Raw genomic sequence first — 71360 nt, 5'->3', positions numbered from 1 at the left:
AGGGGATGCCTCAGAGGACAGGGGACCCAGATGCCAGGACACTGCCCAGACTTCCCTCCAGGGCCAGCAACTCCCCCATTGCTGGTTCCTGTGAGACAGCAGGACTTCAGGCCCCGTGTCCCTGAGGACTTGAATGGCTGTGGAGGGGGACCTGGGGAGCCCAACAGTGGGCTGTGGCCTCCATGGCCTGTTTGTGGTGGCTGCCCTGCCCTTAGGCCAGCACTTGGCCATGCCCAGGCTCAAGATTTCTTGGATAAATGTTGCTGTAAAACTCTGCCCTGAAGTAACATGGGTCTCTATTCCCCAACTTCCTCATCTGTAAAGTGGAAGAAAGCCTGGGCCATCTCCAGCTCTAACATTCTGTGACACTAACATACAATGCTCTATGTGGATTGGATGCATGGCGAAGTCAGCTGGTGCTAAGGTTTGTTTGGCTGTTTCAGTTGGAGTGGTGGATTGGATTGACCCTTCTGGAATGTCTATAAACTGTGCAGATAACACCAGATGCATGAACAATTGCTTTAAAGAAGCAACCTGAGGGACTTCCCTGGCGGTCCAGTGGTTAAGACACTGCTTCCACAGCAGGGGGCACGGGTTCCATCCCTGGTCGGGGAACTAAGATCCCGCATGGCGAGGCCAAAAAAAAAAAAGAAGAAGAAGAAACCTGATATATTTTCTTAGAGCAGCACAGATTCGCAGCAGTTAAGAAACCTTTTTCTGACAGTGGGAGTGTATGTTAGAGGCCCCTGAATTCCTGACAGGCGATGTAGCCTAGTGTTGACACCTCTGCTAACTAGGAGACTGAAAACAGTACTGCCCTAGCCGGTTACGGGCGAGTATTCCCAGATCCTTACAGTCTTGACCGTGGCTGCGGCCTGATCTCATCACAAATTCTGGTTGACTGGTCCCCAGATGTGAGCTGTGGGCCCTTACATTTCCTAAGGGATTGAAATAGCACAAATCCATTCCTACCACTGGGTAAATAAGGTCTACCATTGGGTCTAGGAATGTGAGCTGATAGAGGGGAAGAAACACTGGATTAGGAATCAGAAAACTTGAGTTCTCACCCCAGCAGTGCCATTAATCAGCTGGATGACTCGGCAGACAGAGTGGATAGAAGGGTGTTCTCTGCCCAGCCTCCCCCCATAAGGTCTTGTATCACCCACCCCATCACATGCTTAGCCAATCATTGACCTCTACCCTCTGATACAGTGGTTGGCACATGATGCAAATAGGACCATTTGTGTCCTTCCCTGGGATGTATATAGGCTATTGGGAGACTGAAGTTCTTATTGAGGTTGCTGAACTGACATTACAAGTCTAGAGCTGTTATCAATCCCCTTTCCCCTCTGTATGGAGAAAGTTTGCCAGCTGTAGAGAGGGCAAATGAGGGCAAGCCTCAAGCAGAATGAGAACTAAGACATGGTAAAGGAGAGAGAGAAGCTTTGGTAACGTCCTTTGAGTCTCAGGACCCAGCAGTGCCTGATGTCCCAAACATTTCACTGATTCTTAACCTGGTCTGAGTTGGATTTTGCTCACTTGCAACGAAAGGAATTGCAATACAGAAGGCCACTTCACTTCTAGGTCCTCACTGACTCATTTTATTCATTAAAATGAAGATATTGGAATAGGTGATTGCTAAAGCTCTCCCAGCTCTGTGAGTCTACTTCTGCCTATGAGAAGCAAGGAAACGTGGTCCAGCTCACTTAGAAAACTTACAACAATTAAAAAAATTTTTAATTCAAAAATTAAAGAAAAAAAGGAAATCTTACAACAAAACCTAAAAGCTAGACTTTTTTCCCCTCAAGATCTTGATATTCACTCCTATGGGAGGAAGGGTAGGGAGTTAATGGTTGTTGGGTGCTTACTGTCTGTCAGGAATTGTAGACGTGTTTCCTCATTTATTTTTCACGAGCTCTTTGAGGGAGGTGTTAGCCCCCCACTTCGCAGATGAGGAAACCAAGGCTCGTGAGGATATGTAACTTGCCCAAGGCCGAAGAGTTAGTGAGAGCTAGACAGAGAGTTTGAATCCAGATCTGTATGATCCAGCCTTGGCTTCTCTTCCTTGTCATAAATAATTTCACAAGCATTTTTATGTTGGTCAGAAGTAGGCGCCCACTGTACTGGCCTGATTCTGTGGGCAGAAAGTCTGACCAGGCCAAAAATGTTATGTTTTATTAGTATGTGAAGCAATTCTTAAGCTGCTGAGTTCTTCTTCCACTGGCTTTTGAAAATCCTTCTCCAATCTCCTGGCTGTCTGTTTCTACCGTGTCTTAAGATCCTGCCTGGACACAAGCTTCAAACTTGGGTGGGATGTGGCAGGGGATTAAACATTCTGGGAGAAGGACAATGCCACCTCTGAGGGGTGTGCACTAGACCCCCAGCGTGACCCTAAGGAGGACGGGGAGTGGTCTCAATCCTAACAGCAGTCACTCATGGAACCTGTGCTGTGTGCCAGGTGCTTTGCGTAGCTTGACTAGTCTTTACAATCATTCTGAAAGGTATCTTTTGTCCCCACTTTACAGGTGACAAAATGGAGGCTCAAAGAAGCGAAATAACTTGCTGTGCTGCTAAATGCCTCCAAACTGCATGCTTGTTCTGGCACATCACAGATGCACTGGCATGGCCTGGAGATGCCTGGGGATTCCTGCATAGGTGACGATTACCCCTTGCCCAAGGCATAGCCAGGGTCTGCTATCTGGAGCAGGCAAGCCAGGCCAGGGATGGGGTCTGCACTGGGGGGTGGGAGATCTGGAACACAGCTAAGGCTCCTCCTTTGAACACCGATCTCTCCTGCTTCATTGTGGCTTTGGCAACCATCGGTCACATCAACACAACACCTTAAAAATGCTGAAGGAGACACTACTTTCGGGAAATGTGCACAGAGTGTAGAAGCCCTTTTGTTCCTCACAGCCAGAGGGTGAGAGCCACTGTGACTGTAGGAGGTCTTTAAATCTCAGAGTTTCGTCTGAGAGGTGGATCCAATTGTTCACCCTTGGGACTTGGAGCTGGAAAGACCCTCAGCCCCCTCAGCAGAGCCTCCTGTGGAGCTATCCAAGGTCCTGCAAGTGCTTTGCCCTGTGTTCCCTGTAATCAACTGACGCCCCCCCCCATCTTTCTACCTGGGGCCTTGGCCTCTGGCCTTCCCTGGCTCTGGACCCCACCAGACTTTGCCTGTCTGATTTACAGTACCGTGCCCTTTCACTCACTTTCTAGGTCCTGCTGACCTGAGCTCACTGGACCCAGTCCATGATGGCCTTGAGGGTCAGCCTCGAAGTCAGTCCAGGGCTCCCCCTTAACTACTATTGTCCCTCCTGATAATCAGCTGACCCAACTGTCCAGCACTGCATGTCGCTCTGTCCCTTACCTCTTCCCATAGCCACTTGGTTTCTTGCGGGGTTGTTCCTTGGAATCTGGTCTACTTCCAAGAGACACTCAATTTATTGATTTTGCCCATTCTGCTTTCCTGGCCCCATAACCAGCCATTCATAAAATGTTTCCTGGCGTTAAAGCAGTGGGGATATTCTCATTCAATAAGGCCCATGACTTGAGGAGACCTGTGGCTCTGTCTTATGATGTGGTTACATCTACTCTATGTATCTCAATACAGCAAATGGATTCTTTAGAGAGAATTGACTAGAAAATGAGCTTCCATTGAAATGTGCCACTTTGCTTTCTCATGAGAACCAGAGCTCTGGTGTTCTCAGCACTGCCCTTGACCAGCTGTATGACCTTGGGCAAGTCATTGAAGCCATGCATTCCTTCATATCTGCTGTCATTCATTTGCTTTCTCGTCAAGTATTTACTTACCATGCATCATGCATCATGCCTTAGGCTAGGTGCTGGGGAGGTTCCAAGGAGAAAGATACAGTTTCTGTCTTCAAGGAACTTACAGTCTAATCCAGGAGACCAATATGCACATGGTTAAAATAAAAGTAGTGTAGTAAATTATTACAACAATAGGAGCAAAGTGCCGAGGGTACACAGAGGCCGGATCTGCCCTTGCCGTTCCCTCTGCTTGGAAGGCTTTTCCCCCAGACACTCATATGACTCACATCCTCAGTTCTGTAGTTCTTTGGTCCATGTCATGTTATCAGGGAGGCCTTCCCTGACCACCCTATTTGAAATAGGAACCCCGCCCCTGGCCTGGCACCTCCCTGTGTCTCTCTTCTGCTTTGTTTTTTTTTCCATAGTACTTATCATCCCCTGGCTGGGAAGAATACGCCCATCTGTGAAGTGGAGGATTGCACTAACGATCCCAGTAGTGAGTTGAATGGTGGTCCCAAAACATATGTTCATATCCTAGCCCCAGAACCTGTGAACGTGACCTTATTTGGAAAAAGGGTCTTTGCAGACGTACTTAAGTTAAGGATCTTGAGAGGAGGTTATCCTGGATTACCTGGGTGGACTCTAAATTTAATGACAAGTGTCCTTATAAGAGACAGAAGAGGAGACACAGACACACAGAGGAGAAGGCCACTTGAAGACAGGGGCAGAGACCTGAGTGATGCAGACACCAGCCAAGGAAGCTGGAAGAGGCTGGGAAGGACGCTCTCCTAGAGACTTCGGAGGGAGCAGGGCCCTGCCAACACCTTGATTTCAGACTTCTGGCCTCTACAACCCTGAGAGAATAAATTTCTGTTGTTTTAAGCCACCAAGTTTGTGATCATTTGTTATGGCAGCCACAGCACACGATGCAATCTCTATATTGTTCCTCTGGTCATCTTCAGGCCAAACAGTCTGAAACCTAAAGAAGGGTTAGGGCTGAGAATATCATTCAACAATGCCAACATTTTCAAAGAGTCATCAGCTGTATTTGTGGAAATAGACACAACTTGGGAAGGACATTGGGTGCTGTAGATCACTCCTTATACACCGTGCAGGGCAAATGTGCAGAGCAAGGGGGTGGTCTCTTCCCAGGATGAAGAGGAAGACGTGTGACCATCTGGTCCCAGTGGGATATGGACACCTACCAGCTTTGCCTGCAAAATAAAAAAGGGGACGCATTTTAATTACAGCATGGTTTGGAACAGAAAAGAACGAGAAGGGGTCCAAATTTCTGTAAGTAAATCGTTATATAAACCATACCACCTCCTTAGTTGTAGAAGTAAATCCTCTAGTGTATGAGGATAGTATGTGAGCCCATCTAGTGGATTAGTGCAGTATATTAGAACCTACTCATTTCTAGATGTACCCATAGAAGCATGGAAATCCACTGAAAAGACCTCTCAGGACACAAGCTCAGCTGCTGGCCTTGGTTACCCTTGGGGAGGGGACTCGATTGAGTGGTGTTCTGGGGGATTTTCACTGCATCTGCTTGTTTCACTCTTTTTACAGTGACTTGAGCCATTTAAAAAGTTCTTTTCTTTACGTAAAAAAAGATGAGAAGAAACGAGCTCAGCTGTGAGTGTGACTTTGGGGTCACTGGGGCCTTGCAGCCCGCGGGCGGGGGGCGGGGGGTCTGCACTTCTCTGCCGCTCCGGGCGCGTAAACGCTGCTTTGACTGCGAGTGTTTCTTTTTGGTTCCTCATCATCCTGACGGGGCCTTGATGTGAAATCTGTGAACAGACACAGCCCTCCAACCTAGGGTTCCAGACAGAGAGCGCTGGGCTGGCAGAGCAGTGGGGCATGTGCCTTTATCGCCACTCCCGCAGCCCAGAGGCAGGGCCTGCGGTGCCTTCCTCCAGCCTGTCCCAGCCCGTAACAGCCCCACGCGGCCCAGCCCACCTCCCAGGCCATGCGGGTGCCGCGTGGAAGCCTCCCGTCCGACCGTGCACTGGTGGACGTGGACGCCAGGGCCGCTGCAGAGGTCCTCGGAGGGAACGGACGCCCCTGGGCATGCGCCGTCCTTGTCCCTCCCCCAGCCCCAGCCCCAGGGCCTGAAAAGGAGGCAGCCTGTCACCTCTCTGAGAGACAGGACCTTGGGGACTCAGGTGGTTCCAAGAGCCCAGGACACCTGGGACCAGAAGAGGCCTACTGGGAAGGGAAAAAGGGCCCGGGCTGTCGCACAGGGGGATAATCCTAAAACTGTGTGTTTACTCATGTAAATTAGTTATTATTTTTTAATGCAAAGGACAAAATGAACTGAGACTATAAAACACACAGGCTCTACTCCAATAAAGATGTTAAAAAAACAAACAAACCACACAGACTCTTTAGGGCTCCTCAGGGAACAGGTAGATCTCATTTGTAACCAATATTGTTGATAAGCCAAATGATACAATGCTGAAAAAATCACATTCCTCACCGCCCTTCCTACTTCTGTGCATTAGTACTTTTCCTAGCAAATGCTGCATCTTCAGAATAAAAAAAAAAAAAAAAAAATCAGTCCAGAACTGTCCCAGCCAAGAGGAGCCTAAGGAAACCTGATGACTAAATGTAATGTGGTATCTTGGATGGGATCCTGGAACAGAAAAAGGACATTAGGTGAAAACTAAGGAAATCTGAATAAACTGTGGACTTCAGTGAATAATAATGCAACAATACTGGTTCTTTAACTGTACCAAGTGTGTCATATTAATGTAAGATGTTAACAATAGGGGAAACTGGGAGGGGGTATGTGGGAACTCTCTGTACTATCTTAGCAACCTTTCTGCAAATCTGAATCTATTCTAAAGTTTTAATTTATTTTTTTGTTAAAAAAATATCAGAGGGACTTCACTGGTGGCGCAGTGGCTAAGAATCTGCCTGCCAGTGCAGGGGACACGGGTTCGAGCCCTGGTCCGGGAAGATCCCACATGCTGCAAATCAACTAAGCCCGTGCGCCACAACTACTGAACCCACGTGCCGCAACTACTGAAGCCCGCACACCTAGAGCCCATGCTCCGCAACAAGAGAAGCCACCGCAACGAGAAGCCCGTGCACCGCAACGAAGAGTAGCCCTGCTCGCCTCAACTAGAGAAAGCCCACACGCAGCAACAAAGACCCAGTGCAGCCAAAAAATAAATTAAAAAAAAAAAAAAAATCAGGCCTGGCCTGGTTTAACCGGTACCCATGCCAAATAAAGGTTACAAGTGGTAGTGGGGGGGTGAGTAGAATTCAAAGTTTAGGGGGTTTATGATGAGTTTATTTGAAGTAAGGTTTATGAGTGCTTTGCCATAAACGTTCTCCCCCACTGTAAGAGTTGACCTTTATGTCAACTGCGTGAGATATTATTATTCCCATTTTACAGATGGAGAAACCAAGCTCAGAGAGGTTACATGGCTTCCCGAGGTTTCAGGACTTCCCACCACCCGCCCAAGTTGGTGCTTTATTTGCTCCTGTAATCTGGTAATTTCCCAAACTTGCCTTGTCTCTTTGTGCGTCAGTGTCTTTGCCAAGCACTCACTCCCTCTTCTTTTCTGCCTGATAAATTGTCCAGCCTTTTCCATCCTTTGAGAATGGCCTCAGATTTCACCTCCTCTGAGAAGTCTTCCTGGACGTTCTCATGTAATTAATCACCCCGTACTCAGTGCTCTTTCTGAACCTCCCAGAATGAATTTTCTCCTTGACTTACCTGACCTCGCATTGGACCGTGAGCAACTTGAGGGCTGGGTTGGTGTCTTTTTCCTCTTTGAATCTGTGGTCTGGCCTGGTGCCTGGCCAGCCCCGGCTGGGCGATCTCTTGAATTGAACTGAAGCTAATATGAAATAGTGTTAATCTGCTTGGGCTGACAAAGTACCACAAACTGGAGGCTTAAACAACCGAGATTTATCCTCGCACAGTTCTGGAGGCTGGGAGTCTGAGATCGAGGTGTGGGCAGGGTTGGTTTCTCCTGAGGTCTCTCTCCTTGGCTTGTAGATGGCCGTCTTCTCCCTGTGTCCTCACACGGTCGTCCCTCTGTGTGTGTCTGTGTCCTAATCTCCTCTCCTTATAAGGACACCAGTCATATCGGATTAAGGCCCACCCTAATGACCTCATGTAACTTAATTTCCTCATTAAAGACCCTGTCTCCAAACACAGTCACATTCTGGGATCCTGGAGTGAGGACTTCACCATTGGGATTTGGAGGGGACACAACTCTGCCCATAAGGAAGCCCGGGCAGGCTGCGGGGTTGGAGGGTGGCGGGGAAGCCGCCGGAAGGGTCTGCCATGTAAAAGACGCAGGTGACATGTGGGCAAAGGCCTGAACATTTCTAGGCTGGGGTCACGAGGGCATTGCTGCTGTTCCAGGACAAAGGATGTGGGAGGGACTTGTATTTGGAAAATGATCTGAGGTCGTGAGATGAAGGAGCTACGAAGATGCTCGTTTTTATGCATCGCCACTAACAACTGCTTCAGCCGAAAGAGGATCCAAAGCCTTTGGTCTGCGCTGTGCTTTCCGGCCTTGACTCCGCTATCTGCTGTGCTCAGGGTCTCCCTCTCACTCCTCTTTCTCTCGCGCTGTTCCTCTCGCCCGGTCCGACCACACAGCACGCAACATCTTCAAGGCCTTGCGCTCCGCCGGCCGGGGGAGGCCCGGGATGGAACCTCAGACTAAACTTGCGCTGCTGAGCTGCCTTCTCCAGGGCACGCGATGCCTCACGCAGCAGCTGCAGCCGCCCGGGGACAGCCGGGAGGCGCCAGTGGCTTCTCGTGCATTGAAGGGGGTCGTCCTGACGGACAGCCCGCTCTGGGGAGGGTCCTGCGAGCCCCGTCCCCGAGGGCCCAGTCATCTAAGACCTTGGGAATGCACAAAGACAGGGGCAGCTGGCAACGTTTCGTAACTGCTGGTTCTGTGCCATCAACGTTGCTACTTGGGGAGTAAGGGTTTGTTTTGTCAGGCGGTGGCTATTTTTTGAGTATGTGGCAAATACCATCTGCACGGTGCTTACCCGTCGACCTCACAGACAGCTCTCCGTTTGATCTGCACAGGTCTGACTGTCCCCATTCCCATCGTGCGGGACAGGAAACTTGAGGCTCAGCAAAGCTGCGTGACTCGCTCAGGGTTGCCCAGCTGGGAGGGGCTGGCATTTGTCTCTGGGAACAAGCCCCCCCCGGCTCCTGGGGCTGGTCCTCAGCCTGTGTGAGCTCCTTTGACTCCCTCGACAATCCCGACAGGAAGGGCTGGGGCTCCTCATTTCCCTGGTGGAGAAGATGCTTGGGGGTTACGTGAGTGCCCGAGGCCATGGAGCCAGAGCCAATGCTGATGACTTCTGATCTTGGGTGCTTTCTTCTCCACCACAGCACCATACCTGGACAGGTGGGGCCCAGTAGGTTGAGGGACCGAGCCCTGCCCCCCATGTGCTCTGGCTGCTTGAGACGAGTGGCGGCTGGAAGGACGGGGGTGCAGGTGGGAGTGTACCCACTGGCTGCGGGATGGGGTCGTGCATCCTTTGCGTCGGGTGTCGCATCTCCTCGATGAGGCAGGGACCGTGCTGGCATCAGTTCCTGGCCCACAAACATAGAGCATCTTGCCTTCCACCAACACCTCTGTGGGGAGGCACGGTGTCATGGAAGAAGAGAGCTTGGGTCGGGAGTCAGACAACCTGAGTTCAAATGCTGACTTTGCCGTGGATGAGTGGCACGACCTTGCACGCACTGGTTAATTCCCCTGAGCCTCAGCCTTCCCACCTGTGTGATGAAGGCAGTGATGCCTACCTTGTAGGACTGCTTTCGAGATGAAAGTGAGACAACGCATGTCGATCGTCCGGCGCTGTCCCTGAGGCGGGGGAGACGCTTAGTAAGTGGCGGCTAATGTGATGATGACTAGCATGTGAGGTCAAGCAGCACGATGGACAGTCCTGAGAACTGTATTGCTGCCTGAGGCTCAGAACAAGCTCTTGGGGTGACGTGTGTGTCTCTGCACATCTATCCTCACTGCCTGCGGACCTTGGACCCAGGGCTGTGCAAGCGTGAGGGTCACTAGCTGTGAAATCTTGGACGGATTACTTCAGCTAAGTCTCCTTTACTCATTGGCAAGATGGGAATAATAATAAAAGTACCTTCCTCACAGGCTTATAAGAGTCAAATGAGGCCATACATGTGGAGACTCGACACAGAACAAGCTTCCTATATATCATAGAATTATCACTATCTTCTTTATTGTTCCGTGTGCCAGCTCAGCCGTCTGTGCCTGGAGGTCCACGTTGAAAGGACTGGGGGACTTTGTCTCACTTAACAGAGAGAGTGCCATAACTGGTCAGTGATGTGTGCTAAAAGTGGATGAGGAGCATAAAATCTGCAAGTTTCCCTTCCTGAAGCAGATGATCGCCACGATCCTGTTAATCTAAAGCATGACTCTTTCATACTTTGGGTCTTAGTTGTCTTCTCCATCAGTGAGGGACTTGGGCTGGCTGATCTCTGAATTCCTTTTTGGCGCCATTATTCTAGGACCCCAGTGACTCCCTGCCTTGGCTGAGCCAAACATTATCCAAAATGCTCCTTTCCGGAGAGCTGGCTGCAGCGGGGAACAGGAAGGAATTCAGCCTCTGCTGGTCCCTGCCTCTTGGGGGCTTCTCAGAAGCGGCTCCACGACTCAGCAGAGGGTGCCTGGTCGTCAGCCGGGCTGCCCCCAGCCTGCACACGCAACCCTCCTCGGCCCAGCCTGGTGGTGAGCGGCAGGTCCAGCCTGGTGGTGAGCGGCAGGTCCAGCCTCTCTGCCACGCACTCTGTCTCGCAGCAGCGAGTCTGAGGGAACTTTGTCCGTATCAGGCAGGCTGTTGAGTCTGCTGGTGTGGCTGTGAAATGGGGGTGCTCATAGCTGCTCAGACCTAAGGAGCAATGGACCTTGACCACCAAAAGGGCCTGTGAACAGGCCTTAGTCATCTTCCCAGAGGAGAGAAACATCGAAAATGAAGCTGGAGAAGAGAATGGACATTTGCCGAGCTTCCCACTCTGTCGGCACTGTGCAGTTTCTCAGGATACGAAGGGGAAGAAGACAAAGAGTCCACTGTCTAGGAGACAGATAAGTTGCTTATTTTTTAGAATTAAAAAAAAAAATGTCTGTTTCCTCTAACTTGAATATAAGCTGCAGGACAGCGGGGATTTCCTTCATCCTGTTCACCAAGGTGTCCCTGGAACTGGCGGTGTGCCTCACGTGTGGCAGACACTCAATAAATACTCATTAACTTAGTAGAACAATTGCAATATTGCAGAGTAAAGATGGAAGTGTAATCAAGGTGCTGGGAGAATGGTGGAGAAGGTTAATGCCAGAGAGGTGACAATTGGACTGGGTTTTGAAGGATGAATAGGAGTTCATCAGGGAGAGACAGTATCAGAGATTCTTTTTTTCTTCAGTTAGATTTCAAGATAAACTTTCTGTTGATGATAACTTATGAGACCTTAAATAAGCTATGATAGGAGGTGAAGGTATGAGTCATAGAGGAAGAATAAATGTCTTGAGGTTTCCACAGCAGGGAAGAGAATTGATGGATATTAATGGCATGCCTTGTGTGTGCCCGATGCTGTGCCAGGCACTTAATGCATGATATCTTATTCCTTCTAACCCTCCTATCAGATAGGCATTTGACAAATGGGCGTGCAGGCTTAGAGGCTTCAGTAAGTTGCTCTGGGTCTCAGAGCTTGCTGGGGTTGGAGACTGGAATAAACCTAGGGCTTTCCACCTCCAAAGCTACTGTTATTTCCTGGGCAGGCTGGCCCTCCTTCAAGGCAGGGGATCCCGTCATCTTAACCATAAAACAAATGAATTAAATGCCCCTCCAGAAATAGAGCCTTCTGTTAAAGCTCCAGGCTCCAAGGCAAGAGCTTGAAAATAAACTCTAAGGCTTTCTCATTTAAAAAAAAAAAAAAAAGTCATCTGAGCCTGTGGCCTTTCTGCTTTACTTTCTCCTAGTTCACTCCTATGCCTCCACTGTCCGTCCTCCAGCCCGAGGGCTTGGGGACACTCAGAAGCTCCAGGAGGAGCCCAGAGCTGATCCATCCCTCAAGACCTTGAAAGGCCCAGGGCAGGTTTGGGGGGCAGGAGAGAGGGATGGGGGAGCCTTGTTGTTACAGAAGGGAAGCACAGCCCGGAGGTCCCTAGCCCCATTCCCTGGAGGGGAGGGGGCCATGGGGGTGGAAAGGGATGGAGGGGCAGAGAAGAAGGAAAGATAAGCCAGCGGTCGTTTGTCTTTTTAATTGGCTCAAATGCTCGGAGGAGAGTGGAGTTTTTATCCTGGATCCGGGCTGGACCAGGTCCAAGCTCCAGCCCGAGGAGCTGGAGCTGTGCAGTGTGGGGCTTCAGGGGGAGACTGTGCTCTGCCCTTCACCCGGGAGGGGCCCCTGGGGAGGACGGCTCGGGAGACAGGCTGGGAGGCAGCAACACGTGGTCAGAGGCGGCTTTTGCTTCTCCGGCATTTCAGAAATTTGAAACAGTAATTCAGCCACTGAAATAGACATCTTTTAAAGAATCCGTGGCATCTGAAGGCCCCTCCTAATTCATTCCTGTGCCTGTGGATGGAGCCTGTCAACCAGCTAGGCCTAGAGGTGTCTACGGGGAGGGAGAGTTGTGAGGTGTTTGTCTGGACCTTGAACTTTCCTTTACTAAGGACAGTATAGACACTGCTCAAGCACTCAGGATCGTAATGTATCCCCTCATATTTGCCAGTCCATTTATAATCAGCAATGCCCTGTTGCATTTATTATCCCCTTTGGGTCTCTGAAACAATCTGGTGAAAAAGGCAAGACAGGTACACCTTCCCACGTCACAGGTCACATGCGAGGAAACCGCAGCTCCAAGAAGTTGGTGACGTTCTAAGAACACCCAGCTTTGCAGCTGGGACTCAAATCCAGGTTTTCTAGTTCTGAATCCAGGGGCTGGCCTCCAAAGCAGTCCACCCGCACAGGCGGATGCCTGGGGTGGCCTGGCGGTCCCCAACGATGGACGTGGGTGCAGCTTCCAGGGGACAGACAGCTCAGTTCAAGTTCCCACTCGGAGCACATCTCAGCCTGGCGAGCCATCGTGGTGGGGGAAGGACGCTCCCAGTGCAGGGAGGGAAGGGGTTCCTGGGAGCGTGATTGGTCCCGAGAGGGAATGATGAGGGCAGAGAGGGGAGGGGGAAGATGGTATGGTCCCAGTTAGCACTGGGGTATCCAGGCAACCAAGAAAGCAGATTCAGCCAGGTCTGAGTGAGTGTTTGTGGGTAAGGGTCCTTGAGATGCTGAAGGATGCCTGTAGTACCTGGGTCTCCAAGATCTTTCTTCAAGGAGATTCTACCCCATCTTTGACTAAAGTGGAGATCCATTGCCTCAATACGTTTAGGCCTGAAGTGCCCAGTTAAAAATCTCGATGCTCCTGTGGTTTATAAAGGATTTGACAGAGGCTGTTCCTCATCCATCCTTTATGAGAGAGACTGGGCTGGGGTTAGTACTGTCACACTTCCTTCGAGGAGGAGACAGGCTCAGAGATGGAGGGTGACTTTTTCCAGATAAATGAGTGTGCTGAGGAGTTTAAACTCTACTTCCGATCCTGAATAGAGCCCCTCCACGCCACTACTCCAGCTGCCCCACCTCCTGCAAAGCTGTCCCTGCCAGTCTCCAAATATACCTATCCTTTTGGTTTTTAATTGTGGTAAAATATATACAACATAACAGTTCCCATTTTAACTGTTTGGGGGCATACAATTCAATGGCCTTCAGTGCAGTCACAATGTTGTGCAACCATCACCGCCATCCATCTCCAGAACTTGCCCATCACTCCAAACTGGAACTCCGTGTCCACTAAACAGGAACTCCCCTTTCCCCTCCCCCCATCCCCTGGCTACCCCCATCCTACTTTCTGTCTCTATGAGTGTGATTACTTAGGTACCTCACGTAAGTGGGATTATACAATATTTGTCCTTCTTTCACTTAGCAGAATGTCCTCAAGGTTCATTCATTGTAGCCTGTGTCAGAGTTCCCTTCTTTTTTAAGGCTGAACAATATCCCATTGTACGGCTAGACCACATTTTGTTTACCCATGATCCATTGGTGGACTCTTGGGTTGTTTCCACCTTTCCAAATCTCCCTCCTGTTATGACTCAGCTCAGGTGTTACCTCCTGCACAAACCCACACTGCACACAGTTGCCAAACATGTCCAGGAATGGAGGGCGAGAGTTGTCTGGGGACTTGCACGGGGGGAGGTAGCCCCTTCCCCACGCCAGCATTCCCAGGTGCCTTGAGCAGGAGAGAGAGCAAAGTCTGCTTGTTGCCCAAACCTGTGCCAATCTGAGGCCTGGCATTGTGTTCCTGGCACTGAGGGTCGCTTGTTGGTAATGACTGAATACATCAGACTCATAGGGTGGCCTTTTCTCCCAAGAAAGAAATGTTTGTGTCAAGTCCAAGTGAGACACTCTACTGGTTGGAAGCTACTGGAGGGCAGGGCGGGACCTCTTGCCCCCAGACGGGCCCCAGCTCAGCCCTCAGACCCGGAGGGAGTCAGGATGACTGAGCTTGAACTCTGAGAGCTCCCAGGGCTCAGGGTGGGAGGCGTATATAACCGATCGATAATTTATAACCACAGACCCCCTCCATCCACGCCTGAACCAGTCAGCAAGGACTGGGGTCCTGGGGATGAGGCAGCAACGCAGGAAAGAAAATGAAAGAAAGCGTCAAGGAAAGGAAGAGAGTCGGGAACAGAGGCTTAAAGCATCTGGGAGCGTGAGACGCTTTCTGGAAGTTTGGAGAAGGATTGCCCTACATGCTTAAGAATGTTTTGCTTGGTCTTTAAAAAAATAATTTAAAAAAATCACTTAGGGTTTAGATTGCACATCACTGACCCCTTCCAGTGTTGGGACTCCTCAACTTTCCTTCTCACATTCGAAGGAAAAGGGAACCTCAGTGCTGGGAGGACCAAGTCCCCAGGAAGTGGTGCATTGTGGCGATTTGCCAGCAGGTGGCGATAATGTGCCTTGGGGAAAGACACGTTCGTCTAATTCACAAAGGCCCTGGATGGGTTAGTGGGTGGCCAGGGGTTGGGTGAGGGGCATGACTTAGACATTACTTAATTTTCCTTGCCGTTTGTCAGATGTGGAGTATGACCTGCCAGTGGGTTAGAGACTACTCCACACAAGATCTGTGGAGGCAAGTTACACTCATGCTACTCTGCCCCAGAGACAAGGAGTAAGACCAAGGGGTAGATACTATGGGAAAGCAAATTTTGTTCTGACCCAGGGTGAGCTTTACAATAATCAAAGGTGTCAAAGATTTATGGTAGTGAGGTCTTCATCACCAGAAGTATTCAAGCTTGGGCAGATGATTCTTTCTTAGTGATATTGTAGAAGATCCTCAAACATTAGGTGAGGTTGGGTTAGGCGGCCTTTCCAACCCCGGGAGCCTTTCCTGTTATTTTACTAAAGGAAAATGACGATAAGGTCTTGAGCTCATTGAAGGAAGCAGTGTACCTTATTTGCCGGTGACTCACCTGTCCCTAGAACATATAGGCACATGTGATAAATATGTCAGTAGATACGGCAGCCTTATTAAACAAATGGGGGCCAGAGAATCGGGATCAGAGCTGCTGTTAGCTCACCTGAGCAACTTATGAGGCCCCCTCACCTGGCTGATGGTTAACGAGGACCCTTGCCACCTCCCTGATGGTATCTTACCCCCCTCCCCAATCTCTCTGCTGGTGGCCATGTCCGTGCTGCCATCTTGAAACTTCGGGTGAGCATTCAGAGAACCCCACCTCCAAACACCAGCCCTCGGCATCCCCCGGGCGTAAGGTGGTGCGGGCAATAAGCACTTTCATTTGCCCTCTCTCCCTCTCTCAGGAGGTGGGGCCAGGCAGGAGTGACACTGCCGCTTTGCACCGTCTGGGGAGCTGGCCTAAATCCAGCTGAGAACTCAAAGTGTCCTAAAAATACCAGTCCCCACCCGAGTGTCCAGTCCCAGCCCGCATGTCCAGAAATCCCTGACAGTAACCATATGCCACCGCCGAGTCAGTCCAGGCAGCCTTGGCAAATGTCAGCCACAGTTGCTCGTAATCTTCCGGGAGGGAGGGCGGTGCCAGAACTGACCGGTTTCTTTATCCGCATCACCCAGATATAAACAATATCGGGGAGCTGTGACAGGGAGCGCCTCCTAGGCCAGCCCCCTCGAACCATTTCTCCCTGAGCAGAGTTACCCTCAAGCTCGGGGCCCTAATGGCTCCCGGGATTTTGGCTTATGACTCTTATCTGCTGGAGGCAAAAGCACCCCAGTGAAAGACATTTTTGGTGCCCTGTTCTGGATGGCTCGGTAATCCTCTCATTTATGTACGCAGACAAGGAGATCAAAGCCCCCAGGGATGCATAAAACATGTCAGGGCTGGGAGTTGTACATCCATTAAAGCTGACAAATGCTTTGTCCAGCTGATGGGCGGTCAGATAGCCACCCCGGGGGACAGGAGAGCTGAGAGGGTTGAAGCAGAGGAGGGCGGCCCCGAGCAGGGATGGGGGGCGGGAGAGGCAGGGCTGAACGCAGAGCCAGAGCGGGGCACACAGGGCGGGCGTGGTACCCAGGCCCCAGCCTCCGGCAGCGCCCCAGTCTTCCATGTGGACAGTTGACGATTTCTCAGTCTTATGACAAGTGCTGTGCAGAAAAGGAGGTTCAAGATGCCCTTCCAAGAATCCCCAGGGCCTTCTGTGTGGACATGGCGGGATCAACAGACATGGAAAAGGACTGGAAATCCTGAGAGCCAGGAGGGCAGACAAGAGGCAAGACAGAAAAAGGCAAGGAAGGAAGTCCTCTGTTCTCTTCTAAAAAAGCACGAGACTGAAGTGCTCATCTGGAGCCCCACCTGTCACCTCTGCGGTTGCCATCATGTCCCCCAATTCTCTGGCTCAGGCAGGAGTGTGCTCTCTGGGGTCCATGGAGGAGGGAGACCTTCCTGGAGTTCCTGCTCAAGGGAAACCATCAGTTTCCCTCGGCTTTCAGGGGGTTCACTCTGCAAACGGTGGAGCAAAGCGTCCCCGAGGGTGGCTGGTGCTCTCCTGGTCTGTGGGAGAACACAGGCTGCTGTTCGTGCCCAGATAAGGAGAGGTCTAGGTCAGAATGTGCTTGGATCTGTGTGTGTGTGTGAGAGACACAGAGAGACAGGGACAGAGGGGCCGAGACCTGCGCCAGGAGCCCTGGCTGCTGCTGCGCCCCCAGGACCGTGGCACAGAGGGCATTCTTCATAGGTGCAGGAACCCGCAATTTGAGCTGCTGAGCTGTACCGATGCCTGCAAAGATCATTCTGGTTTTTTCCTAACTTGTGGGCCTTCCAGGGGAGCCTCGTGGTAACTGCACAGCCTGTGCTGGCTTCACAAGGGAAGTCTCCCTCCCTGCACAAGGGAGCAGGTGGGAGCCACCCTAGGAACTGCCAGGGAGGCCTTGTCTTTAGTTCTGAGAGATGCTCTGTACAGTTGCTAGGAGAGAAACTGGTTCTCACAGTTGCTCTGGCTTTGCTCCTCTGCCCCTGGGTCCCTTTGTCCAGTGCCGGCCTCCTGATAGTAGTTCTAGAAGTGCAGTCAGTGAGCCTTCTCTTTCCTCACGTAGGGATCTGCTGTCCCCATCACACCTGCATTCGTCCCCGTAGACCTTGTCTCAACCTGGACGCTAAGGAAGTGATGCTCCAGGCAGCCCCTACTTATGGATGGGTTTGTTTGGAAATAGTAACACACTTCCTTGTGGAAACAATGTAATAGTTCCAATCCCCTACCCCACCTCCCAATCTATTTAAACCCATTGTCTAAAATGACATGTATTTGCAACAAAAAGTAAATGCTCTTGCAAACTCATAATTTACATGAACAAAATAACAGATTCAATAAAGCAATCATTTTCCTTTCCTAAATGCTAGTTCTTGAGGAGACATAGATTTTTAATCAGAAGATGGTGGAGAAATAGATGGGCATTTTTGCATGTACCCGAGGGGGGCTCCTGAGTACCACCTGTGAGTACTGTGCTGTAGAGATTGATAACATTGTTCTGCTTTTTAAAAATTGTGCTTAGTTTCAAACCTAATATATTTTCCTTCCATTCATACAGATCCTTTGCTGTCTTTTATTAATGGTGACTGGGGTCATTTAAGGAAATCTTCCCTGTCCCAAAACAAAATTCAGGAAAGAATAAAAGAGAGCAAGATAGGAAGGGGGAGAGGTTTCCCCTGAGAACACTGGGCGTGAGCTAAGGCAGAGGTGCAGGAGTTAAGAGGGAACATGTGTATATGTGAGCAAGTGTCTGATCTGGAGTGAACTAAGTTTTGGACAGAGAACCACAGAACGTTGTAAAGAGGTGAGGGCAGAGTGTATGTAATTTCTTCAAAGAGAAAGGGGAGATGCCCACCTAGAGATCTGTCTCTCGCTTTTTATCTTTAGCCACCAGAGGGCAGCACTAGCCCAGAACAGTTTGGTTGCTTTGCGCAGTGAGTCTGGTGGGTGAGACCTGCAGGGGCAGCTCTCCGGCGGGGACCTGCCTAGTTCTCAGCTCCCCCGCCTCACAGCGAAGACCACTTAATTCCCACCTTCACTCCAAGCTCTGAGACAAATCTTGATGAATCTGGTTTTCATGTTTATTCCTGTGTCACCAAAGCTTTGGTTTTTGTCCTTGGCACCAAGTTCTCACTTGTACCCCAATTCCCACAACTCCCTTTTACCTCCTGACCACTGCTTCCTCTTAAAAATTAAAAAGCTCCCCTAGATCTTTATATCTCAATCTCCTCTCTCCCCTGTGCCCCCAGGATTAGAGGCCTGTCCCCCTGCCTCACAGAATTTCCTGACTATGCAGAGACTGGCATCCACTGCAAGGTTTCCCACTGCTGACGTATCTGATAAAACTGCTTGCCTGGATGCTGCCTTTGCCCACGATGGTAGGTCCCATCTGGAGTCTCTCCCATCCCCTGTGCTGGGGTTGTCTCTTCAGCTCCTGCCCCTCCTGACCTGCCCCCAGGCTACTGGGGTTAAATTTCTCAACCCAGCAGTATCAGGAGGGGAGACAGCCACATGCTTAGACCCTCCATGGTGCCACATGGTTTAGGACGAAGCCGACACTCCTTAAGACGGTAGATTCCAGGATCTTTCCCCATCTTCTTCCCCAGCCTCTCCTCTCTTATCCCCTTATGCACACCTTTTGCTCTAGTCATCCCCTGTGTAAGCTCTTTTTGTTGGTGTTTCGAAGTCCCTCGTAAGCTTTTCCTTCTTTCTAAAACAATCTTCTTCAATACGAGCCTGGCTAACTCCTCAACTTAAAGCTCAGCTCAAGCAGCTTGTCCCATGGCAATCCCTCCCTGATGCCTGATCTGGGGTAGGTGCCCTCTCCCGGGCATCTCCAGACCCTACGCTGCCCACTATTCCAACTCCTATTCAGTGTTTTGTGGAATTACACAGCCCCTGCGAAGCCAGTGGACCATGGTGTCCCCCATACAGTGTACGTCTGGTGAACAAGGACTGCATCATGTACTCTGCATTTCCAGTGCCTGGACAACACGTGTCTTTGTGAGTGAACATTGACTGTTCAGTGAATCATGGGGTGAGTCAAGGTTATTTGAATGATATACTGAAGCATTTTGCTAAGTATGTTCCTAGAAATTATATTTCCACAGAATGATAGATATTAGTGGAGAAAGGTTTTGTAGAAAATTAATTTGGAGAAATGCTGGATTAAGCAAAGTAAAACAGACTTCTTTTTTGAAGTATTTTTCACACTTTAAAGTATGCAATATGTATTACTATCTCAAAGAGTGATTACATAGAGCTGTCGGGCACATCTTTGGGAAACTGTTGTAATCCTGTATCAGTTCTCATACGAAGCACAGGGAGAGACAGCAGTGTGACCTCTCTTGTGGGAATAAGTCATCATGGCCATAGTAACACATATCCTGTTTCCACGTTTAATTAACCATTTAGCCGCTACACTTACTATCTTCTTATACTAGTAATACTAGTTTTTCATAACCTTATAAGATCTGTGGAAAACTGATTGAACATCAACATTCCATCCCAGGAATGTTGGGAGGTAAGGCCACTTCATCATTTCTTTATATTTTCAACCCAGACGTTCCTTTAGTCAGGGACCCTCTTCCTTCTCCTTACCGGATGGAATTCATTTGCCTAATTTGTGAGTGTTGACGTTTTTTGTGCCCTTTTGCTGCACAATTACTTCCCTGGGTTTCAGTGGGACCCAGCAATCACGAATTGGCCACCGTTGGCCTCTTGGAGATACACTCATCAGAGAGAGGCTCCAAAATGGCGGCCCACTCAGCCTGGGCTCCTTAGAGCTGCCTCCACTTGGCCTCACAGACGCTGAGAATTCCAAGACTTGGTAGAGGGACTTCCTGAGGGTGTATCATCCATCTCCAGCTCCAGGAGAGGCCTCATTAATCCTCGTAACATGTTGTCTGGGCTGATAGGATTTCAGAGGGGGTTGAGTCCTATTTCTTACCCACTCGCCCCCCTCCCTTAGTCCTGCGAGGCCTCCCCCACCTGTCTTCAGAGCCTCCTCACATTTCTCAGGGGAGAAGAATTGGGTGGGTGGGTGTGGGAAGTTTAAATCAGAGCAGAAAAGACAGAAGAATGTCCCGTCGATCACAGAGCATCAAATACATGACCCAGGGGGTTAGAGGGACCCCTTCTTAGCGGCCTTTAAAAACTTAGACATCGGTTGCCTGAAGGAAAGAGCACGAACAAAGTGACTCCCAAAGGTCCCTACCACTGCGGGCATCGGAACCGAGTTGGTTGACCACTGCTCTCTGACGAGGACGGAGAAGGGAAGACGGTGGGTGGAGTGGGAGGTGAGAATGAGGGCAAGAAGGATTTCCACTATGGCCTTCTCAACTCATGCCTTCATCAGCTATTTGCTGAGGGCCTGCCATGTGCCAGGCACTGCTTAAGGCCCAGAGGACATGGCAGTGAGCAATGGGGCTGATGCTCTCCAAGTATCTGCAGGGGAGTCCCAAATTCTAAAACAAAGATAACTTGTTCAACAAACAATTTTTGGGTCTATTATTTGCCAAATTAAGTGCCAACTGTGTGTTTCTTTTCGTTTTTCTATTGCGGCAAAATATGCTAACAGAAAATCTGCCATCTTAACCAGTGTTAAGTGTGCAGTGCAGTGGCATTAAGTTCATTCACATTGTTGTGAACCCATCACCACCATCCATCTCCAGAACCTGTCGTCTTCCCAAACGAAGACTCTGTACCCATTAAACACTAGTTCTGCATTCCCCCTCCCCCCAGCCCCTGGAAACCGTCATTCTACCTTCTGCGTCTATGAATTTAACTATTCTGGTGGAATCATGCAGTATCTGTCCTTTTGTGACTGGATTATTTCACTTAGCAGAATGTCCTCAAGGTTCATCCATGTAGCATGTGCCAGAATTCCCTTCCTTTTTAAGGCTGAAGCATATCCCCATTGTATGGATAGACCACATTTTGTTTATCCAGTCACCTGTTGATGGACATTTGGGTTATTTCCACCTTTTGGCTGTTGTGAATAATGTTGCTATGAAGTTGGATGGACAGCCAACTTTCATTTTACTTTAATGGTGTAGGCAAGCATCACTTCTGGGAGGAAAAGGGGGAGAAGGTGGCATCCCTGAATCACACCAGGCAAGTCAGGATGTCACGCATCTAAGGTGCCTGGCTACGTAAGTGTTTTGTGGCTGTAACCTTATTCCAACAGATCTAAGAGGCAGGAAATAGAAGGTAAGAGACTCCAAGGCAGATCCTGAACTCATCTGAGGTGGATCTTGCAAGTTCAGGGGAAGAATTGACCTAAGGAAGGAAACGTGAAGCAGAGCATGAAATGACCCTGGGGCTCTCCATCTCCTCTCAAGGTGGGTGAGGCCAGCTTGGCAGGATAAAGAACGTGAGCTGGCAGGCAGGTGCCAGACTTCCCTTAGAGACCGTGCTGTAAGTGGAAACGTGGTGTCTCCCTGGCCCCAGAATTCTTACACCCTGTGGTCTGCACACCCACTAGCCTGTCCAGGGTGGGTACTAGAAACTCAGTCCTGATTGTTAGCTGGAGATTTTCCGGACCCCTCGTTTTCCCCTCCTGGCATATCCTGCCACCTCTTCTTTGCTGCTTACTTTTTTTTTTTAAACCAGTAAAAGTGAGTTGATTTGAGAATTGCAAAGGAATTGCAATTCAGGAGGCGTGAACTATGGAGGCCCATAGGCAAATCCAGAGAACAAGGAAGGGAAGCTTAATTTTATAGGGAAAAACGGGGGAGTTGGGAAGGGCTGCAGGAACCACAGAATCTATTGGAGGAAGTTGAGTCCAAAGTATTTTGCTGCTTACTTTAAGGCATGTGCAGAGGAAAAGAATGAAGAGGAAATGTAAGTCTTTACACAGATTCTTATGAACGGTCCTGATCAGGGTGAGGAGATCACAATCAAAGTGTTTTCAGTATCTGAAGATGTCAGTGTATTGATCACTCACTAAGCAATTATTTCCTGGCTCTTCAGTCCTCTGAAGCAGGTGGAGGCTGAGGCAATGGGCTGGGGATCCTGGGTCTGGTGTGGGGAAGTCCAAGGTGGGGGAAAGCAAGGTCATGTGAGGGATGCTGGGAAGCCAGATGGGGTGATGGGGAGAGGGGAGGAACCAGAGTGACCCAGAACAAACATGGCTGGAGGAAGACAGAAAAGATGACAATTATTTAAGATGCTGAGCATTTACTGTATGCCACGCTTCATCCACAGAACTAACGGGGAGAATATCTAGAAAGAACTGTAGGAAGAAGGGCAAGAACTTTGGTGTCAGCAGGACCCAAGCTGTGATCCAGTCTCAGCTGATTGTTTGCCCAATCAGTTCTCAGTTTTCTCATCCATAAAATGAGAATAAGACTAGAACCCACTTCATAAGGGCAGAATTACGTAAGAGGATCAAACTCTGAGGGTGTAGTAAACGCTTGGACATGGGAAGTACTTAATAGATGGTAGCCTCCATTATTTTTGTGGTTTTGACTATAATTTAGTCATATTCCCCTCTCAGGCAGGGTCCGTGCCTGACTGTGTGTCCCTCGAGTTCAGCGACATCCCCGGCACATGCCATCCACGGGAAGACTGGAAAGGGAAGTCAGGGCATCTGTACCTCGGGGATGATGGGGAACAATGAACAAGCCAAGTGTGTGGTGGGCCTGACCCACAGCGAGCGGTCTCCATACAGCAGCTACTGGTATTGAATTAGGACTCGCGGTGCTGGAGCCTGGCTTCAGCCCCGGGCTGCTCGGCCCAGACCCCGGACTGGCCGCCTCTGTGGACCAGGGAAGGGAGGAGGTTTAGGGGTCAGGCCTGGTGAGACTGACTCCCAGCTAATTTGGGGAAACACTTAGCTACTTGAGCCTCTGAAAACAGTGCAAATAACTAGTGAGACGTTTTCTCATACATCCCCTCATCAGCAGAGCGGACATAATTATTACCCCCACGTTAGGACGCGGATGCTGAGGTTCAGGAGGTTGAGAGCCTGCTCCACTCACCTGGTGAGTGGAGGTCCCACCTGAGCCAGCTGACCACAAGCCCTGTCGCCTTCACAAAGGAGAGAAATGTGACTGGGTTTGCCCAGCTCTGCAGGGGTCTTTCAGCTTCAAAATTCTGTGATTCTATCTCCATGTTCCTTCACTGACGGATGTCACAGACCACACTGCCTCTTTGGCCCATCCCAGGGACCTTAGCATCTTAGGAAAGGACTTTTGGGGAGGGCAGAACTCATAGCGGGAAGGTGCTGACTGGTACTGAGTGCTTCTCTGTGTCCGGACACTGCACTGGGTACCACACAATCCGATGCTCACAAATATTACAGGCCAAGCAAGAGGAGGCATTATCCTCCATTTGCAGAAGAAGAGACTGAGGTTCACAGTGGTCGCATGGAATCCAAAGGAGTATAATGGGGAATGCCAGGAGTAAAAATGCCAGAGGGGGAGTGTTTCAGGAAAAGGGGCTTCAGAGAAGGCCCATCCCTTACCCCACCATCTGCACAAGGTACCTTGGGCACACCTGTGGGTACTGGGTCTTTGGGACAGGTCCTCCTAGGCTGGGATGCTGCTTTCTCAGCCAGGACCCCCTCCCCCCAGGCCTGTGGCTTCCGGCAGAGGGAGAGATGCTTCCTGGCTCATCCAGATTTGCTGCGGATGCTGTCGTGTTCATCTCGGTGTTTACACCAACGTCTCTGAGAGCCTCGAGCCTCCAACACAGCCCCCCATCAGCAGGGAGCGTGGAGAGATCCGGATGCTTGAGCAGCTGCTGGCCCCAGGCTGACCCCCGTGACCCCAGAGTTATCGCAGGGATTCAGTGCTGCGGTGGGCCCGAGACCACCAACGACGCAGCCAGGGCAAGGGTGGGGGTGGAGCAAAGAGGGAAACTAGGGGAGGCTCCCTCAGGCCCCTGGACCAGCCCTGGCTCCGCATGGGTGCTTAATAAATGCACGCGGCTTGCAGGGACAATAATGCAAACATTGGCTAGCATCTCCTGGGCGCGTTACAGACACTACCTCACTCACCCTCACCACAGGCCTGGAAGTAGGTACCAGTACTATCCAGATTCTGTGGCTGAGGAAGCCGAGGTATGTAGCAGAGATGGGGTAAATGCCTTTCCTGGGGGCACTCCCCACCTGGGAAATGGCAGCACCGGGATGGTAATCCAGGTGTGTCAGCTCCAGAACCCCTGCCTCACTCTACAGCCCTGGCCTGAAGACCACTCGAATTCCCCCCAAGCCTTTACATCACCATCTGGGATCCGGAATCCTTGTGGGACATAAGGAACTGGGAGAGATGGAGGAGGAGACGGTTGGGGGTTTCAGTGTCAGTGGGTAGATGGCCTGTCTTACCCTAGCCCCGTTCCCAGGGGATGCGGCACGTTAGCCTTAGGGCTCACCAGCCATGGGAGAAGGGGCTTGTTCAAGACCATGTATCTGTCAGCTCCCCTGGGTGGGTGGTGCTAGTAGTGGATATAGAATCTACTGGGTCCCAGCCATTGCCCCAGTAGGGCTGATCACACTTGCAATTAAACTCAAGGGACAAATCATAGAATCCTGAGCCAGAGAGAGGTCATTTCCTCCAGCCCTCAGTCTCCAGACACTTTTTCGTAAGATTGTTCCATACTATTAGGTTGAACCTATGAAATTGGTAATATTCAATTATTTTTGACCAACAAAAATGGCAGTTTCGTATGGTCTAACCTAATATTGAGAGGGTCGCACTGACCCAAGAGAATTTGCTGGAAAGACCCCGATTGGAACTCTGATATCCTGCTTTACTCCAAGTCCTTTCTTATCCAGCAGCCTGTTCCCGGCACAATTTATCCAGAGCCCATTGTGTTGCAAGCAGCCGGGTCCCCATCCTGCAAACGTCATCAGCTGAGGAGTATGGATAGGGGACTGGGCTGGAAGTCTAAAGCCGTGTGAGTTTGGGCAATTCACCCACCTTCTCTGGGCCTCAGTTTCCTCATCTGTGCCTTCCCGTGGGGTTTTTACCATTAGACAGAATGACACATGCGAAGTACCTAGTTCCAGGCACCCAGTCAGTGCTCATGCAGTATGTGCTGGGTGAATCTGAGCCCCCAAATCCATGTTCGGCTCAGAAAGAGTCCCCACAAAGATGCAGCCGCCACTTGGGCATTGGCCACCCCCAACCCAACTCCACTGCGGAGGACGCCCTGCAGATGCCTCCAGACACTGGTGGCTGCCACCGGTGTCCCCGTCAGCCTCTCTGCATCCACCTCCCCTGCCAGCTCTGTCTATTCTACCAGCCCGCCTGGGTGCTGTTTTCCCAGAAGATTCACAAACGTGTTCCGACCTGCTGCTGGGGGCTCGGGGTTCAGGAGACTCTGCCCTCTGCTCTAGCTGCACCCAAGACCAACTACACAATCCTCCCAGCCTCCCTAAAGCCCACCCGTTATAACATCCCCACACCGTGGCACCCGCCCCCTCCATAGCCCACCCCCTCATGACACCCCACTGCTCTTTGATTTTCTTCCCCCTGGACCCTTGGGGAGGGGTCCCCAGCACTTTCAGTCAAACTGGGAAATGATCCTGGCAGAAAGGAGCGGAGTCACCACGTGCCTCAGAGAGAACCAAGAAGTTGATGTCATTTCCCCAAATCAGCTCCCCTGAGTCTTGAGGGGAGTCCTAGAACCCCAGGACACAGGACGAACTACAACTTTCCCAAGAGAAAACGGAGGCACAGAGAATTTAGGGGACTTGCTGGAGAGCACACAAAGGTTGGACCCAGGCAGGGGAGATCAGGGGAGCTCTGAGTCTCTCCAGGTCTGATGGTCTGAGGGTCCTTTCTAGGCTGAGGCCTGGAACAGCTTCGTCCACTAAAAAATAGCATCAGGACCCAGAGGGAGCTGTGGCTGCGTAACCAAATAGGGATGGACCTGGGAGCAGATGGTAAGCCTCCGAAAATCCAGGTGGCTTCTTCAAAGACCAGAGATTCCTGCTCTCTCAACTCATGAAGGGATTTTATCCAGATTTTTCCAAAGCTCCCCAAATCCCCGGCTCCCGCACACTTCCCTGAGATGCCATAGCACCGGGGTCTCCTCCCGGTCAGCCATGCCAACCCTTCTGAGTGGGGTGGACGTGAGCCTGACTCTTGGAAGCTCTGTGTTGGAAAGTTGAAGATTTTAAAAGTAAGGCTGTCCTGATACTTTCAGGGATGTAAAGTAACTTGACGTAGGGCATTGCCGGGGAATTGCTTCCAAAGAGTAGCAGATTCGTGGTGAACACGTTATGTAGGTTTCCGGAGGTTCTTGGAAGACTTTGCAAGTTGTATCCCGGCCCTGGTGAAGGATTGGGGAATCTCTGCAGGCTCGTTTATGCTAGTTTGGCAAATCCTATTTCCTCCAGGGGGGTACCAAGCAAACGTCACCTTGGCTAGTTGGGATTATAGAGAGAGTTGGCAGAAACGTAAAAGATCATCTAAGCTTCCTCTTAATTTTTACAAATGAGGAAACTGAGGCCCTGAGATTGGCACAAATGATGCTGATGATGGTGATGTTGGCGGTGGTGGTGGTGATACCACAGTTCCTGTCACCCATTTACTTGACTCCCAAGGGTGTGATCTACGTTGGCACCCCTTTTACTTGCACAGGGACTTGTACTATACCTCTTTTACAGATGAGAAAAGCGAGGCTGGCCAGCGGCACAGCAGAGGTTCAGAGAGGCCTGCCAGGTCTCTGATCCTATGAAGTGCTCTTTCCACCCACCCAGTACCTCAAAAAGCCAAAAGACACAATTCTCAATTAGCGGGGCTCAAGTGTAATGACATTCGTGTGAGTCACCCCTAAAGGAGAGGGCCCCTCACCCACTGCCAAGGATAAGGGACAGAATGAGTCGCTGCTGGGGTTCCGGGCAGCTGGGGGAGACCCAGGGCTGGAGCTGACGTGGTCCACTGGGACCCCCTGCTTTATGGGCAGATGTCCATTCAATGACCTGTGTCCAAATCCTGGTTCTGCTACATATTTGCTGGAGACCTTGGTCACTTAATATCTCTGAGTGTTTCCTCATCACTCCATACCTCCCTGTTAGGTATAAAGATTAAGAAGCAAAAAAGCAGGCCCACCAACTAGCACAGTGGTAGGCCCGTGGTAGGCGTGCAATCCATTCTAGGTGCCATGACCGTTATTGTAGGAAACGAGGGCAGCTTGAGGTCTGAAGACCGTCACAGGGATGTCCGAGTCATGGAGGGAGGAGTCGCTGGTGGTGGGAAGTTAGGTTCCCACCCCCTACTCCATTAGGATGAGGGGAGGGGCTTGGTCACCATCAAGCAGCCCTGTCTGGTCCCTGGACCTTCCCCCAACCCCCGGCCTCCCTCAGTGCAGGATGATAAGCCTGGTGACTGTACATTAAAGGTGCGGTGCGAGCTGGCCTCCCCGTGAGGAGGCCGCTGATAACCTGGTGGGGGGCGCTATCTGGAGAGGAAGTGGGCTGGAATCAGGGCGGGGGGTGGTAAATGAGGCCCAGCGTCAGGAGGCCGCTTGGAGCCCCAGGGCCGGACCCAACCCCGGGGTCACGTCACCCCATCTCTGCCACCAGGCACAATTGCATCACGCAATCCATCACTGACGCTGCCTGGCTTTTTTTCTCCAAGTGCATTACTGCATTCTCATCCTAAAAGATTCGAGCCGGTGAAGCACAGAGTAAACTGTGAGCCCCTCCCTCATCTGCCTTTGTCCCATGAGCCCTCACCTCCACCCCAGGTCGTGCTGGGCTCTCTCTGGTCCCTTTGCTGCACTTGTACATATGTGTAAGGGTCTGTGTGATAAATACAAAGTTGTGTGTGTGTGTGTAAAATCACGCCATGTGTATTTTTCTGCACCTTCCCCATCCCAACTACTCAACATATCTTGGGCATGTTTCCATAGCATATAGAAGTGCCCCATTCATTTTAATGACAGAATACGAGTCCACAAAATACATGTGCCTAAATTTACTTACATCTTCCCCATGGTTGTACCTCCAAGTTGTTTTCAATGTTTGCTTTTGCTAAGACAGCATGTGGCCGCGAAGGGTATCATACACATGTCTTTGAGAACCAGGGCATGTTTTAGTGTAGGGTAGTTTTCTAGAAGTGCAATTACTCCACCACTGTATGTATGCATCCCAAATTTTGAGTGGTACTGCCAAAAATGCTCCCCAAAACGTTTTTATCAAATTACGCTCCCATTGACACCAATGAGGGTAACCATTTTCCCACATTATCACCAATATTATTGGATATTAGCAGTATTGCCATTTTGCCATTCTGATGGCAAAAACATTGCATTACTATTTAATTTGCACTTTTCCATTTACTGCTGTGACTGGACACCTCTCCCTATGTTATTAGCTGTTTGTAGTTGTCTTTCTGTGCAACGCCCATGCCAATCATTTCTCCATTTGTCTTTAGGTTGTTTAGAAACAGGAAGGACTCCTTACATTTTCTTTGCAGTAATCCTTATACAGCTACTGCAAATATTTTCTCCCCGTCTGACACTTACTTTTAACTTGTTCACGTCCTTCCTGAGGCTCTTATGTCCTTTGCAGGATTAGCAGTGATCCCATCCTTTGCTTCTGGATGTTTAGCCCTCATTTCTCTTGCAAAAATCTGGTACTAATAATAACAGTTACCCTTTTATTGAATGCCTGTCATGTGCCAGGCTTTCTGTGGAGGGCTGGAGAGGCACCGCCTGCGTCATGCACGCAAGGTAAGGCCCCGCATAGTGGGTGCACTTGACGAGGGAGGACTCGGGCTTGAGGAGTCAGCTGACTTGCCAAAGGCCACCTGGCTGAACAGGACTCCAGCCCCCAGAGCCACGACCACTGGCTCTTGTCTTCCCAGCCTCAGCCCCCTTACTGATGTGGCTCAAACCATCCTTGCCTGAGCCCTGATTGGGTGTATTGTTTTGACTTTAATATGTTACTATCTATCGGATGTGGGCAAAGAGCAAAATAGCAACTTGTCCCCATTCATTCATGTATTTGACAAATATCCACTGAGCACTTTCTATGTTCCGGCCTCTGTACCAGGGGCTGGGGACACAGTGGGAAAAAGAAACAGCCCAGCTCAACAGAAGGGACGGCCTGGCCAAACCTTTCCTCATTTTACTTTATCATTTACTCACTCACTTAATAAATATCTGTGGATCATCTGGGATTCAGGAGGCCCTGCATATTTTTCTTAATCTCAGGTGGGGTGCACGGGGGTGCAGTGGGCCTGCTGTTCAAATCTAGGGGCTAGAAATGAGTAAGAAAAAACAACACAATCAAGAAATAATGCCAATGGCAGAAAGCTTGCACAACTCTGGGATTAAGTCTCTTTCCCAGGTGCCCTGGCCTGGTGAGTTACGCGTGCAGGCAGGCCCGCCGGTGCGCGCACTCGTACACCCTCGCGTGCACACGCCCCACCCCTCTTGTCCAGCCTCTGGAACAGAGGCCACATATTCTACTTCCCTCTGGAGGGCGGAGGGCTCACAGGCCAGTCGGTCTTTGCAAGCCCAGGTCCTGGTGGCTCATGGGAAAGGCCGTTCAGTCCAGAGTGTTGCGCAGGAGGCTAATTTTAACCAAGAGCCTCAGAGTGACCTTGGCCCAGAGGGAAAGGCTCCAGCAGAGGTGCCTCCAGATGGCACCCTTGTCCTTCCAGAAGGCCTCAGGCCGAGATTAGGGACCCCTGCCCTCCCGCCTTCCCTTCCTCGCAGGCGATGCTGTCAGCTCACGGGCAGCTATCCCCTTCACCTCATCAGTCCTCGGTAATCTGCCTTCAGACCCCTTGGGACTGGCTCCCATCAGCCCCGACAGCCTCTGCTGCCCACGGGGACCTGGTGGCTCAGGGGCCAAGCTGATTGGAAAGGGGAGGCAGACGGGCCCCGGGGTGGGCAGGCTGGGCTCCCACACTGACTCCCAGGTGACCCCAGGGAGATGCTGTCCAGCCTGGGCCCTGATGGGGGAGGGGCGTGCACGTGCTGACCTTCTACTGCACGCGTGACCCACACCCGAAGACTTATGCACATTATCGCAGCTCGTCCTCAGCTTCCCCGTGAGCCGGTACGTTTGTGTCCAATTTAAACATGATGAAACTGAGGCCGAGGGGGGTTAAATAATTTGCCAGGGATTCCACAGCCAGTAAGAGGCAGAGCCAAGAGGTGAAGCGAACACGGCCTAGTTCCTCCAAAGCCCGTCCTTCCACAGCAGGCTCGGCAAGCGGCCAGGGAGAGAGGCCACAGGGGTCTGGGCCCAGCCCGTGGATGGGTCTGGGGCAGCGCCAGCTGTGTCTCCAGCAAAGCCGTACCTCCCTCACTCTCCCAGGAACTCCCGCAGGAGGAGGCCCTGCACAGAGGCTTGCGTCCCGGATGCCCAAGCTTGCAGGTGATCTCACCTCTCACAGCCATGGTCTTCTCATCTGTTGATACAAAGGGGATTCATAACAGAATCAGTCCTGAGGGTTGTCATGTGGGCTAAACACAGTCTTGTACATGAAGCAGGAGCTGGGCTCTGGGCAGGTAACAAAGGTGGGCGACACTGCCTCAGCGCCCATGCTTGTGAGCACAGCGATGGATGTGAGACAAACGCTCCCATGAACGAGGCATATTTAAGAACTTTTTGGGAACAGGTTCTTGTCTTCCTTGTCTCTGGATCCCTTCAGGGCCAAGGAGGACCTGCGACGTCCACAAAGTCCCTGCAGGTGCCAGTCAGACCTTTCCATGCACCCACCATTCTGCTCACAAATTTTAACTTTCCCCAAGTATCTCCTGTATGTTCCCTGATGGCTATTTTTAGGTACTTGGCTGCTGTCAGGCGGAGTTGTTACCCCGTGAATCATCAACAGAGTCCTGACCTCACGCTCAGGGGCTCTGGTCACCTCACCTCTCTGGGGACCGCAGTTACTGTCTCCAGGATGAGGTTCCATCCAGCCTGGCGGCCCCATCAGCACCAGAAGTTTCTCTTCCTTGCTTCTTTTCCACCAGGCACTCACGAAACCTTCCTGTCATCCTCGGGGAACGGTTTGCTTAACCTTATTAAAAGGATGGCCCCGCATGGCCACTCAGCGGGCCCCATGTGGGTTGCGTCCACCCCGCTCCTCACTTTTCATCCCGGTGCCATTTGCTGGGTCCCTTAAGTGCTGGACGCGGAGCCAGGAGCGCAGGGTCGGCGTTCCGACCCCCCCACCCCAGCAAGGCGATGGTGAGCGGCACGCTCAGGCTCGCTGCCTTCCCCATCCGGGACAAGGAGAGAGCAAGGCAGCCACACATCTGAGAGGCTCTTCGAGGAGCACCCGAGGCCACGCACAGCCAGGGGACGCCGCCTTTGTAGACTGTCAGGTACAGCACCCTTGGGGCCCCACTCACATGAGTAACGTCTTAAAGGCGCTAGACTCTGTTCCATCAAACGAATAGCTCTTCTGTCTCGGTTCAGAAATGAGGTTTTGGGACGTCCCCGGCAGTCCAGTGGTTAAGACTCCGCACTTCCGATGCAGGGGGCATGGGTTCGAGCCCTGGTTGGGGAACTGAGATCCCACATGCCGCACCCACATGCCGGTGTGGCCAAAAACAAACAAACAAAAAAGAGACTGAGGTTTTCCAGGGAACCAACTAATCCGATTTGGAGAGTTCTCAAGTATTACAAGGATGTCTATTTTCAAAAAAAAAAACCTGCACTAAACTAACATCTGCCCACCAGGAAAGCAGGTGAGTTGGGGTGGGCAGAGGAAGGACCGGACCTGGAGGGCTGGGCCCTGCTGTGTGGACCCTGTGTGGCTATGCATCCTTATCTAGGCCTCAGTTTCCCACTTGTGAGAGGGTGAGGGTGGAGGGAGGGTTGGACTAGATGACTGATTTTCAAAACAATTTAAAAGCCATGCTCTGTTCAAATGACCCTTGTGAGGCAGCTGAGCATGTGAATCAGAAGCAAGAAGGGCTGCCGTGCTTGAAATGGGGGGGCCTTCTCCCTTCCGCCCTCCCCCCACCCCCCACTGTTAGCCCCCTACTCCTGAGAGCCCAGCATGGATGCCCAGGGCTCTGAGGAGCACGGTTTGAAACATCCAGACCAGATTCTTCCTGGAAGAATGGTTAAGAGAGATGAGTCCTCACTCCACCATTTACCAGCTGTGTGGCCTTGGGCCAGTTGCTTACCCTCTCTGTGCCCCAGTCTCCTCATCTCTAAAATGAGGATCATAGGATCTACTTCTCTCTTTATACCCAATAAATGTTGACTGGTCATGAAGGTCTGTTCAGCTCAGATTGTACACATGGTGTCAAGGTTGGCTCTTTCTTTAATCCAGAAGACTTTATGAGCTCAGCTTGGATGTGGGATGCACCGAACAAGCCTATGTCAGTTGTCTGTTTTCCCTGATCTGCCTGCGAATCATGGTGGCTGCTGCCCTCAATTCTCTCTTTGTTGCCTCTGCGGCTGGGTGCCCAGAACAGGATGTGTTTCTTCCCTGTGAACATGTTGGGGTGGAGGTCTGAGCACGTGCCCACGGATGCAGACCCACCTGGGGACGGCTGGTGAGAGCCTTGGGCAAGTTAACCCCGAGGCAGCGCTGGGCAGACTCACTCAGGGGGAAAACAGAAATAGAGTCCTTTCCCCAGAATAGAGTCCTGCCCGCCCCCCCACCACCGAGACCTCCACCCAGCAGGGACCTCTCTGCTAGGCCCACGAAGCCCCCAACCCCCAGCCACAAACAGCAGAACTTCAGAGGCACCGGCCTGAAGAGGCTTGTCACCAGCAAATACAGGGAAAAAAACTCGGGAAACTCAGACATCAAAGAGGACTGAGGTCCTGTGGGGTCCAAAGTCACAGAAACTTGGGTTAATACTATTAAAATGACACTATCCTCCCCAAACCCATTAGGATGGCTACTATCAAAAAAACAGAAGATATCAAGTGTTGGTGAGAATGTGGAGAAATCAGAACCCTTGTGGGCTGCTGGTGGGAATGTAAAATAGTGCAGTTGCTGTGAAAAATGGTATGGTGGTTCCTGAAAACATTAAAAATAGAACTACTAGATGATCCAGGCTTGGGTCTCAAGAGATATTTGTACACCTGTGTTTATTGCAGCATTATTCACAAAAGCCAAACAGTGGAAACAACTCGTGTCCATCGACAGGTGTCCATCGACAGATGGATAAACAAAATGCAATATATACAATATACAATGGAATATTATTCTGTCTTAAAAAGGTAGGAAATTCTGACACATGCCACAACTTGGATGAACCTTGAGGCCATTATGCTAAGTGAAATAAGCCAGTCACAGAAAGACAAATATTGTATGATTCCACTTATATGAGGTTCAGAGAATAGTCAAATTCAGAGACAGAAAGTAGCATGGGGGTAGCCAGAGGCAGGAATGGGGAGTTAGTGTTTAATGGGAACAGACTTTCAGTTTGGGAAGATGAAAAAGTTTTGAAGATGGATGGTGGTGATGGTGGTTCAACAATGTGAATATACTTGACACTTACTGAACTTAAAAAGTGCCGAAGTTGGTCAGTTTTATTCTGTGTGTATTTTACCACACTTAAAAAAAACCCCAGACAACATGAAGCCTGGGGAAACTTGAGCCTTACTTTTAAAGTACCTAAAGGAATATGCGGTGGACCCCTTTGTAAGATAAATCACTGGAGACAGTTGTATCCTTTGCGTAAATCTGGATTATTGTGTGTGAGTTTGCTGAGAGCTGGTCCACTGGTTTTTCAGCTTAGCTTTGGTTCTTCCTTATTCGTAGATGGGAAGTTTATTCACACTAAACATTCTTGTTTTTAAAACTGGTCCGTTACAAGGATACATTGACACCTACTGTATGTCTTGCACTGGGAAGGTAGAGTGGAAGATACAAAAGAAGAAATAATTATTATATTATGTCTATGTGTCACTATTTGCTATGGGCTGAATTTTGTTTCCCCTAAATTCCTATGTTGAAGTTCTAACTCCCAGGACCTCAGGATGTGGCTGTATTTGGAGACGGACCTTTTAAAGAGGTGATTAAATTAAATGAGGTTATTGGACTGGAACTTAATCCAACACGACTGCTGTCTCTGTAAGAAGAGGAGATAAGGACCAGACACACACAGAGGGAAGACCACGTGAGGACGAGGACACAGGGAGAAGATGGCCATCTGTAAGCCAAGGAGAGAGGCCTCAAAAGAAACAACTCTCCTGACACCTTGATCTTGGACTTCCAGCCTCCAGAGCCGTGAGAAAATAAATGTCTGTTGTTGAAGCCCCCCAGGCTGCAGGGTTTGTTACTGCAGCCAAATGCACCAACTCAAAGTCTCTTTAAATCCTGAAAACAACCCTGCAAGGGAGTCACTGCTCTTCCCTGCTTGTAGAAGGGAAAATTGAGGCTCAGAGGACTTGAGTTACTAACTCAAGGTCACACAGCTGGAAAGTGCTGGGTAAACCCAGGTCCCTGACTTCAACCCCCAGGGCTGCTCTTCTCGAAGTTCTGCCCCGAGGGTGGGAGCAGTGTGAGAGCAGACAAAGAAAATTCCTAGCAACCAATAGAGAACAAAACGCTGAGGGGCACAGTTGGAAGCCCACCCTGGGAGACAAAGAGGACAGGGGACACCCAGTTAAGGCCGTTGGAGATTGTGGATCAGGGTCTTTGAAGGCCTTTCTTTGGGGGCTGTCAAAATAATAAGAGCTCAGGCTTCCCTGGTGGCGCAGTGGTTAGGAATCCGCCTGCCAATGCAGGGGACACGGGTTCGACCCCTGGTCCGGGAAGATCCCACATGCCGCGGAGCAACTGAGCCCGCGAGCCACAACTCCTGGGCCCACGTGCCATAACTCCTGAAGCCTGGGAGCCTAGAGCCCCGGCTCTGCAACAAGAGTAGCCACTGCAATGAGAAGCCCTTGCAGCACAACGAAGAGTAGCCCCCGCTCGCCGCAACTAGAGAAAGCCCGCGCGCAGCAGCAAAGACCCAACGCAGCCAGAAAAAAGAAAAAAGAGCTAAAGTTTCTGAGCATTTACCATAAGACAGGCACTGGGATAAACATCCCATGTGTTCTATTTTGTCTAAACCTCAAAACAAGCCTATAACATAGGAGTTATTAGTGTGCCCATTTTCCAGATGAAGAAACCGAGACTCAGGGAAGTCAAGCAAAGCGTCTGAGTTCACACACCCGGGAGAGGAAGTGCTTGAATTTGAACCCAGGTGTATCCGATCTCAAAGGTCTTGCTGTTACTCATTTCACAATAGCACTGCAAATGCCCTGGCTCTGGGGAGGGAGGGAGAAGGGGAAGCACAAAATCCATGAGGGGTCCGAGGCTGGGCGTACTCCTTACCAGAGCTCTGGTTGGGGGGCAGCGGTCATAGGCTCCACTCTCTCAGGCCTGGGCCCCTTTCCAATACCCTCACACGGACAGCTTGTGGCTGGGAGAATACTACCTCCACAGCCATGAATAGGGGCTGGGGGCAAAGAGCGGGTTCAGATCCAGGGTCCAGCACTGGCCAGCTAAGAGCCTCTGGACAGGCCTGATGTGTGGAGTCTCTGCCGGTTTCCTCGTTTGGGCATAATAATGGTGACCCCCTGCCCGCCTCTCCATCCCTCCCGGGGCTGTTTGGGAACACACTCTGGAAACAGCAATACTATGCAGATGTCTGTCCTCCTTTGCTTGCTCGGCAGCCGCTCCGTGAGGCTCTCCCGGCCCAGCGTCCCCCATTCTCTGCTGCCGCAATCCAGCTGCCCTGCTTGGGGCCACAACCCTATCCTGCTACTAATGAGCTGTGTGACCATGGAAACACCGCGTGCGCTCTCTGTTGCTGGTTTCTTTCTCCGGTAATATTCCCACCTCCTTGACTGTCACATGATCAGAGGAGTCGCAACATGGCAAGTTGTTGGCCAGAGGTTCAGGGGGAGGGAGAGAGGAAAGAATAGGTGGAGCGCAGAGGATGGCGATGAAAATATTCCGTATGGTAGTGTGACGACATGGGATTATACATCCGTCCAAACCCACAAAATACAAGGCAAAGAGTGGATCCCAGCGTAAACCACGGACTGCAGTTAATAATAATGCGTCAGTGTTAGCTCATCAGCTGTAACAAATGTACTGCCACTACTGCAAGGTGTTAATAACAGGGGAAATTGGCGGTGGGGGCGGGGTGAGGGGTAAATGGGGATTCTCTACACTTTTCATTTATTTTTCTGTAAACCTAACAGCTCAAAAGAGGAAAATCTGTTATAAACAAAACAAAAACATGACACATGGGGAGCCTCCATGAACAGTGAGGAACCTGGAACCTTCCTTGGTGTTACCATCCCCGCCTCATCAGTTTAGGCGGCTGGTCCGGGCACCACCGGAGCCCAGGGCTGCTTCGCCTCCCCGGTGCGCGCACTGTCAGCTCTGGCGCTTTGCAGAGCAACGGCCCTCCCACCCGCGACCCCGACTCAGACCTGGAGGCCGAGGATTTCTGAGGTGAGAGCGCCACCTGCTGGTCCTACTCAAGCTGCCCTAAAAGGCAGTGACTGTCGGGTCTGCGCCCTTGTCCTGGGGGGCTGGGGGCTTGACTTTCACCCAGGGCCGTCCGCGAGCCCCTAGCGGCACCACTCATGCAACCACGAAGGTCATGTATGCGATGTCCAGGCTTGTCACCAGGAACGACACGGGAAAGGTGAGATCTCGTGACTTTATTACGGAAAAGTCCCAAAGTGCTGGAGCGCAGTATAGGTCAGGTGGGAGCCCGCGGGACTCAGGTCACCTGCGGTAGACTCCTGGCTTTTGGTGCCAGCACAGGAAGCCTTATATGACATGATGACAAACACTTACGAGTGTGCCAGGCACTATTCTGAACACCTTAGCGGGTCATCCTCGTGAAGAACATACGAGGTAGATACAACTGTGGTTCTTCCCCGTTGTGCCAATGAGAAGGCGGAGGCACAGAGAGGCTAAGTAACTCGCCCAGGGGCACACAGCCGGAGAAGGTTTGTGCTGAGATTGGATCCGGAGTCCAAGCCGTGACCCACCTGCCAGGCCGCTCTACCTCTAGTTTGCTCATCCGAGAAATGGGCGTGCTGACCCCTCCCTGCCTTTCCAGCCCATCTGGGGCTGAGGAAGCCGTCGGGTGAAGAGTCCTCGTCAGTTGCACACGGGCCTAGGGCTGCAGCTCGTACTGGCCCTCGGTGGCCGTGTGGAAGTCCTCGAGCACCGACTGCAGGAACTCAAAGGTGGGCCGCTCCTCGGGCCGGCTGCGCCAGCACTCGGCAATGACGCTGCTGTACAGCTCGGGTGGGCACGAATCTGGGCGCGGCATGCGGTAGCCGCGCTCCAGGTTGCGGATGACCTCGGGGTTGCTCATCCCTGGAGGAGGAGGGGACGCGGTTGAAGGGCGGCAGGGGCCCGCCAGGCACGGACCGCCATCTCCGCCCTCGCAGCCCGGCTGGTGCCACCTTTACGCATCCCACCATTACTTTCCATTGCTTGGAGAACAGCTGGAAACGAGGCTGTAGATTATCTCAGTGCGGGACAGTTCCTCCTGGATGGGACCCTACCTCGCTTACCTGTGACTGCGCGGCACAGGCAAGCATCACCCACTGCGCAGGTACTTGGTGAACAGGCCCCAGCCCCTCCCAGAGGCTGCTAAGAGGCCCCAGCCCTTCGGGCCTGAGGCTGGGGGGCTGGGGGTTGACCCTCAAGATGGGGCTTTGTACCCAAGGTGCAAGACCAAGGGAGGGGCCACCTGCCCTCAGTTGAGGGCAAACTAGTTGGAGGAAACCTGAGTTCAGACCCCGACCTTAACTGAATTCCAGGTTTGGGGACTCACTGACCTCTGCTGGATGAAGGGGACACAGCTCTGTTGCCAAGAGCAACGTTGAGGAAGGGGGTGGAAGCCCCGCCCCCAGAGTGGCACACTTGGGTTTCTGTTTCAACCATTGGGCTCCATTCTGACATGCAGGTGGGCAACCCCAGGCACTGAGGATGGGACATCTGCCATCACAGTCATCTCAGGACAGCCCTGAGCAGCAAGGTCGCTGCAGGATGCAGCCGCCTACCTGGGTAGGGCACACGGCCGTAAGTGATGATTTCCATCAGGAGGATTCCAAACGACCACACGTCTGCTTTGATGGTGAACACCCCGAAGTGGATGGCCTCTGGGGCGGTCCACTTGATGGGGAACTTGGCCCCTGTGAGAAAGCCAAGAGCAGCTTTGTGAGGCCGTGACCGACTGCCCCTGCACGCCCCCCAACTCCCTGCACTTCCTCCCCTACACCCTGTCCTGCCTGGCGGAGTTAGCGCAGCTGTGCCAGGCAGAGATGTATCCAGGGAGTCACTCAGACCCCTAGGACACGTGACCAGGAGTGTGCAGACCCTGGGGGTCCGCAGCATGAAAGGACAAATACCACCCCTGTCACCCGCTTTGGGTCTTTGCCCAGTGGGCTTCATTGGGCAACCAGCACGTGTTTCCATCTGGGATGGGAGAGTCCTTTTCCACCTCCCGTGAGTCTTGTTTACTATCAGGAACCCATGGCTTGGGAAAGTCATTTAACTTGTCCCTGCCTTAATCCTTTCCTGCAAAATGGAAATGGTGACACATGACTCATATACCTCCTAGGGTCACAGTGAGGAAGGAATTCAAATCCTGCTGCCTGTGAAGCCCAGCGGATGGCTGCAGCCCTGGCTGGCGTCCAGAACAGACCGCATGGCCCTGCCCTTGATCACCTGCACCTTGCCTGGCTTTATCCCCTGAAGTTCCCTCAGGGAACGAGGCATGTCAATCCTTCTCCCGCATCAACTGACTAATATGCTGAGCTAATTATGCTCACTAACTTGCTTGATGAAATGTATTGTGATCCTTTCAAATCCTCTCGTGAAGAGGATTTTTGCCAAAGTTTTACAAAGTAAAGCAGAGTGCCTGTGGAGACCCCAATTCAGGTATTAGGTTTTGCTGCTCATACTTTAGAGCAGTGTTTTCCAAAGTGTGTTCTGTGAACCCCTGGTTCTGTGGGAGGTTCACAGAAGTTACATGGAAAAAGCATTTGGGATTCCAATTAGTTTGGGAGACCCGAGGTGAGGCACAAGTACACTGTTCCTTAGCTGCAGGACTTCTCAGTGCCTTTAATATGCTGCTGTGGGCTGGGAGTCTCCAAGGGAGGGCTGGATGGACTGGGCAGTGTCTCCAAACTTACTCCCTCACAGAGCCACTCCTCCTGAGGCACCTGTGCTCTACAGAACACTTTAGGGAAACGCTGGACTAGCTGGGGGCAAGGCCAGAACTGCATGACACGAAGTCCAAAGGGACTTGGGGAGTTGGGAGGCTCGGCTCACCCTCTTGGGCAGTGTATTCATTGTCGATGATGCGGGCCAAGCCAAAGTCACCGATTTTGCAGCACAAGGTCTCAGACACCAGGATGTTGGCCGCCCTCAGGTCCCGGTGGATTGAATTCATCTGCTCGATATACGCCATTCCTTCTGCAATCTGAGGGAATGGGCCCCACGGTGAAGGCCAGCCTCCCTCGGGCAGAAGAAGGACTCCGGCCACCCTCTGCATCAGAGCCAGGGGCCCCGCCCCGCTCACCCACCTCTCCTCTCCTTCCAAGGGTCTGCAGGGGAGGAAGGTGGCAGAAGGCAGGCAGGAGAAAAGGAAGGTCTCTTGAGAGGGAAGGAGAAGAAAAGGAAGGGGCGTGAGAGGAGGGGAAGGCAGGAGGCTGGGGAGAGGGTTTCATTTCCTCAGCAAGTTGCAAGCACTGTTCCTGGAGCAGGGAGCCCTGGATTGGAATCATTGCTTAGGCTCCTTGGGGGAGGGGGTGTCACTGCCCTGGCATGGAACGTGAGGGGATGGGTCTCCAGGGCCCCAGGGTTGGAGTGAGCATTAGGTGAGACCCGGCGGAGGACCTAACCCAGCAGGATCCTGACGGAACAGAGGCAGTGAAAGAAGAGAGTTGTTTCTGTCCCAGATCACCAGCATCGGGCCAGGAGGAGCCGTTTAGCCAAAGAAACTAATTCAGGGTTTATTCACTGCACTCCCAGTGGATGGATGAAGAAACTGAGGCAGAGAATAGAAAGCCAATCTACCTCCTCAAAGCCAGCACTGGAATTGGTCCCACTCCTCCTTAGGCTTCCATTGTGCTGGTTTATTCATTTATTCATTCATTTATATATTATATTATATTTTCATATTTATTCCTTCGCTAAATCATTCCATCACACACACGTGTTGGTATGGTACTGTGAGGGCTATAAAGCTGAATACCAAATATCTTATATCTGGACAGCATTTAGCAGTATTCATCCCATTAACAAATAAGTACTGTATTGTATTCATGTATATATGTACTATATGAGCGGTATGAGAAATTAAAAAAAAAAAAAAAGGTCTAGCAGGACCCAGATCTGCTTTCAAGAAGCATCCACCAGGCACGATGCTAGGGGAACACATGACCAAGGTGCTCTCTGCACTTTCTTGTCCAGAAAAATTGAATAGAAGTGACCTTGACCTGGGTCGTGAACGTTGATTAGGATTCTGCCAGCTGAGAAGAGAGTCAAAGGCATCCTGGGCAGAGGGGACAGTCTGGGCAAAGGCTCCCAGATGTGACAGGACACGGGGGAGCTGCCGTGTGGCTGCAAAGTGGGGCACATGGGCTTGTGGTTGGAGGGGAGCTTGGCATTTCATGCCTTAGAGCAGGAAAAGGAGCGCCCAGAAGGCGCTGAGTGTGGGCGTGTGTGTGTGTGTGTGTGTGTGTGTGTGTGTGTGTGCACGCAGTGAGGTGTTAGCATGATCAGAATGTGGTTTAGAAGCTGCTCACCTGGAAGGTTCTGATTTTCTGGTTTCCTAACCTTCAGATTCTTGACCACACCTACTTATAAACTCAGGTGGCTTTTCACATCTTTTGCCTCTGGGTCACCCAGAGGATTGACTAAGAGACCGCGGAGAGAGAGAGAGAAGGAAAAGAATGGGGGGAAAAAAGAGTGGGCAGGCTGCTCCCTGCGCTGTGGTTTGAAACCGGTTACCAGCGTTAATTTTCCGAGACCACCTCAGCAGCCTGTTGGACCCAGCCTGCGCTCACCTCGGTGGAAAAAAGGGGTGGTGACCTCAGTTCCTGCCCTGATATTAACAGCAGATAACGGTAGAGGAGGAGGGGAGGGGCTGGTGTGGGACGCGGGAGGGTGCCTCTCTGCAGCAGGATGTGTGTGTGTGCGTTTATGTGTCTCACGGGCTGACCACAGACCGGAGCTTTTCTGCTGAGTTCCAGTTTTAACAGATGCACACTTGGAGCCACCAGATGTGCTTTGCTGCCGGGTAGAACCCTCAGCTAAAATCCCCGGGGAGGAAAGATCCCTCCTCTTCCTTTTGCTCTCTACCTCATGCCGTCTGAGTCTACAGAAGGCATTTGCGGGCACCATCTGCAGACAGGCGAGGTCACCACAAAACATGGGCCTACCGTGTGACATGGAATTCGTGGGAACTCTCTGGGTCTCCCACACCATCCTTTCCTCCCTCTCGTCCTTAGCAATAGAACCCACCTCGCTCCTTCACGGCTGCCCAGGATAAAGACTACATTTCCCAAGCTCCCTTGCAGTAGGTGTTGGCTGGAGACTGGTGGCCAGGGGGCTGGGAGAGCAAGGGTAGTGGGTGACTTTGGGGACGGGTCTGTAAAGGGAAGGAGGTGGGCTTCCCCGCCCACTGCCCCTCACTTCTTCTTGCTGGCTGAGGAAAACAAGATGCTAAAGTGTGAGCAGCCTCCCTGGGTGGGAAGATGACCTGCTAAGACCTGGAGGGTGGAAGAAACCTGGGTCCCTGTGACTCTGAGGAGTGGCCCCGCTGCCCACCCCAGACTGCCCACCTCTGGTGTTTACACGTTTAAGCCATGATGACTTTGGGCTCTCTGTCCTTCACAGCCCAGCCTAAATCTAATGGACACAACCTCTAAATAGTTGAACTTGTTAAGCCATGGGGACGGAGGAGAGGGTCTGGGGGCCTGGCCCGCTGCACTCGGTTCTCACAAACCTGGGCCGACATGTCGATCAGCCTTGGGAGGGACAATCGGTTACCTTCATCCGTCTTCAGGAAATCCAGCAAGCAGCCTGAGGAAAGAGAAGTTGCAGCTGCACTTGTGCAGAGTGACCCAACCAACCCTGGCTGGGCCGGCCTCTCAGGGTATGGGCTGCTCCCCACCTGCGGCAGGAAGTGGGTGGCACTCTGTTGGATCTCTTGTGCCCAGAGAACAAACCCACCCACAGCTACAGGTGCCTCTGCTCTACAGAAACTCCCATCTCAGTCCTCACAGCACCCAGGAGGTGCTGATCTGCTACCAGCTGCTCGGAGGATGTTAGGTCTCAGCCAAGTTCAGGGTCATGCAGCCAGGGAACCGGAGCAGAACCTGCTCATTCCCGGCACAACATTCCAAAGCATCTTCTTGCCCCCTTCGCCGTCTGTTGGCAGAGATTCTTCCTCCGAGGGCCAAGGGCACAAGAAAGCACCCGAATGGAGAGACCTGTCTCCTGGGTTGGTGCAGGGAACAAACGCAGCTGCTCTATGGCATCTAAAAGTCGGGGGATGCTCACCAGAGGGGTGGCTGAGAGGTGAGCAGGGGAGCCAGGTGGGCCCCCTTCATGACGACCTTTAAGGAACTGTATTAGCACAGCATGTTAGGATCTGACCAGAATCAGCGTGTGGTCAGGGCCACAGGAGGGGTGAGAAGGAGCCCCCTGCCCCGGGAGAGCGTGGCCACACCATGGACCTCAGAGGCCGTCTCGCCCAACCTCTCTTTTCATCCATGTTGTAAAATGCTCATAGGGTTGTAAAACGTTCCCTGAACTAGAACCGTCTCTGGACACCCAGCCTACTGTTCTCTGGACTTTGCCTCGCTCTGTCCTCCCCAGGGGGCATCAAGCAGTGCCAGGCACAAAAGGCGCACTCCAAAAATGCTGGTTCAAGGGCTCCTGCACCGAGGACACCGCTCTGTAAGGACCACTTATCCGTCATGTTCTCACCATCCTTCCCTCCGCCCCCCACGCACATGGAACACCCTAGATCTGAAAGATGTTGGCTAACTGATCCAGCCCATGGCTCAGTGATCTCCTGCGGAGGTCTCCTGGCCAGGCAAACCCACGGCAGCAGATCAGCCTCAGCCTCCTCGGCCCCCCAAGCCTGGACTCCCACCCTCAAGCCTCCCTGCCTCTGACTGAAGGATGCAGTCCCGGGCAGGGCACCACCTCTGGCCATGTACTCGGTCACGATGTAGATGGGCTCCTTGGTGACCACGGCGTAGAGACGGACCAGCCTCTCATGCCGGAGAGTTTTCATCAGGTTGGCCTCACCCAGGAAGGCCTCCGGAGACATGGTTCCCTCCTTCAAGGTCTTGATGGCCACCTTGATGTTGTTTTTGTAATAACCTGAGCCCCAGGGACGGAGAATGAAGACGACATTCAGAAGACCCAGAGGCTATGGGAGGTGATCCCTTAACCAAAATCGACCTAAGCTTCCAGGAGCCATCCCTGCTCTATAGATGGGGCACTGAGGCCACAGCACCCCCCCCGCCCTGCCCCCGGAAGTGGTCCTGGGCTGGAATGACAGCTCCTGAGAGAGATGGATGTGCCTGCTTACCTTGCGGGATGCCAGCTTGTCCCAGCCTCCCCCGCCAGACGGGAGCCCCAGGCAGTGGAGGAACTTACCCGGCCTGGGAGGGGGGCCATTTCACCTCCTTGCCCCTACACCCGGGTCTGGGGTGCATCTCTTGTCCTTCAAGTAGCCTGCCTCCTACCCCTACGTAATGAGTCTCTTCTACCACTTGATATCTTCAGCGTGGCAGGGAGCATTACAGCCCACGATAAAAGCATAGAGAACGCAGAGGGGGCCTGGGGACTCTTTCCCCCTTTCTGCGCCCTGTGATGTTTCCCTTACAGCGCCGGCACCTGCACACACCCACCCCCACCATGAGGTCCCCATCCACACTGAAGGGAGAAGGCAAGTCATGACTCAGACTTGCAACAATCCAGGTGGAGCTCCTGCCAGGGGTGCCTCAGGCATCAGTCCTGGGTGCCAGAGGATTCGGAGGGGGGGCAGCAGGATCCCACTGTGAAATCATGCCCAGAGACACGGACCTTTCCAGGTCTAAAATAAAGCACCTTGTGTTCTGAGAGTGCCCATACTGAGGAGAGGAGCGACCATCAACTGTAATTGAAGGTGAGGCCACAGGGGTCCAGAAGTTAAGGGACTGGCTAGTCTCACAGCTGCAAGTGGTGGCTTTGGTCTGTTACCAGAGTCTTGGGGCCCCTGGTTCACCGCTCACCACGGTTAACGTGCTGTTGCCACTCTATGAGTTAGCAAGGAGTTCCAGGTCACACACAAATCAATGGCAAAGGCAGCTCTGGGCAGCAAAGAACGAAGGAGGGACTGGGCTGAGGGGGTGGGAGAGTTGGATTCTACTCCTGCTTCACCATCATGTGCGGAACAGCTGAGGGCAAGTCACTTTAGTGTTCTATGCCTCCATTACCTCATCTGTAAAATGGGTATATAGCCGCAGTCCCTTCCCCCTCATAAGCCTTTATGGGAAGCATGATGCCCTGTGCAAATCCCGAGACTTCTGTGCTTCAGGACGCAGGACAGGGAGAGAGCGGCTCCTGGCGTGACACATACTCACCCATCCAGACTTCACCAAACTGCCCAGACCCAAGTTTCCTGAGCAGCTTGAGAGACTGCCGGGGGATTTCCCATTCATCCTGGGCCCAGGGGTTCTGGAGAGCCAGGCTCACACAGGGTTGGGTCAGCCTCTGGCACAAACCATCCCCTTTCTCTGCATTAGGAAAGAAGAAGTGGGGCTGGAGCCAGACTGGTCTCATTCTCATGGGAGCCATATCACTCCCAGCTGTGTCCCTGCCCCCTATTGCCCGCCCTACCCCACCCCTACCCCTCGTGCACACACCACACACACACAGCTCTCTGCATTCGTTTTGCATTAAGCAAGGAATGCTATCATTGTCTTGCTGTCTCTAAGACTGAAAATACTTGTTACTCTCCAAGTGGTCACAGCCAGTAGAGGGGATTAGGGACACAGAATGTGAATCATTATGTTGACAGTTGTCAACTCCTTAGGTCCAGCCTTGGGATAATCCTCCACCCCTCCACCAAGATGGCACCAATAATTCACACCATCCTGAGATCTTAGTGATAGAGAGATACAAGGGCTCCTCTGGTACAAGCCCCCCATGCCCCCTCATCAGATGCCCCCTCTTACTAGAATAGTGCTGCACCAAAGCCTGCAGGGTGGGGAAGGTGTTTCGGGGGGAGATGTAATAGCCGCCTTCATCCAGGGAGCGGATCTTATAGTGTTTGATCACCTCCCCCTGGGTGGTCACATCCTTCACAGATAGAGAAAAGGCACCTGGAGGGTTAATAAAGACACGTACATGAGAAGTAAGGCATAAAGAAGGAAAACCAGGACTGGGATTTGGGCTTCATTTCAATACCCTGGAAAAATGTTCCCCGAATTCTGCTCTCCATTTTGACCACTTCCATCAAAAGTTACCTTTTCCTTCATCTCACCCCCCACCCTCCTGGAAGCCTTTCCTCTCAGCTCCATCTGACTCTATCCTTGACGTTCCTCCCCAAATCTCCAAAAACTCAGCCAGGGAATCCCAGAACTCTGGAGCAGGCAGGATGTTATCTTAGCAATCAGGCTGTCCCCCAACTTGGGCCCTGGGGCTTGGGGACCCTTTGCCATGGGATATTGAGAAATATAGAATTGTTGGAGGGACTAAGAGATTGACTCATTCATTCATTCATTCATTCCAGCTGAAAGGCTGACCCTACCCCACATGCAATAGCAAATTACAACCCCAAGCACTCCTGTCCATGGGGGAGAACATAATAAGACACTCCCCAGGGGTTCTGTTCAAATCCATACACACATCTAGGTATTCTGTCTTCTACGTTAATGTAGCAGATGCCAAGCGTTAAGAGCAATTTAGGTGGCAAGAGTTTTCAGCTGAAAAACATTCCACGAACTTGATGTTTTTTACAAAGCGCCTCTGTCCAGCTCTCTGGGCACCACACTCCTCCACTCTTATTTGGAAGATGAGGAAGCTGAGGCCCAGAAGGGGGATGGCGCTTTGCCCCAGGGCCCTCCGCTGGCCAGCGGCAGGCTTGGCGGCTCCCGTGCCCTTCCTAAGGGCGCGCCTACCGCGAGCAGTACCACCCTTCCCCGCCAGGTGTCAGGCTTGGACACCTCTTGTTCTGGGTGTGGGCGCTTGATTTTGCTCTGCGGTGTTTGTCTTCAGGCGTCTTTCCTCCCCCATCAGCCCATCTCAAATCCCTTCTCCCCTAACCCTTGGCCATTGCGCGTCTCTTACTGCCCACCTGCAAAAGGATGCGGAGAAGCCTTGCGCCCCGCGGCGCGCCCTGCCTCCGCCACAGCCCGCCCCACGCGCCCGACCCCAGCCCAGCCCGCACGCGGCAAACTGTGGCCCCGACTTCGCCCCGGGTGGGTGCAACGCGCCCCGGTATCTCAGGAACCAGCGAGTGGCTCTAGTGAGTCCATTCATCCGCGCGTCACCCTAGTGAGGAAAGGAGCTGTTCTCCCCATTCCCTCCGCTGCACTCTGCTTGCGAATCCTCGAGATCAGCCAAGGAGACCGGGCTCTCCTCCAGCAGTGCCGCGGAAGCTCTGATTTAGGGCCTCTCTCTTGTGTGGGCTTCTCCTAGGGCCTGTCCCGAATATCTTTTTACAATCTGGCATTCCTTCCTCTTAAAGGGGACTTCAATCCTTGCGGTTCACAAAATCTGGATCCCCTTGTCCTGTCTCCATGCTGCGTGTGGGCTGCGCTGGGCATAGGCAAGGCTGGGCTCCCAGAGATCGAGATTTCTTAACACCGTAAGGACCACCTGCCCTGGAACTGGGAAACGAGTCAGTCCTCACACAGATACCAATTAAATGAAGCTTGAGAAGCTAAGGGATGTCCTGGAGGCCTCTCGGGGCTAGAACTCGCTCCCTGGCTTCTGGGGGCAGTGTTCCTTCGCCATCTCCCATCCTCTGTCTGTGGCCTCCAGGGGCTTTGGAGTTCGGTGGAGTGTGGGCATGTGTATGCGGGGATGTGTACGTGTGCGTGGGGTCCTGAAGCCTCAGCTCCATCTGGCCAATCCCAGCCTGGACTAGCTGGGGAGGGGGGCAAGGGCAGGAGGAGACACCCGCCGCCCTTAGAGACCCCTTCCTCCTTCACACTGAGGTTGGGGACGCCCTTTCCCTCCAGGGGGCCCCTTAGCAATAGGCAACAATTAAAACATCATTTCCGGGTGAAATGACGTGATGTCTGGGATTTGCTTCAAAGTAAGAGTGGTGGGTGGCGATATACACAAAACGAGATTAGCTGGGTTGATTATTGTTGAAGCTGGGTGTTGGGTACAGGGGCTCCATTATACTGTTCGCTTTACTTCCGTATGCGTTTGAAATATTCTACAGCCAACAAAACACTTATGTCATCTCTAATGATTCCCATATTGTTTCTTGGACATAGGTGCACTGCTATTCACATGGAGTAGTGGCAATATCCTAATATGTATGTGTATATAATTTAATGCATCCATGGGTGCATCTCAGGAAATTCTGCACAGAGCACCCCAACGCACCATTGCATCCATCCACCTCCCCAACCTGGCTCTGACCCTTTGAGGGTCAGTGAGCTGCGGGAGCTCCCCTGAGCCACCAGTGGGTTGTAAGCAGCTCTCTTTGTCCAGCTTTTGCTGCTTTAGTGTTTCCACTCACTGCAGTTCTCAAGCCATGGATGGAGCTGAGGGGTAAGCCAGAGGGCAGGGAAGGGGTGGTGCTCCCACCAGGAAAGCCCTGTCCATTCTCTTTGCCCCAACACAGGGGGCCAGGCTTACAGTCCAGCCACCCTCTCTCCCCTTCACCTCCGATGTCGCTGCTGCCACCTCCTCTCCTGTAACAGGTCCCTCTGTGCAGTGTCCTGATAACAAAGGCTTTCTTCACCCTGTTTGGGAAACTCCCCTCCATCCACCCAGGTTAGGCCAGTTTGACACGTTTTAGAGCTTCTGAAGATTTTCGGTGCCCCTCAGATGATCTGGGCCCTGACGCTTGTTCACTGTTGGTCTTGAATGAGTCACTTCTTCCCTCAGGGAGTCAGTTTTCTCATCTTTCAAATGGGGGTATTGGCCCAGTATCTCAAAGATGGAAGATTAGTGGCAAACGTGTACCAGGAAGCATATGTAGCAAGGTTCATAGCAGCACGTTCATAACAGCCCCAAACTGGAAACAACCCCAAGTCCACCAACGTTAGCGTGGAGAAATAGCAATAACTTATGGAATATTCATATAGTAGATTCCGTATAGCAGTCAAAGTGAACAGACTGTTGCTATCCTCAACAACACGAGTGAGTCTGTCATGGGCTGAATTGTGTCCCCCCTCTCCCCACTAATTCCTGTGTTGAAGTCCTAACCTCCAGTACATCAGAATGTGACTGTCTTTGGAAATAGGGTCTTTAAAGAGGTGATTACATTAAAATGAGGTCATTGGGGTGGGCCCTGATCCAATATGACTGGTGTCCTTATAAGAAGAGGGCATGAGGACACAGACACACACACAGGGACAACCATGTGAGGACACCTTGATCTCAGATTTCTAGCCTCCAGAACTGTGGGAAAACACATTTCTGTTGTTTAAGTCCCCCAGTTCCTGGTACTTTGCTTCAGAAGGCCTGGCAAACGAATACAGAATCTTACAGTGTTGAGTGAAAGGAATAGGACACACACAAAAACTAAAATAGTATGATTCCATTTGTATAAAGGTGAAAAACAGACAAAACATGGGTGGTAAAACTATAAAGAAAGATAAGGAAGGATTTCCATCCAAGTCAGGACAGTGGTGGCTTCTCTGGTGGGTGGGGAGGTGAATCAGAAAGGGGCACCTGTGGGGCAGGGAGAGGGGCTCTGGGTGTCTGGAATGTTCTCGCTCTTGTGGTTACAGAGGTATTTACTTAGCATGACTCTATGTTTATAATTATGCACTCATTTATAATTTATGCAATTTTTAGATGTGTTTTATACTTTATAGCAGAAAGAACTTTGAGGAGGAAAGACAGAGAGAAAACTAAAGACAGAGAAAGAGAAAACCCAGTGGCCTGAGGGTGGTGGCAGAAACGTTCTGCTCGGTCAGTGGGTTTGAATCTATGAGTCCCCCAGATCTCAGTGATCACTGCCCCCTCCTTGTATATCACAAACTTATACCTCACAGGCTCCTGGAAGTGTCTGAGTCACAGCCTTTAGCTGAGATTATCTCTAAGGATTCTTTCAGCTCCCAAATCCTTTGATTCCAGACGTGGCCCTGGGTCACACCCCCTCTTCCGCCCCCGCCAGCCTCAGCACCCCTGCTGACTGAGGCAGTGCGAGACCAGCCCGAGATGGGAGCCGCTCTCGTGCTGGGCACGTTTCCAGCGGGGCCCTGCGAGAACTGTCCATGTGTACAGCCTCACGCTCAGTTACCGGATACCCGTGGGCTGTCCTGGCTGGCCTGATGTGGGAGGGACCCCCCGGGGCGGACGCTGCCAGGTTCTCCTGCCTAGCACCCCACACACTGGCCCCCTCCCAACTCCCAGAAGCAAGGCCGCAGGTGGGGCTCCCGGGCTGCACAGGGAGGGCAGCGGAGGCCCAGGCTTACCTTTGCTGGTTTCGCTCTCTCTAATAAGAAAGGAGCCGACCTTATTGATTGGAGCCAGAAGCTGCCTCTCGGCATCTCTCCGGCAAATTGATCTAAAGAACCACCTGGAAAAGAAAAGCACAAAGGCAGACAGACCTCAGAGAGTGGTCACACTCCCGGGGATATTGTCACCCAAGTCCCTTCCCTCCAGAGATAAAATGTGTTCCTGTTGCCAACTGAACCCTGAGCTGAGCCCCTCACATTTTGATACAGGAAATGCCCCTCGGTCCCTTTCCCTGCTGTCAGCGATGGACTTGGTGTTTTCTTGAAATGAAAGGAGAGCAGTATTTGGTGCCCTTTGTTAATTTTGCTCTGGGAGAATGCACCTGACACCTTCCCTCACAGCCCACCCTCCTTGGGGTCGGGTCTCTAGTGCCCCTTGAGCACAGGCTGGTCAGGGTGGATGTGCCCCGGCCTCACGCTGGTCCAGGGACAGGCACAGGGCCGGGCGTGCTGGGCAAGGAGCCCTCCGGAGGGTGAGCATCGCTGGATGGGAACACTAGGCGAGGCGGCAGACCTGTGCCAGCTCGTGAGTTTGACAGACTCTGAGCTCCTTCAGGGCAGGGGTCACGTCATAATGGGTTTTGCATCCTCCCCGGTCCTGGGCAGAGCTGGGGCTCTGGCTCTGTTTGCTCAGGGCACTAATGCTCGAGGCCCTGGCTGGTGCCGTGTGCAGGTGGGTTATGAGGATGCTGGGGCGGAGCTGTCCCCTAAGGCCCCCATCCTGTGAGTCCCCCGAGGTGCAAGCCCTGAGTCCTGCCCTGGAGGCAGGGGAGGAGCGTGGCTGATCAAGGGGGTGGGACATGGGGTCGTCTCTATCAGGTTAGCCAGGAAATGGGCAGCTCCCATTTCACAGATGGGAAGGGTGAGATGGGCTCCCTGAGTGACACCCTCAGTGTCACACAGAGATTTAAACGTTGCTGGGACATTAGACAAGCCTTTCCCAGCGGCACCAAGTCCCCACCCCTCTCCTGCCCCCTCCGTGCCGGGTTCACACCCTGCTCTGCTCTTTAGCTACTTTCTGGCTCTGCCCTGCACAGACTAGAAGCAGCCAGCACACGCCTCCGCTCTGAGGGGCCGTCTGTCCACCTACTTTTCCACTTCCAGGGTCTCTATTCGGGTCACAAAGTTGCTGGGCACGTAGCCTTCTCTTCCTGTGATGAGAGACTTGGCCAACCACCAGTCTCCAGCCCTAGGTGGGAAAGAAAAACAAAACAGGTAGCGGCTCCCACGGGCCTCTCTGGGCAGCTCACAGCTCACAGCATCTCACCCCTGGGAGGCAGAGGATTCGACAGGCAGGTGGTCGGGCAGAGGGAGGGAACCGGGGCCAGTGGCTCAGTGATGCGGGGTGTCCAGGTCATTCCAACTCGCCAGCATCCGATGGGCCCAAGATGCTCCTGGTCCAGGGAAGGAAAGGGAACAACGCAGCCTCCAGGGGAGGTTTGTCTCCATAGCCTGATCCACCAAGAGGGCCCCAGTCCTCTGGTGAGCCGCCTTCCTCTCGATTAATGGGACACGTTTAGGGTTTGGGGAGTGAGTTTGGACTGGACGAGAAAGACAGAAACAAGGAGGGCTGCGGAGGAGAGGACCAACCGGAGCCCACAGATGGTCAAAAGGTCAGGGCCTTCACACTTCATCACAGAACATCAAGAAATAAAGGAGCCCTCAGGCTCCACAGGACAACCCCAACGTGCGAGAGAGTAGCTTTAGAGCAGTTTCTGAGAAGAAACCCTGGATAAACTAAAGCTGAATTCACGGGTAGGGTCTCACGCGAGATCTTGTCTGGCAAGGGAGACAAATCTGGACCCAACAGACTCCAGCCCAGAGCTGTGATGGAGCAGCCAGGCAAGCGTTGTGGGCATCAGGAGGGCTTCATGGAGGAGGTGACGTTAAAGGTGGGTTTTGAAGGAAGAGTAGGATTTTGACAGCAGAGCAGGAGGTAGTGAATACGAACCCCTACTACCGAGTGACTGGGCTGGGCTGAGGGGCAGGGCACTGGAGAAGATATTCTGGAGGCAGCCATGCAGGGCAGCGTGTGGGGGGAAAGGTAGGTGGGCGGGGGTGGGGTCCTGCAGTCACAGGGACGGTGTCCGGGACACTTACTCCTTCAGGATCTGCAGCTTCTCTCCCTTCATCATCTGCAGGTCCCGGTCGTTCACGGCTTTGTAGTCATACAGGGCCACCACGAAGTGTTCCTCTAGGGTGAACAGGGAAGAGATGGTCACTGCTTGGGCTGCTAGAGCAATGGTAGGGGCTGGAAAAATCCCGAAGATCTAGGGAGATCGGCTGTGTGGACCTGAGGGCCGCAGACCCACGTCTGTGAACCATCCCTTATCACTTCGGAGGCCATGACCCTCCCCTCTCTTCCCCTTCTCCCCCTGCCCTCCCTGCCTCTGTTCCAAGGGGAGTAGTGGTCTCGGAACGTAGCAGCTGTAACTTGGACCTGTAACGGTACCCAGGGCCCTGTCACAGTGCCCAGACGAGCTGCTGGTCCCTGGAACGGAGCGGGCTCCGGAGCTTGGCTTAGCGTCTTCCCAATGACCACTGCTTTTCTGCACAGCAATGGGGAGCCAAGACCCCCCGCCCCGGAAAAGGTCACCTGGAGACCACTTAGCGTCCCCAGAAGTAGATGACTCAGCTTTGTCACCAAAGTGTGGCTGTTCACCTCCCCTCGGCGGTAAGGGGGGCTGGAATAGATGACACAGGCCTCCTCCGGTTCTGAGATTCAAGTTCTCGTGCCAAAGGCAGTTGGTTTTACTTCCTTCTCCTGGGCTTCCTTCCTGGAGATGCGAAGCCCCCGGCAGGAAGTAAGGATCCCCCCTAACGGTAATTAACCGTGATCCTCAGCAGGATAAGAAACACCAGGCACCAGGCGAGGCCACTAACGGGGTTCCAGCTCTTGACTGACAGACTCTGAGCTCCTTGGCGGAGGGGCCCCATCGTAATTAGTTTTGCATCCTCCGCAGTCCTGGGGCAGAGCCGGGCTCTGGCTTGTTTGTTCAGTGCAGTCGTGCGAGTGCTCTAATGCCTGAGGCCTCCCGGTGCTGGATGCAGGTGTGTTATGAGGATGCTGGGCCAGAGCTCTCCCGGAAGCCCCATCCTGTGAGCCCCCTGCCCAGGCCTCAACCCCCGACCCCAGAGGGCCGAGGTCATTCATTATGTCACCTCCACAGTCTGGCCCATCAGAGTGGAAGTGGAGATCGAGGGTGGTTAGAAGGCCGGCAGGGGGCCTTTGAAAGCGGGCTGGGAAACTAGATATGGGAAACTCCATATGGAACAGAGCAAGGGCTCGGACGCAGAGCCATCGGCCTTCGCCCTTGGAGGTTGGGAGCTAGAATTTTTGAAAGCCTGGGTTTGACGATGCTGTTTGTATTTGCTGTAACTCTTTTGGTGCTCATTCGTAGTTTGTAAAGTCTTTAAAAAAAAAAAGCCCACCCAGGCTCAGGTACACTAAATGAGCTGGTGCTTGGCTCCTCGAGAGACACCCCCCAAGGGCAGGTGAAGCCTAGGGCACCTCACTCAGCCTCCCCCCAGGCCTTCTCCTCTCCGACCCTCAAGGGCCCGTCTTCCCCAGGAAGCCGCTCCCACCTCGGCCCCTGTTCCAACTGCACGAAGCCGGGGCCCGGAGGATGTGGCCAGGGGAGCCTCAGCTGCCGAAGCAGCCCCTTCTTACCTTGGTCCGGGTGCGTGGTGCCAGGAGCGGGGGGAGCCAGGTGGTTAAACACGACCTAGAGTGGAAATGCACGCGCTCTGTGTTAGGTCACGGCCCCAAGGCCTGGGCAGGGCAGGAGGGGTGAGACTGCTGGGTGCCAGCTGGAGGGTCTGAGGGAGCCTCTCTGCTGGCCCAGGAGGCTGCACAGGTAAATTCTACACATGCTGCCTCAAGCCCCAGGTGCCAGTGCCACCTCCCACAAGCCGGGACCACCTGCCCAACCACACACGCGGCTGGAGGAGGGGTACGTGGGGATGCCCCAACTTTGTAAGAGGCAGCTGTGGAACTGTGAGGGGAAGCCGTATCACCTGGGTTAAAATCCTGGTTCTTCTTTAAAAGACGAAATTGCAAAAGAGTATTTGCTCTCAAGGGATATTATTTTAAAAGCGTATTTCCCTCAAACTCAACAGATGTATTCCCAGGTATGTACCCTGTAGAGAAACCTTTGTACTGGAATGCTCCCAGAAAAAAAATTAAAAAAATAAAAATCGTTGAAGTTTGGTCACCCTTTGACCAAAGATAGACAAACTGAAGCGAGTCATGCAACGAAACCTGGGGCGAGTTCGTGGCTACAGCCCCAGGCATCCACGTGGGTAAAACCCACAAACGTAATGGATATCCAAAACCCACGCCTTGGACGAATACGTGCTGTCTGATTCAAATGATTTAAAGTTCACAACGGGTAAAATCAAACTGAAGAGTGTTTAGAAACACATACATATGTGATCACACCAAAAAAGCGAAGCTAAGGAATGATAAACACCCTCAGGATAGTGGGGCCTGGGGTGACGAGGATAGACTGGGGACAGCAGACAGTCTCAACCGGTCACCTTCTACTTCTGAAGATGACGGGGCTCTTCATTTTGCTCTTTTTTCAACTTGACATATGTGTTACAAATTTTTTTTTTTTTTGGCCACGCAGCATGTGGGATTCCCCCACCAGGGATCAAACCCGTGGCCCCTGCACTGGGAGCATGGAGTCTTAACCACTGGGGCCGCCAGGGAAGTCCCCAAATATTCTTTTTGTATTCCATATTTATTGAACACAATTTTGAAGTAGCATGTTGCAAAATGGCATGTATAGCGTGGTTCCATTGACAATCTAAACATGTAATATAAATAACCCACAGAAAAGGGGTCTGGAGGCGGGAGCTCTGAAGTGCTAACTCCAGGTATCATTGGGCAGTGGAATAATGAGTATTTATAATTTTTTTCCAAAATTAATAGATATGATGTGACTTTTAAAAAAGTTTAAAACCTTCCAGGCTCTACTACTTATTAACATATAACGAACACAGTCGAAGTCGGCGTTTACCCAGTCGATCATTCATTCATTCAACAAACATTTCATTGCTACCTGCCAAGCCCTGCACTAAATTGGGACACGGATAGACAAGATTTCTCTAGGAAACAGGATTGGCAATCCCCCCTCTCCTCCCCCATCAGGTCACTGTCAGAATAAAGCAATGGCCAGTCGAATGTGCTGGTGAGGGTTGGGGGACCCAGGCATGACTCCCAACTGCCCCAAACCAAAAGGGGGTAGGTGGCTGGGCGGGGGAGACACGAACATCATTATCTAAAAGTGCCTCTTTGGGAATGCTACCGTCAAAGGGTGCCAACCGCTTCGTGAACAGACCAGAACTGCATGACAGGCTCCATGAGAACTTGAGGGCCTGCTGCAGAGGAGAGGGCCCCTCCAGTCCTAGGCTGCCTTATCCCAGGACGGCAAGCTGCTTGGAATGCCAGCAGCAGTGCCATGAAGGGGACAAGGACCATCAGGAGCTTCTGGGCAGGGGGTGGGGGCAGCAGATGTTGCTAAATGCCCCAGACCTCCCCTCACCCCACCCTTTCTTCAAGTTGACATTTTTGATATCCTTTCCTCTTCAAGGCTGCCCGTGTGCATTGAAAACTGGCTAAGAATTACCGGGAGCCCCCTAGGCCCGGTCCTGTGCCTTGCACACCTGCATATGGTCACGTCCCCATCAGAAAGGCATTCTTACTGTACCCATTTTACAGATGCAGACACTGAGGCACAGAGGAGTTAAGTAACCTACCTGGAAGCACACCGCTCATCGATTTAAGCTCGGCAATCTGGCTGCTAAGCTTGGTACTATGCCACCACTGCGACGTGGGCCGGGGTGGCAGTGGGAGGGGCCTACTTGTTGGTGCCCTGCGTTGTCTAGAGATGGCGCTGGTGCTGGCTGGAGACCAGCAGCAGCTCCCGAGCCGCGCGGGGGGGCTCCGTGTGCCCCTCTCCCACCCCCTCCAGCTGCGCACAGCAGTCACTCACCAGGGGCGGCAGTGGTGGGGCCTCTTTGCCCTGGGTGCTGGCCTTCACGGGGCTCCATCTGCCCTTCCCCTTCTCCTTGACCTGCCTTTTGCTGCTCACCACTCCCATCCTGTCGGAGAGCACACAGCAGGTTGGCGATGTGAGTAGGTTTTCAGAGCCTCTGTGCACAAGAGCATCCCCAAACCCCTTCCGGTTGCCGAGTAGAAAGGTGGGGAAGCAGGGGGGCAGTGAAGGTCAAAGTCAGAACATGGGGTCAGAAGGGGCTTGGGTGGGCTAAGCTTGCTTCCATCTTTTTCCCCAGAGCAGGAAGAAGTGGCCCAGAGAGGAGAGACTCCTGGGTTTAGGACACAGAGATGGTCTGGCCTGAGGAAACTGCCAGAAACCGCCGGGGTGGATCCCAGGCCCCTGAGGGTAGGAGCCTTGCCATCTAGAAAGAGGCTGACCAACGTGTCTGGTGGTCTGGGTTTCAGTCTTCACTTGCGAAAGTCACATTCCCTCTCTTGGCCCATGTTAGAATATTCTGAGGTTCTTTCCAGCTCAGATTTTCAGGTGAGATGCTGTAATTTAGGTCACAAAGATAGTACAGGCATCTAATGCCAACTTTTCAATAATATTGGGGAATCTTCTTTAGAGGTGAGTGAAATACGATCAAGATTTTTCTTGGGTAAAGAATCTTCAAATGACAGATGTGGGAAAGACCCCGGGGACCACGGCCAAGAGCACCGCCACTTCACCACCAGCCCCATTCCAGGGGCGGCTGTTCAAGGAGAGCTTACTCTTGACCAAGAACTTCACCTATCTTGTATCATCCTTTCAATTCTCTAAAATAAGGGCAAGTAGGAGGTCTGAGATGTTAAGTAGCTGGTTCCCGGTCAAACAGTTAACCAATGCAGAGCCAACTCTGGAGCCCTGGCTGACACTAGACCACCACACTTACCCACATTTTGGATAACGGATTATGGGGTTGTACTAGGAAGGGCTGCTGAATTTTATCAGGTGACTATTTAATATCTATTTATATGATAATTTTTCTTCTTTAATTTGTTGATGTAATGAATTGTGTTGATCAATTTTCTGCTGCTGAAACATCCTTGCATTCTGGAATAAAACTATTTCGTTACAGTGCCTTAGTCTTTTTGATACACGGATGGATCCTATTTGCTAATATTTTATTTTGAATGAAAATCTATATTCCCGAGTGTGATTCGTCTATAAGGAATTAACATTAAGATGACTCTGGCTTCATAACATACCGGGGATCTCTTCGTCTTTCTTCCTATGATCTTGAATCGTTTAATAACATTGGGACTATCTGTTCTTTAAAGACTCCATGGAACTCAGCTGGTAAGTCATCTGTTCCTGGGACCCTTTTAAATAGTAGATCTCTAAATAAACTTCCAGTTTCTTCCACAGGAATTTGTTGCCACTTTTCCTCCTTCTTGCACCACTTTGATAATTTATAAGATTTATAGGACATCTTTGATTTCCTCTCCATTTCCAATTTACCATGAAGTTTTTTTTTTTTTAATTAATTAATTAATTTATTTTTGGCTGTGTTGGGTCTTCGTTTCTGTGCGAGGGCTTTCTCTAGTTGCGGCAAGTGGGGGCCACTCTTCATCACGGTGCGCGGGCCTCTCAGTATCGCGGCCTCTCCTGTTGCGGAGCACAGGCTCCAGACGCGCAGGCTCAGTAGTTGTGGCTCACGGGCCCAGTTGCTCCGCGGCACGTGGGATCTTCCCAGACCAGGGCTTGAACCTGTGTCCCCTGCATTGGCAGGCAGATTCTCAACCACTGCGCCACCACGGAAGCCCAACCATGAAGTTTTACATCATATTGTTTTGTAATTATTTTCATCTCTTCTCTTTCTTGATTATGACTTATTTGTTGTTCCCAATATAAATTAAATGTACTTTCAATAATTACAATTTTTAATTGGATAACATTATCTGAAGGTTTCTATGACCAAATAAAGTCTCACCCTAGCTTTAAAATTATGAAAAAGGAGAGTAAAATCAAACCAGCATGAAAGTGGAATAGGAATAGACATATCATCAGTGACGCATAATAATAAGAATGTAAACAGATTCCATTACATATGGAAACTGCATATATGAAAATAGTGGCATTTTAATTCAGTGGAGAACTGAGGGTTTATTGGGGAAATCACTATCTACCTAGAACAAAATACAATTGGACGCCAATCTCACACCATATTAAAAAAATAAATTCCAGGTGTATTGAAACAATATATTAAAAATTAAAAATTTTTAATTGGAAGAAAATTTAAGAGACTATACATATGACCCAGAGCTTGGAGATAACAATTAACAAAGATGGAATAGCTAGAAGCTGAGAGAGGACAAAAAGACATATTCATAACAAAAGGACAGATTCATAAATGTTGAAGGTACTACACAGTAAAAGAAACCATCATGAAGATAAGCAATAGATTGGGGAAAAGATTTGCAAAGCATACGGCAAACAAATGTCCACTTATAATATACACAGAGCTCATGAAATTTGGCAAGAAGTATGGGTTTAGCATATTATCTACTCGATAGAAAAATGAGTAAAAATTATAAATAGACACTCCATCCAACACAAATCCAAATCACTGAATAGGCATGTGAAAAATGTTGAAATTACTTACCAATTGGAAAATGCAATCACAGTAACAAGAAAGCACTATGTTACATCAATAAGATAGGGAAATATATAAAAGGAATGGCAATACCAATTATTGATGGTAAAGAAAGGGAAAATTGTTTTTTCTTACATTTCTGGTACAAAAGTATTTATTATTGTTATTTCATCTGTTCTTTCCCACTCCATTTCTAAGATGAAACCTCTGTGAGGTCTGGGATCTTTGCATTATACATTGTTAATCCAAATTGCTAAAACAGTGCCTGGCACAGAGTAAGTGCTTAATAAATATTGAACAAATAAAATATGAAATATTGCCAAACTTTTAGAAAGCAATCTCTCAAGTTCTATTAAAATGAAAAACTACACATACCTTTCGATTTACAATCCCACTTCCAAGAATCTCACTGCGTACTAAGACATCCTTATATAGGAGTATATGAGATACAAACACGTTTATTGCCGCAATAGTTGTAGCAACAAAAAACAAAACAAAAGAAACTTTGTAACTGCTCACCAACTGGGGAATTGTTGAGTAAATCTGCACTTTAAAAGTCTCTAAAATATTATGCATCTATCAAAAAGAACATGTTAGATCTTTACCAGCGAGGCTAAGAGGAATTGCTACAACATATAGTTACGTGAGAAAAGCCGGATGTGAAGAACTGGGTGAGGCTGTCCCATATTCGGAAAAAACCAAAGAATGAGACAAGAAACTCCTATGTAGGCACATGCACGTGTTGTATATTACATGGAAATAGGTTTGGGGGGATAAACACGAAGGTGTTTACTTTGGTGATTGGTGGAGGAGGTAGAGACAGAAGGGGAGGCAGAGACAGAAAGGGAGGAAGCACGCCCACACCCAACAGAAAAAAAAGCAAATTTAAAAAAGTGTGTGTGTGGGCGTTAATGCAAAGCAGGACTCCAAAAAGATATTTCCTAAAATGTTAATATTGTTTATCTCAAGTAATGAGACCTCGTGTGACTTTTACCTTCTTTCTTATGATTTTATATATTCCTTGAATCCTTTAACAGGAAGCATAATCTTATTGGTACAAGCAGAAAATGAAAAGAGATGTGAATGACTTGCCGGGGACCAGAGTGGGCGTGAGGCCTGGACCCGGGTCAGCCCCAGCTCTGGAGAACGGCTGCCTGGGCCTCAGGCCTTTCCTCCCTCTCCCAGCCTCCTGGCGCAATGAAGCGTCAGAGGGCAGCAGCTTCTAGAGTTTTCCCGACTTGGACACCTGCTTCTGCACCTGCCCGGATGACCAACCCTATCTGGTCAACCATACTGCCACCAATTTTAAACTTCCTGGACAGACCTTTATGTCCACTTAAATAGCAGAACTGAACATCTACATAACTTGACAGGAAGTAAAATCCCTCAGATTAAATCACCACTACTTACACTTCCTCGTCCTTCGACTCCTTAGCAGTGTGTATGCAGATGCTTTTCCATGGGTTTTATAAACACATCTGTTCTCTAGGGTCCCTCCACCCCAGGGGCTCTGACTGGAGCCTGAGTTACCCAGGAAGCCATGTGACAAGCAGAGCTGTGTCCCCATGCGCGGGCTGCCACCCCGCTGTGATATTTTAGCAGTTTCAGGCTGGGTGGAGCCAGGAAACAAACGCAGAGTCCACGCAGAAGCCCAAGGCAACACGTGCGGCTCCCTGGGGGTTCAGGGGGCTTTGCTGCACTTAGAGGGCACCGGCCTCCTCCCAGCGGTGAAGGATGGATGGGAGAAGGATGTGAGTTGTGCGTGTGTGTATGTGTGAGAGAGAGAGAGTGCACACACGTGCACCTGCATGTGTCTGTGAGTGCATGACAGAGCAAGCATGTGAATGCACCCGTGTGTGTGTGCTTGTGTGTGTGTGTGTGTGTGTGTGTGTGTGTGTGTAGTGCAGGGGGTAGGGGTTAGAAAGAGGAGGGGATATTGGGGGAGGGGACGTCTGCTTGTTTATTTGAAATGAATTAGACGCCCCTGCCGACCTTGACCAGAGCAGGGAGATCAATGTAGGCCCCAGGGGAGATGCTTAAAAGGTGAAACCCAGCCTCAGCCTGGCAGGGGATGTGGCAGAGGCAGTAACTAAAAATAGAGAAACTGGAAACCCTTTATTTACAGTGGCCAGCTTTTCACAGGTTGAAAGCACTTGACATATATGATTCATTCAATATTCATGTAGCATCCATAGGGTGGTTACAATTACAGTAAGTCCCCTACACAAGAACGAGTTCCTTTCCGAGAGCTCTGTCATAAGTCCAAAACAGCCTAGGTACCCAACTAACACAGTCGGCTATATAGTACTGTACTGTAATAGGTATATAATGCTTTTCACACAAATAATACATAAAAAACAAACACAAAAAATAAACATTTTAAATCTTACAGTACAGTTCCTTGAAAAGTACAGTAGTACAGTACAACAGCTGGCATACAGGGGCACGTTCGCATCCTTGAAAGTTCGCAGCTTGACGGTTCGTATGTAGGGGACTTACTGTATTCTCATTTCACAGCTGAGGATGGAGTGGCGAGGTGGCTTGTTAAGGTCACACTGAAGGTGGCAGAGCCAAGTGCTGGAGGGGGTTCTCAGCCCCCACGCTGCCCCCGACCTCCCTGCCCAAAGCAGGTACATGGGTGCCCTGCCTGGGGCTCCATCCCCTGGGCCCACAGCTCAGGTTCAGACACACAGTCCTCTCCTCTGTGCAGGCTGCACCTGCCTCCAAAGCCCTCCTGCCCGGAGGAAAAACCTCCCGGGAGCTGCTGGACGGGGGAGGTCTGGAATTCCAGGCAGAGACTCGTACAGCCGTCTCCCTCCTCCCTGGTTCTGGGGGGAGTGGGTGGTCCAAGCAAGCTGGGCTCAAAAGCAAGCTACGGGGCTTCCCTGGTGGCACAGTGAGAGTCTGCCTGCCAATGCAGGGGACACGGGTTCGAGCCCTGGTCTGGGAAGATCCCACATGCCGCGGAGCAGCTAGGCTCGTGAGCCACAATTACTGAGCCTGCGCGTCTGGAGCCTGTGCTCCGCAACAAGAGGCCGCGACAGTGAGAGGCCCGCGCACCGCGATGAAGAGTGGCCCCCGCTTGCCGCAACTAGAGAAAGCCCTTGCACAGAAATGAAGACCCAACACAGCCATAAATAAACAAATAAATAAATAAAGAATCCTGGTCAAAAAAGGTGAATGATTTACTTTAAAAAAAAAAAGCAAGCCACGAATTGACTGTGTGAACCTGGGCAAATCACCTCATCACCTAGGCTCAGTCTCCTGACCTATAAAACTGGGAAGTATGAAACTACTCCTCGTTTTCATACATAAAGACTTCCTGAGAAAACATACTCAAAGGTGAATGTGGAAAAAAGCCAAACAATGGACTTTCCTGTTTGGGGGTGAAGGGGCAGTTCTGTTTCTGTGGAATTAAACCAGGTTTCAGGGCACTTTTCTGCTTGCGATGCCCTATCGGTGTGCTTCTTCCTTCATCTTGATCCTGGTTTTATGGAATGCCATATTTTACTATTATTCCACATATACAAATAATCAACCATAATATTTCCTTTAGTAACTGTGAGACTGGCAGTGCTACCTTCTTTCTACAGACGAGATGGACTTGAGACTTGAAGCCAAGTCAAGCTAGTGAGCTGCGGAGCCAGCCTTACACCCACCTCTGACTGGTTCCTAAGTCTGGGATCTGGAAACATTGCCATGTTATTAGCCGAAAGCTCTACCCTCTGACTTAACCTGCCAGACATGGGTGGGCAGCTTCAAGTTGGAACAGGTAAGCCTATGTGCAGACCCAGGGCCCATCCTGGGCGTTGGGCGTCGTGATGAGAAGCCAGCCTCTCATTGGCGAGTTCTTTCTGCCCTCGTGGAACATTTGCCTACTTCCAAGCATTCCAAGGCCTGCCCCCCACGAATCCACTAGTGCAATGCCCATTTCCTAGATGAGAAGAGTACAGTGATGGGCCTATGACTCTGAACTAAAGAAGAGGCCAAAGAATTTGAATTGAAACTTATTTTTCGAGTCTCAAGTTCAGGATAACTCAACTTGAATGAGGCTACATCACCTTTGCCCATATCGCTCCCCCCACATGTGATCATGAAACAGCTGCAGTGTTGGCTCTTAGAAACTATATTCTTGTGTTCATTCAGTCACTGTCAACCGTGTACTGTGTCAGACACAGCGAAGACACAGAGATGAAACAAGGAAGGCGTCCATTCTCGGGGGACGATAAGAGGTGAGACATACACTCAAGTCACAACAAGCAGGGTAGGCAGATGACATACAGAAGAGAGGTCTTGTGAGCTCAGCAAGAAGAACTCACTTCTGTCTGGAAGAAAACACTAGCTAGTCCTTAACGGATGGCTCAGATATCACTTTTTTAGATTAAAACTATTTTTAATGAAAACTCTCTAAATATAAAAATAAAGAGTATAATGAACACCTCCATACTCATCCCCCTAGATTCACCAATTATCTTTAGAAATTGTTTTCTTGATTGAAGTACTTTAGGTGTTTTAAGACAAATCATTTTATAAATAAAGGATTGAAACTTTGAAATGAAATGAAGCTCATGGCTTGAAACATGCCGCGTCACCTCCACATACTCTGCACATGTCTTTAAAACATGGAGACATTTTCTCACATAACCTCAATGTCATTATCACACCTAACGAAATGAGCGATAATTCTGCGGTTTCATGTAACATCCAATCCATAATCAATTTCCCCAGTTGTCTCAAAAATGGCTTCTTGCTGTTGGTTTGTCCTATCCAGGATTCAAACAAGCTTCACACATTATATGGGATGGTTGAGTCTCTCTCCAGTCATCTTTACTGGAACTGCCCCCCAGCCCCTGCTTAAGTTTGTTTCATGCCACTGAGTTATCAAATCCAGAGTGGTGGTCCTGTGGAATGTTCTGCGTGCTGGAGTTTGCATCCTCGTGATGGCTCACAACTGCTCCTCTATCTCCCTCTTTCTCATAGATAGAACTAACTCTGCAGGGTCGACTGCATTCAGGTTCATCTTTTCCTGGTAGGGATGCCTTATGGGGGTGACATGTGCTCTGTGTCACAACCTATCTGGAGGCCCAACTGTCCAGCGGCACCGCTTCAGTGATGCTAAGATAGATCTGGGTTCAGGTGATGCTGGTTTGATCCTTCCATTTATCAACTCCTCATCAACATTTCAACGAATGGTTCCATGAGGGGTCACTAAATACTGACGTGCTAATTCCAGCTTTCCTTCCACACTTGTTAGTTGGGAGTTGAGAGAATCAAGGATGAGAATGAGGGAACACCAGAAAAAAATGCCGTGCATAATTCCACCAGGGTTGGGTCGTATCTGCATATAGAGAAATGGTGCTTTCCCAAAGACATCGACGCAAGAACCTTGTTCAGAAAACAGAGTTTTTCCACTGGCTGGATTCTAATGCTAGAATTAGTCAAGAAGCCACAGTTAACACCTTGTGCGATATTTTCAATACTAGTAGAATATTTGCCCAGTGCTAGCATAGGACCCACTGTAGAGTTGTAACTCCTGCCTGAGTATGTCAGGGCCACCGGGCAAGCTAGCAGTGGACTTGGACTTGTGTGTGCCCTTGGTCAAAGTGGTCGCCAACTTAGGCCCAGTGAAGAGGAGACACACATATGGCTATTTCAATTTTGTAAACTGAAAATATTTCTGCAGTGGAAATTCACTCCCCGCAATGGTAAAGTTGATCAAAATGATTTTCAGGTGGTAAAACGTTTGAGGGTGCTGAGCGAAACTTCAGGAAGGAAGACAGCCTTCTTGTGACAGTGTGTTAAGTAAAATATAGACACATGCTTACTGTGTCACCGACATTTGATTCTGCTGACATAGGCAAGCTTGAAATTTGTTAGGCAATTAGGGGGAAAATGGCACCATGATGATATTTAAATTTTTCTGATAATTACTAGCTTGTGAATAAAATTCTTTTATTGGGAGACACCACGTACATTTATACTAAAAAAAAAAAAAAACAACCACGGGCTTCCCTGGTGGCGCAGTGGTTAAGAATCTGCCTGCCAATGCAGAGAACACGGGTTCGAGTCCTGGTCCGGGAAGATCCCACATGCCGCGGAGCAACTAAGCCCGTGCGCCACAACTACTGAGCCCACGTGCCGCAATTACTGAAGCCCACACGCCTAGAGCCCGTGCTCAGCAACAAGAGAAGCCACCGCAATGAGAAGCCAGTGCACTGTAACAAAGACTAGCCCCTGCTCGCCGCAACTAGAGAAAGCCCGTGCACAGCAACGAAGACCCAATGCAGCCAAAAATAAATAAAAATAAAATAAATTAAAAAAACAAAAGACAAACAAACAAAAAACACACAGTAGTGATAAGTAAAACATGCTACCGATATGTCGAAACAAACAAACAAAAAAACTACCGGTGTATTTGGTACTGATGGGACCGTGGACCTTAATCTACTTTTAAGTTTCTATTTTTTTTGCACTGATTTTTATTAAAAAATTAAATCATGAGTTCACTTCCTAATGGAGTCAGTTATGATTCTTTAGCACAGCAGTTCCTAAGCTTGCATTATCAAAGCTGGGAGTTTGCAGCCAGTTTGAGGCCCAGTCCCAGCACTTCTGACACGTAGGTCCAGCCTGGAGCCCCAGGATCTACATTTTTAATTACTGCCCTGACCATGCTGATGCAGACAGGTTCATCAACCCCACTTCACGAAGACCCTTTCTTTCATTTGGCTGCTTTTCTGGAGTATTACTTGCAAAAAGGATTAAAAGAAAGTCCTGAAGACCGTGGGTATTTCTTCATATGAGTCCCTCGTAAATAACGCTTGTAGTTTTCCTGCCTGTGATCCTCTTGTCTTTAAAAGGAATGATCTTTTTTGTCCTCCATACACGTGTCCCTTACATATTAATATATTTCTACATAGTTTTTTTGACATGGGGGAAATCACTTCCCTTTCTATGACACCAGCCAGCATTGCTCTGATACTTGGCAGTTTGCAAGGCATTTTCACACATGTGTCTCAGGAGCCTCAAAACGACCCTGTGAGCTGAAGAGAAACCTCATCCTCGTCCTCAGGAGGCTGAAGAAACAGAAGAAACTGAACAGGGATTTGTGTCACGTCTCTGACGTGAAGCCTTGTTCTCTCAAGCTGAGGCTCCCAGGTGTCCTCCCAGATGCGTGTCTGTTCACGACCTGAATTGCTTTCAAAGGCACTATCCATCATCAGTCCTTTTGAGCCGCCTCTCCAATGTTTATTACGCACAACTCAGAGGTGGAATTTGTAAACAGAAGGGAGGCTTGTGCAGAGAAGCACCTCTACCAGGCTTGAGGGGGCGGGGAGACATTCGGACTGAAAAAGCTGGCTCTATTTTACGCTTGCAAACAGGAAATTGGAAAAGGTTAAAGACAGAAAGAAAAGAAAAGAAAAGAAAAAGGTCTTAGGTCCCTGACATTTTTTGGGTTAACTGTAATTATTGTGAGGATCTACAGACATGGATGTCCGGCTAGAGGCACAGAGATCTAAAATTAACTTATAAAACTCTTCATTGTAGGATTTGCCTATCACGCGGGAGCATGAATACTAATGATTACTAGCACTGGGCCTAGTATTCCTTCCTACTCAAGGCTGGACACTCTGCCATGTGCTTTACATATAGTATATCTAGACCTGACAGTAGACATACTCCTTCCCGTTTTATAGATGAAGAAACTGAGGCTCAGTGAGGTCTAAAGACTTGATCAAGACCGTACACTGAGTCAGAGACTAATATTTAAAAACCAGTTCTCTGGCTTCAAAATCTGGCTGCATCTACTGTGTTCCAAAGTATGTGAAGTAATGAAAATGAAACACCTGTGATGACATCTGTGAAAAACATGAAAATGATTAGAAGATTATGTATAAGTAATAAGTGATAAACAAGTAAAAGTAGATTATGGTAGGATTTTAGAACAGGATGCAGGTCTTAGAGATTGTAGACATAGCAGCAATAGAAAAAGAAACTAAAGTGAAGTGCTCTCAATAAATAAAGAGAAATAAAAACTAGAAAAAGAACAGGGCACAGCGACCTGTGAGACAACTGACCACATTAAGTGGTCAAAAACACGTAATTGGATTATCAGAAAAGGGATGGAAGAGAAAAAAATTTGAAGAAATGAAAGATGGAAATTCCAAATTTGATGAAAACTAAAAACCCAAGGATTCAAGAAAGTCACTCAACCTCATGTATGAAGAAAACCACATCAAGTTACATCATGATCAAATTGCTGAAAACTAGTGATAAAGAAAAAATCCTAAAAGCTGCTAAAAAAGATACATTATAGTTCTAGAAAAAAATCATAGGGGAAAATCTTTGTGATCTTGGTTTAGGCAAAAAAAAAATCTCTTAGAACATAAAAGCATGTACTATGAAAGAAAAAATTGATAAATTAGACTTTTCCAAAGTTAAAAATTTCTGCACTTTAAAAGACACTATTAAAGACATGAATACGTAAACCACAGACAGGGGAAAATGTTTGAAAAACATATATCTGATATGACAATATATAAATAACTTTTTCAATGCAATAAAAGAAGGCAAAAGTTCAACTTAACAAATACTTGAATAAAGAAGATACTGTATGATTGGCAAACAAGCACATGAAAACGCGCTCAACATTATCAATCATTAGAGAAATGGCAATTAAAATCACCGTGAGATACCCCTACACACCCGCCAGAATGGCTACGATTAAAAGACCGATCATAGCAGATGTTGGCAAGGATTGGGGGACACTGCAACTCTCATACAATGTTGACAGCAAAGTGAAATGGAACAGAAACTTGGGAAAACAGTTTGGGATATTCTGGTTATTCTATGATCCAGAGATTTCATTTCTAGTTATTTATCAAAGAGCAATGAAAACATCTGACACCAAGACTTGTGCACATACATTCATAGCAGCTTTACTCATTAGCTCCCAACTGGAAACAACCAAAAGGTCCATTAACTGATGAATGGATTTCACAAATGCAAAGAATATATACTGTCTGATTCCATACACAGTCCTATTTCATATCCACAGGGGGATTGATTCCAAGAGCCCCCATGTTTACCAAAATCCCCCCGTTCTCAAGTCCCATAGTCCGCCCTTTGTATTTACAGGTTTTGTATCTGTGGATTCAACCAACCGCAGATGAAAATTTCGGTAGAGATGAGAGGGTACAGGTGGAAGGCAGGTAAGGAAGGGCTTCTGCATCTTTCATAGTGGGAGTCAATATAATTAGCCCAGAGATATATTTAAAATCAGGCACTGGTATTCTTTAAAGTTGTAAAGATAAAAAGGAGATTTAAAAACAAAAACTGTTATCACCGCTTATTTCTGTGTTGGGGACAGTAAGGGCAAACTTCTAAATTTCAGTTTAGACCCTTTGGAGCTTTCCACATTTTAAAAACAATATTCATGAATAACTTATACAATGATAAAATCCAGTTCAGTAAATGAATGGGTAGACATATTAGTAAAAGAATAAAAGATCTAACTGACCAAAAATGCCTGGAATACATTATTGTTAAGTGAAAGAGTTTATTGCAGAATACTCTGTATAAAATAATTGTGGAAAAGAAAAAAAAGGGAGTGTATAAATATATTTGCAAATGAAAAGAAAATGTCTGAAAGCCCTTGGTATAAATGAAACTGCTAAAAGGGCAGCTTCTGGAGAGTGAAATTTGCAAGCAAAAAGATGTTACATTTTTGCTTTACATACCTCTGTGTGGTTTGGATTAAACACAGAACGATATGCTTAAATACATAATACCCTGAAATATTGTTTTTTAAATGTGAAGTTAAAAAAAAAGAAAATAGGCAATTACCTAAAAAAATATGGGACGTGTGCCCCTGAACAACATTCTAAAGGATGAAAGAAGTGACAGAATTCTATCCCTTATGTGTTCAGGCCATGCTTGGAGGACCCAGCCTCCTCTGATGAATCATATTAAATATAGTTTCCTCTTCACACATGTAATTTGCTGGTAGTTATAGGAAATTCAGAAAGTAGAGAGGAAGATAAGAATTACAACACCATCATCCAGAGATAATCACTGTTAGTTAACATTCTGGTATGTAATTTTCCATTGGCATTTTTAAAAAACGCAAAATCGGGATCATTATCTACATCTTGTTCTGTGACCTGTATCATGGCCACCTTTTCCTGTCGTTACCCGTTTTGCCTGTAGCATCACATGCACGGTTGTGGGGCATCTTATCGGAAGGTTGTACAATGCTTATTTTACCCATTCCTCTGGTTACACACCAAGCTGTTTCCATTTTTTTAGTATAGAAATAATGCTGCAAAGATGTCCTTTGTTCATGTACTTTATCCTTGTTCACGTTCCCCATTAATCTTTGTTGAGGTTAAAAATCCTAGAAGTGGGATTGCTGGGCTCAAGAGTGTAACACGTTTAAGACTTCTGATATATTTTGCCAATTGTCATTCAGGCATTTCACACAAGTGTATGTGAGTATGTATTTCCCTGCACTTTCTCTAAGAAAGGTTATTATTCTTTTTATACTTACTAAGTTACTTTATTTTAAAAAGCTATCTTTTACTTTTTAATCTAATTTTTTATTAAGCAAGTAATGTACACACATTGAAAAATCAGAAAATTCAGATCTATACAAAGAAAAAAATTAAGATGGCTTGAAATCCTACCACGTATGGAGAACCACTATGAACACTTTAGAGATTAATTTCCAGAGTTTTTACATATGCATATACACTTAAGAAAATGGAGCCAGACTGTTTATGCAGTATTATAACGTTATTTCAGTAAACACTATGGTGTAAACTATATATACATAAGTACAGTTTGGGAACCAATATTATTAATTGCATGTCATCTACAGACTTAACATTAATTTATTTAATCCCTACTGCTCAAATAACTTATTTTCAACCTTTGACTATTATAAATAAACCTGTAGTAAACATCCTTATAGAATATATGTTTAGTTGTTGGGCCAATATTTTTAAAGCTGTATTTCTAAAAGTAGAATTATTAAGTCAAAGAAGATGCACATTTTTAAGGATCTTGATGTCTGATGCTAAATTAATTTCTGCAAAGGTAATACTGATTTACATTCTCACAGCAATGAAGAAAGCTCATTTCCCTCGTTCTTCGTCAGTAGCTTTTATCAAGTTTCAAAGAAACCTTTGCCAATCTACTAAATGAAAAATGATAAACAACATGGCTTTAATTTTCTATTAATATTTACCATGTATTTATCAACCACTTGTGTTTCTCATGTGATGAATTGGTTGTCCATGTCCTCTACTCATTTTTACATTGAGGTATTTATCATTTTTCTTAATTATACATAGGACCTCTTTATACCATAAATATATTTAATTTATACATTAATTTGTCATATATATTATAAATATTTTTCTCATTTTATCTTTTGCTTTTTAATTTTGTTTGCAGTATTTATTGTGGACAAAAGGTTATCATCTTTATCTAGTCAGTTTACTAATCTTTCTTACCGATCTTTGCCTTTGGTGTTCCTGCTTAGAAATACCTTCCCCAACCCAAGATTATAGATATATACACCTAGGTTAAGGTGTATATATCTATTAATTTTCACTATTAGTTTTTTCACAGTATTTTATATGCATAAAAAGCTCAGAAACAAATGTAACAACACTAACACCAAACAGATATTAGTATTTTGTCACACTTACTTCAGATCTTTTTCTTCCTCCCTCTCTCTCTTTTTATGTCACTGATACAACTAAAGCTTGATCATTATTTTCTCCTTTCTTTGTCTCCAAAGTCATCATTATCTTGAAGTGAATGGGTGTTGTTACCACGTATGCTTTTGTACATTTATAACATACAAATAAACAGCCACAAGCAATATACACTTTTGTATGTTTTGCAAAAAAATGGCTTCCTAATGCATGTAACCTTTTGGAAACTGGCTTTTTCCTTTTTTTTTACCCAAACTTGTTCTTGAGATTTGTTTATTTTGCTATACAGGTCCCTAGTTCTTCGATTTTTAAAAATCTTATTCCATTAAGTGAATAAACCTCATTTTATTTGTCCATGTATTTATTTTTTACTAAGGAGCAGTTGAGTTGTCTCCACTTTTTCACGATGACAAACTGCACCATGAGGAGCCCATGTCCCTTGTGCACACGTGTGAGCATTTCTCTGAACCACGTGGCTCTAGTGTACTGTGAGGACCCACAGGGCCGTCGGGCAAGATCCTTCAGCTTTGTTGCGGATTCCCAAAAAGGGTCTCCAAAGTACCAACTTGTCCTCCCCCCAGCAATACCTAAGAGTTCTCATTTCCTCATATTCTTGCCAAAACTGGCGTTATGAGACATTATTTTTTATTAATCCGATGGATGATAAATGGAATATTTTTGTTTTAGTTTGTTTTTTTCTCAATTATTTTTGAGATGCTTATTGATTTATATGGGCTTTTCCCTCTGTGTATGGCCTATTTATATCCTTTGACCCTTTTGGAAAATGCCGTTTTCTTTTTTAAAAAGAACTCATTTCTTTTTAGTTGTTATTGATCTTTTTCTACTATGGAAGCTATTTAGAAATTGATGAAATTTTGCTATGGTCTGTAACCAAGATATGTACAAAAGGATTCCCTATCACATTTGAAGCCATGCACATGAAGGCAATGGCCGAATTCCTTGAACTGGATAAAAGAAATTTAAGAGGCAAGAGAAGTTTGTGTAACAGATTCAAGTACTGATCAACACCATCATTCAAGCACCTTGT

General features: G+C 49.6%; 1 protein-coding gene across 1 annotated transcript; it reads right to left on the bottom strand.

Annotated features, from left to right (window-relative positions):
* Window positions 1-37399: 37399 nt before the first annotated feature.
* Window positions 37400-56059, bottom strand: BLK (BLK proto-oncogene, Src family tyrosine kinase). The gene is made up of 12 exons (XM_061199476.1): window positions 55952-56059; window positions 53623-53677; window positions 52053-52146; window positions 51043-51141; window positions 49911-50014; window positions 45480-45626; window positions 44886-45038; window positions 43459-43638; window positions 42251-42327; window positions 39571-39721; window positions 38298-38429; window positions 37400-37605 (listed from the first exon to the last, which is right to left on the bottom strand). Exons 1-12 carry the CDS (start codon window positions 56057-56059, stop codon window positions 37400-37402), a joined length of 1506 nt encoding a protein of 501 aa, XP_061055459.1.
* Window positions 56060-71360: the final 15301 nt, after the last annotated feature.

Source organism: Eubalaena glacialis, chromosome 9 (assembly GCF_028564815.1).
Source record: "Eubalaena glacialis isolate mEubGla1 chromosome 9, mEubGla1.1.hap2.+ XY, whole genome shotgun sequence".
NCBI classification, from domain to species: domain Eukaryota; kingdom Metazoa; phylum Chordata; class Mammalia; order Artiodactyla; family Balaenidae; genus Eubalaena; species Eubalaena glacialis.
Note: the sequence above shows the minus strand (reverse complement) of the source record. Positions and strands in the feature narration are given on the sequence as shown.

Bases quoted from the DNA above. Each gene is read 5' to 3' on its own strand.
- BLK (XM_061199476.1), bottom strand. From the start codon at position 56,059: ATGGGAGTGGTGAGCAGCAAAAGGCAGGTCAAGGAGAAGGGGAAGGGC. The intron at 50,015-51,042 runs GTAGGTGGACAG...TTTCTTTTCCAG, and splicing joins GAGACCCTGGAAGTGGAAAA to GTGGTTCTTTAGATCAATTT. The intron at 43,639-44,885 runs GTGAGTATGTGT...CCTGGGGCTCAG, and splicing joins GTTTGGTGAAGTCTGGATGG to GTTATTACAAAAACAACATC.